Source organism: Poecile atricapillus, chromosome 23 (assembly GCF_030490865.1).
Source record: "Poecile atricapillus isolate bPoeAtr1 chromosome 23, bPoeAtr1.hap1, whole genome shotgun sequence".
Taxonomy (NCBI): Eukaryota; Metazoa; Chordata; class Aves; order Passeriformes; family Paridae; genus Poecile; species Poecile atricapillus.
The window spans coordinates 5,155,175-5,217,454 of record NC_081271.1 but is presented as its reverse complement, the minus strand read 5'-3'; the positions used below and the strand labels follow the sequence as shown (position 1 = coordinate 5,217,454).

Genomic DNA, 62,280 nt, shown 5'->3' with positions numbered 1-62,280 from the left:
ATCCCTGAACACCACACACAGGAGAGGGCTGGGCTGTGGGCAGGGACCATCCTCATCTTTACATGGACAGCACTTGGTGTGACAGATGCCCCAGGACACTCCAGTGACCCCCAGGAAGAGCTATTTCAGTGGAGGTCGACACCAGGACACCAGGATTGGGAACTGTAGTTTTGTCCCAATTCTGTCACCAAGCTGGACCTTTCAGAAGACCCTAAAGCACCATGCAAGCTTGAGCCACTGCACTACAAAAATACACTGATCCACACAGCAGCTCCTCTCCAGATTTCATTTCAGCCTAGTGTGTTAGCTGACATTTGTAACCCACAGCAGGGCTGTTGTGGTTTTTTGCATAGTTGGACAAAATTGCCAAGGAAAAGAGGCTGAAATGAGGCCTCAGGACCCTGCACCAGCACCTTTCAACTTTACCAGTGTTCTTACAGAGCAGCACTGAGAGCCCAGTCCCTCCCCCGACCATGACGGGACTGTGTGTCCTGCGCTCAGCATCCCATGGGATGAACAAGGCTTTGAAGCCAGCCAGCCAAACATAATCCACCTTTACCTGCTTGTGCTAAAGCTGAGCTGGGATGAGCAGGCAGAGTCGGGAAAGCTGAGCTTATCTGCGTGTCACAGCGATCCCTTTGAACTGCTCCAAGCCCTTTGGAGAAGCCGCCCTCCCCCAGAGCAGAGGCTTTTCCTGGGTCCCGCTCTTTGCTGGGATTGCCAGGGAGCAGATATTGAGTGAACCCTGTTCTCAGCCTGCCCAGAGTGGCTGTGGCAGCCAGGGATGAAAACAGTGCCCGAGAGGCATCTGCCTGCAATGGGGCGTGCGCGGCTGATGCGCAAGGATGAACAGATGGGTTGATTACACAGGGAGAAATGGACACTAATCGTATCCAGATTCACCAGCTGCAGGATTTCCTCCTGAGCCCTGAAGTACAGGAAGCCCATACCTGCTTCGTTATCCTGTCTCTGTTCATTAGCCCCTTCCCCCGCCCTGGGAACCGCATCTCTGCTAATCCCCTGGGCAGGGGAGGGCCTGGACTGCGAAGCTGAGATCCAGATGGGAACTCCAACCGTGCCCAGGCACGGCTGGATCCAGCCCCAGGCCAGGGGCAGACCCTGGCTGCCAGCTCCAGCACAGCCCAGCTCCAGATCAACTCTCTCCACATTATGAGTTTGTTGCCAGACTCTTATTTTTGCTGCTGCCCCTCTGAAGAGCCAGGAAGATTTCAGAATTAGCAAGGTGAACAACAAAGACTGTTGGGTTTTGACACAACATTCACTGTGTGTCTCCTCATCTCTGCTGAGATGCAGCTGCTCCTAGGGTGGAGCCTGGTGTGTGCTCACAGCATGTGGCTGCTGGGGACAGGGACAGAATGAGGTTTTGTGGATTGAAAACAGCAGAAGCAATTCCCCACCACGTTGTAAGAGGACTAGCCAGACTGAACTGGGAGGTGATCTTGGAAACCTCATTGGCCTTCTTATATCTGGGAGACTGAAACATGCCAAGTTTCATCACCTGATTGGATTTTGTGCAGTGCCACCTTGGAGGAAGGAGCAAAGCCCTTCCAGATGCTTTTATCCACGTCCCTCTGCACTCATCCCAGCTCTTTTCAAAGGCAGTGAGGTGCTCCCAAGGCACATCCCAAGGAGGGATGTTCCCAGGCATGCTCCCTGTGGGGCTGCTCAGCTCCAAGGGTCTTAGCCCAACTCACAAACAGAAGCTCTGGGAGCAGATGTGCAGACACTGAAGCTGTTGATCACACTGGCATCAGCAGCTGTCCTGACTTTTGGTGGAGTCCTGTGAGGAGTTTCCTGCACAGAAAACTTTATAACCCAAGTTGCTGCTCCCAGTTTGGCTTTTGGGGCCTTCTCTCCTCGCATGCCCAGGGTGCCTCCACTGTCAGCCTGAGCTCACCTTTCTGTTGTCAAGACTGATGCAAGCAAATTAGGCTACTCCCATGTGCCTGCTCCCATCCTGCTGTCTGATCCCCATCCAGATTCACTCTGACTCCAAATGCCAGGGTACCACATGCTGCCCCACAACCTCCATTCCCCTCATCAGAGCCCATGCCCAGTGCCAAGCAAACCACGACTGAAGGACAGGAGAACCTGAACTATTGCTGTTACCTCCCAGATGCTCCCAGGCCTTGCAAAGCTGCTTCAGGTCTTCACACCCAGCAATAAAACATCAGCATGGACCATCCTGAGAGTCCAAACCTGACCTGAAGATCGAGATAAAGGCAGCCGTGACTGCCCTGCAGAGCCCTCAAGCTGGGAGGAAGAGGAAGATGAAAGAAGAAAGGAGGAGGAGGAAGAAGCACAATGTTTGTTGTGGTCCTGCAGATGAGGAGAAACCTCCTGCCCTGACGTGCAGGAGCCAGGGATGCAGGGCCACCTCGCTTGGGCTGGGCGTCCTGAGCCCAGCAGGATGGTGATGCACCGGCAGCAAGCACAGAAAAGCCCTGGGTGGGAATGAGCAGGAGAGGTTCAGGTGAAGCCACCTCCCCAAGCCTCCCAGAACAAGGTGATATTTTTGCCATCACCTCAACAAACACAACCCCCACCCCTCGGACTCCACAGAGCTTGCCTCATGCCGAGTGTTGGTTGTGCCCTTTCCTGGGCTACTTCTCTTACATTTCCTGTGGCCAGGACTATCTGGAGAGCAACCTTAGCATGCCAAACCCTGCGTGCCTCATGGGCTTTCCAGCTGCAGAGCCAGACAGCACAGCTCAGTGCCCATGAGCAACCCTAAAATAACAAACTGCTCACCCCCTAGCTGTGTCCTCCCAGACCTCACCTTTCACAGCAGCCAATTATCACCAAAGTTAAACAGTAGCTATGAGCAACTCCAACATAAAAAAACCACTACCACAGAAAAAAGCTACATAGAAATTAGGGGCTTAGAAAGGTGACAGAGACAGAAAAACACTGCAGGGAGCAAAATAAATGGTATTGATTCTTCTGAGGCCCAGCTGTGGGGTGGTACAGAGGGTGAATCAGATCTGGCTGTGTTTGGACATCACGTTCCCCATGGTGCACCAGCCTGCCAGCATCAGCTCTTCCTTGGATGGGCTTCTACAGGGATCTCATGAAACTTGTACCCCAAAACCCTTGGAACAATTAGTGGAAAGGCTGAGGGTGAAGCCCACAGAGGTCAAATTAGTCTCATTGCCTTTTACCCCTTCTTTCCCTACCAGAAGTGGTTCCTGGAGTGGTAAAGCTGCTTACATGGATTGTCCAGCATGGGAGAAGCTTTCCCCCTCGGGTCTGGCCTGTGGAGACACAGCCCTCAGCATTTTCTGCAGCTGTAAATCATGCAGTTCTCACCAATACAAATTTTGCTCCGAGTTGTAGGGGGATTAAATAAAAAAAAAAAAAAAAAAAAAAAAGAGAAAAAAGAAAAAAGGAAATAACTATTCAAACTCTGCCTTGGCCAAACTTGGTCCTTTTAAGGAAAGGAAATTTCCCAGAGCCACCCTCGACAAACCTGGGGGCCTGATCCTGCTGTGAGGAATGTCTGTGCAAATCCAGAGTGGCTCGGCTGCCTGCTGGGGGTTACAGCAGCTGAACCAGGCTCCAGCCTCAGAGCAAAGCTCCTGGTCTCCTGCCAGGAGATGGAGCAGAGCTCACACCAGAGCAGCCTGAGAGCAAACTGGGGATTCAGAGGCAATAAACAGCAGAAAGATCTGACTCCCCCTTTCAAGAATTCACCCTTTCTGCTGAGCCATGTTCTGGAAGCACAAGCCCTGTTTTGCTGTGAGCTGTGTGGAATAAAACAGCTGTGTCCCTTGGCTGGACGGCTCTTCCAGGGGTGCCAGATGTTTTGCTTAGGACACGTCAGAAAAGCCTTGCTTGAGTTCAGACTTTTTTTCCTCTCAGGCTGTTTGCAAGAGCTTCAGTGGGTTTTTGGGTTTTTTTAGTATTTGCTCTCCACCAGATTTTCAACAGGAAAGCCATAGGGATTGGGAGCAAATTGGGAAAGGTCTGGTTTCACCCCAGCACCTCTTTGTATAAATAATCTGCAAGGGAAAAGCTGGAATGATGAGTAAAAACACTTGTGCTGCCTTTTCACTGGAATTAAGGGTTTGGATGCAACCCGCTGTGTCCACGCTCTCTGCAGAAGAGACCATCCTGGCACATTTTGGAGGTCAGACCCCACAAATGTCTGACTGCCCCAGCTCTCACAACATGGGAATTTCAGCTGCCAAACCAGCCGTGGGGTGTTGTGGAAACAGCACAACAAGCAAGGTCCGGGACTGGACCCCAGCGTCCCAGCCACCAAACCAGGCTGTACGAGGCCAACGTAGCTCCCTGCAGGGTCAGGAAGATGTGAAATGCCCAGGACAAGATCTCTGGGAGGCTGTCACCATCCTGCTGGGTAAGGCAGTGCTGGGAATCAGCCCAGAGCAGGGCTGATACAGCCAGTGCAGGCTGGTGGGTCACAGAGGCAGAGAAGGGGCATTTGGGTGCTTTGTGGCCAGCTCGAAGGTTTTACTGTAGGGCCATGCGTTGCTCACTGAAAAGGGTTTTTTTTTTCAGAGAAAGGAGGAGGAGCAGGGAGGCTGGGCAGCGGAGCAGAGGAGGAAAATTTTGGTGAAGGAGGAGGGGTGGCTTTCATGGCTCCGAGCGCCTGCAGAGCGCGGGGCAGCCGGGAAGAAGGACCCTGCCCTGCAAACAAGCTGCTTTTGTTGTGTCCCAAGCAGGCCTAAATTAAGTTTGACAGAAAGAGGGCAGATTCCCCCGCGCTGGTGCAAGCCCTGGGCTCGGGCAGGGCCGGGCCGCCCCGCGGAGCCTCGGCCGTGCCAAACCTCGCCCCGGTGCGAGGCGCGAACCTGCACGAGGCCATAGGAGCCGCACGGCCCCAACACCCCGAGCCTTCGCGGGGCTTCCTCCAGCAGCAGCCGGGAACACCCCGAGCCTTCGCGGGGCTTCCTCCAGCAGCAGCCGGGAACACCCCGAGCCTTAGCGGGGCTTCCTCCAGCAGCAGCCGGGAACACCCCGAGCCTTCGCGGGGCTTCCTCCAGCAGCAGCCGGGAACACCCCGAGCCTTCGCGGGGCTTCCTCCAGCAGCAGTCGGCCGGGCCCCGAAGCCGCCGTGGCTCCAGGAAAAGCCGCCTCCGGAGTGCCCCGTCCCGCCCCGCTGCCGGGCATCTCCCAGCCCCGCGCCCGCCCGGGCACGCCGTGCCAGCCTGGGGAGCCAGCCTGGGGAGCCAGCCTGGGGAACCAGCCAGCTTCTAAACAGTTAATGCTGACAAAACCGGGCGGCTTGAGTTCCCTCCTTCCCGGACCGCTCCTGGTGGAACTCACCCCCTTCAAATGAAATGAAATAAAACTGTCCTCCTGCTCTGACCTCGCCCCGCTGTCCTCTCGCCCTCCCTGTCGGTGCATCCGCTCTTGCCGTGCCCCCACCCTGCGCTGGCGCGGCCGGGAGTGTCCGTGCCCAGCGTCTCCCACCACGTTTGCTCCGGCTGCCATGTTGAATTGCAAATCCGACATGATTCGACACATTTTCCCCCGTCGAAGGTGCCCGGTGGGGAACTACAGAGGCACCCGGGCGACAACGCCCAGCCCCGCGTGGCTCTCGGGGACGTCCCGGGTGGTGGGGCGAGGGCAGCGAGAGAAATCACGCTCCAGTTCTGCTCCAAATGCTGCACGTAGGGACCTGCCTATCTGCTATACATCCCTCTCTAGAAGACCGATTAAAGTCGGGTGTTTTAGCACCAAGGGCCGGAGGACTCGGCGGGAAGGGATTTCGGGGAGAAGGCAGGTTACAGCAACAACAAAGCAACGGAGCAACTGGAGGAACAAAACGTTATTTCAAATCAAAGGCAAAAAAACCCCAACCGCACGGACAAATAAAAAAAAAAAAAAAAACCAACCAAAATTAAGAGTGAGGTTCGATTTCGTACCAAGGCAGCAAGAGAGACGCACCGTGGAAGAGAGTGGTTTTGTTGTTGAGTAGTGGCTGGATTTAGCTCCGCTTATCCGGACAATCATCGGGGAAGGATCCTTTTCCGAGAAAGGCCAGTTTGAGTGAGACAGCTTTTTTTTTTTCCCTTCTCTCGCTCGCTCTCTCCCCTTTCCTTCTCCTCGCAGCTCAATGCCAAGAAATGGGCGGTGCCTGGATGCCAGGCTCCATCCGAACGAGACACCCAAGGCCAAGGGAGGCTGGCACAAAGGCGAGCTGGCAGGAATTCCTGCACTCGGAGCCTCGCGCCTGCGGGACGAGCCCGCCGCCTCCCAAAAAAATCAGCCTCCGACACCGCCCGCTCCGGAAAGTTGCCCCGTCAGGCTCGAAAACGCCCCAATGAGGCTCAAGCACAGGGCGAAAAAAAAGGACAAGGGGAGGAAAAAAACCCCCAAGACCCCTCTTTGCATCAACGCAGGTTAAACAAAAGGCCTGGGGAGGTGGATTATTTTTTTCCGCCCTCCCCATGCTCCTTTTCCCGCCTTCCCATCCCTCTCCTCCCTCCTCTTGTCCTCCATCGTTGTCTCCCTCGCCCGCCGCCCCGGCGTCCAGGCAGAAATGAGCCCTTGGCTCCCTCCTTCCTGGTTTTAGCACGACAGGAGGTGGCGGGTCCTTGAATAGGAACACACACACCCAACGCGAGAGGGACCCGATGGGGACAGAAAAAAAAGAGGACAAAAAATACATATATATACATACAAACAACAACCCACCCGCCATGGAGGACGGTTGGGAGCAGTTGCTACCGAGGGTGGCAGATTGGGGGTGGTTTGAGTGCCAGGGGGTATTTTTGGCCTTATTTTGTTGCTGCCCGAGCACCTGGGTCTTGCCGATTGTAAAAGGGAGTCGCGGCGGGTTGGGGAAGGGAGCGAAGGGGGGGGCAGCTGGGGTTGGTAGCGCTGCTGGGGAGATGCCAAAAAACCAAAACAAAACACGTTTTCATTTTGTCTGCACCAGCCTGGGCGCAGGCGAGAGCGGGAGAGAGGGAGGGAGAGGGAGGCGCACGCCAACAGAAAGCCGCCGTGCTCAGACGCGGGCCTGCGGCCACGTCCCTCCGCAGCCGCCCCAGCAGCCGTTCCCGCTCCCTCGTCCCCCTCTCCCTGCCCACCCGGCTTCGCCTGCCAAGTCCGAGTTGGCACGGCTCCCCCGGCTGCGCCGAACAAAGCCGTCACCCATCCCCGAGCCGGCGCTGACAGTAAGCAAAGTGACAGGCGCATCTTCCGCATGTTAATCCAAACGGCGAGAAGGCGAGCGAGCGGCAGAGGCCCCCCCCGTGCCATGCACACACCCCCCCCGCCACCGAGCCACCCACCCCACCCTTGGCACCCGACGGCCCCGGTGGCCTCGTGCGGGGATGGCGAGGCCCCTGCCGGCGGGAGCACCGAAGGCTCCTCGTCGGCGAGGTTTAAATCGAGCCGAAGCCCCGCTCGGCGGGCAAACGAGGCCACTCGGCATCTGCTGTACCTGTTCCCGCTGCCTTCATCTCGCCTTGGAACCGTGACAAGAGCGCACTCGCCTCTGGTGGGCTCTCAAAGCCGCGGGTCTGTAACCCTTTGCAGGAAGTTGGCACCGATCCCAGGTAGGACTTTACTCCCCGGCTCTCGCTCTCTCCCCCCACCTCCGCCTCCCGCTCCCTCCCCTCCGCTCCCCCACCCATCCTGTCCCTTGGGCCCCTCTTGCGTCCCCCAAAACATCACCCGGCCCCCGCTCCCCCTGTGCTGCTCACCCGCCTCGTTGGCCGGGGGTAGCGCAGGGGGCGGCCGGCGGCTGCTGGGCGCCCACCGAGCCCTCGTGCCCACCGCCCTTGCACACATACCCTGGAAGGATGAACTGGGCAAGACAGAGAACAACAACTTCCTGCTCCGGCTCCCTAAAACGCCTGTTTCCACGCAGGGGTTAGGCAGCGCGGCGAGACGGGGGGAGCTGGGAGGAGGTTTGGGGGTTTGTCGTCATTGAACCAGGCTTTTTTTCTTTTCCTCTTTTTTTTTTTGGCTTTTTTCCTCTCCCCCCCCCTTTTTTTTTTAAAGCCTTTTTTCCTATTTTTTCCTGCCTCTTTTCCTTTTTTTTATGCCTTTTTTTTTTTTTTTATAAACATATATTTTTGCCCTGCAGTCCAAACCCAACGCGAAGGGAAAGGAGGGGAAGAGAAATCAAATGGGAAGAGAATAGCTCCAAGTCGGCAGGACAATGCACGGGAAACGGGGAGATTAGCGTAGCTCTCGAAATCCATCACGCCCGCCCCGTTTCTGAACCGTTCGCCCCCGCGCCTCGTCTTTTTTAATTCTCCCAGCTCCTGAATTATTCCAGTCCACGAGCGGGAGGGGAGCGCACAGTCCGGAGTCCCTCAGAGCTGCCAAGAGCATTGCAACAGGAAAGAAAGGAAGCAGGAGATGGAGAGCCAGGCAGAGCCCTCACAATCGAGCAGCGAGAAGAGCAAGGAAAAATTAACATCCAATTAGTGCCGTGTTTAACGAGGGAGACAGAGGCGGCTGTTGTTTTATTGCCCTGTTCTTTTCAGGCGCATCTGACAGGCAGCAGGGAAGGCACCCCTGCTCCGAGTGACGTCATCATATTTTATTTTTTAATTATTTCCCCCCCCTCCCCCCCTCCCCCGTCTTTCCTCCTCTAAGTTTCGCACAGACGATCTCGGCAACTCGGCCAGGGAAATTCGGGACTTTTTCGCATTCAAGCCACCGGCTCCCCCCTCCACCTCCAGCCTCCCCCCTTCCACCGATAGTAACCATGAAAAAACAACAGCGCCAACCCACCCCAAAGTCTTTGTTCTTCCAAAAAGAAAAGAAAAAAAAGGAGGAAAGGAAAAAAAAAATAAATCAGCGTTGGGATGAGAGCTGGAGGGAGGCTGGAGGAGGTTTCTCCGCGTGTGCGTCCGTGTGTGTGCGTGCGGCGCTCGGTCCCTCTCCCGTCCCTCTCCCCAGACGCTCGCTCGCCTTGTAAAACTTTGCTGCATGTGACGCTGCTCCGGCCTCCTCTGGCAGCCTGACAAGAGCCGCCCGGCCGCAGAGCGCAGGCGGCTTTGCAGGGAGAAACTCCATTCCGAGCCATGGGAGCATTCACATGTTTGCAGCGAGGGCCAGCGCCTCCAGCCAGGGCCGCAGCCGCGGCGATGCCGACCCTCGCCACGCCGGCCTGGGGTCACAGCAGGGGGAGAGGGAACGAGTGTGAAGCTGGGGAGACTTTCCCCCTCCTGTTCCTCCCCTGGGAGGGGGGCCCAGCGCGGTGTAAGTGCCGAGGGAGGTGCAGGGGTCACAGTGGCTGCAGGGAAAGGAGTCTAGGCTGACCTTGTGCTGCCACCTCTTCCCCGAAAGACCCAGATCCCCTCAGGCTGGGATAAAATACCACCAGCTCCCCCTGGGAGCACTGCCCAGGAGGGAACAGGGCAGCCCAGTGTATGAGGATTTGAGGGAGTTTACCCTAAAAAAAAAACAACCCACAGCAGGCAAGCAGGAGCATGGAAAGCAGCATCCCCACATCCTTCCCATCCTCTTACCAGCCGTGAGAGATGGACGGAGTTGTCACTGTGAGCATGGCAGGTCAGGCCGCTGTGCCGAGCTTTGCCACTGTGCTCTTTGTGGCTTCTTCTCCTGGTTTCCAGATGGGATTTTCCTTATCCAGGGGGGAATCCATGAAAACCCGGCTCCTTTGTAATCCCCAGTTTAGGGTGAAAACCATCCCAGGGGATGGGGCTGTGTGAAGACAGGGACAGGTCCAGGTCCACCGTGCTACTAGTGCCTGGGTCCTGTCCAAGTCCCCACCCTGAGCATTTCCTGGCACCAGCCAGCCGCACCACCCCGGCAGCAGGATCTCCTCTGTGAGGCTCATTATTTTTTACATATATCTATTTTTTTTAAAGGAATTATTTGCCTACGTGGAGCTCGGCACTGCGGGAGAACAGAGCAAACAGCCTTATCGAGGGCAGCTGTGCCACAGGGCACTTCCTCATGCGTGGCTGCGAGATGGGGCCCTCCATGGCTGCGGGGGAGGACTGGCAGCCCCTGGCCTTCCCACTGACCAGACACCTGGGAGACACCAGGCACCATCCAGGCATCGGGAGAGCTCTCTGGGATGCTTCCCTCCCTGCTCCACGGCGGGAGAGCAGCACAGCCAGGAAGGGGTTTGGACTGAGCTGAAGGGTCATCAGCAGGACGGCTCTGCAGGGGAAAGGGGAGGATGGAACAGTCACTCTGAGCTCAGCTGCACTTCCCTGTGCACAAAAGCTCATCTCGCTGCTTCCCAGATCCTGCCAGATTCGAGCATCCAAGCCCAGCGGAGAGACAGACCAGCCTTGACCTGAGATTCCCTCTCCTGGCTGCTGTCGCTGCCTCCCTTCTCCCCCGGGCAGCTGGGAGCAGATGAGGCCAAAGTCCCGGCAATCTCAGTTTTCCACTGGAGGCTGATAAACGGCGCGGGCACGGAACGGCAGCGATCCACACCCAGCCTGGCTTTGTGCAGGAGAGTCAATATTTAAACCAGAGCTTGTTTCCTGGGCAGACAGGGGAGTGCCAGTGGGAGAAACTCCCGGCTCCATCCCGGGCGCCAGACCCAAACCTCCTCCTCCACCCCTTCATTTGTTCTCCCGACCACATGTTCCACCCTGGATCCCCTCTCCTGTGGGAATGGGGCCCCATCCCCTTCAGCTGGGATACCTGAGCACCAGCTGCAGGGCCAGGCACTGACTAATGGGTAGCAATTTAAGGAAGAAGGATGCTCAGCCAGGGTTTTGGTTATCTCCTTGCCTGCTCCTGGTGCAGACATTTGTCCTTGTGGTGGAGCCCCCTCAAATGAAGCACGGGACAAGAAGAATCAGGGATAGAAATAGGAGGTGGGGAAATACTCAATCCCAAGAATGGCAGACCCTTGCTTCAAAGTAAGGCAGTGCACTGAAAGCTCTAAAACCTGGTTTTCATGTAAACTGAGCAAAAACTACAGTCAACTGTTGGGTTTTCAACCAAGTTTGTGGGCCCTGATGAACTGGGCAGAAATTACCGGCAGGATGCATCCACTGGTGCAGCTTTAGGTAAATCCCTTAGGTAAATTCCTCAAAGGACAGGAAATGGCACTTTTCCCTGCAGTGGCTGCAGTCAGGCTATGTAGAGGCTGCAGGAGGTTTGACAGGCATGTGAGCAGCAGAAGGTGGCTTTAATTTGGAGGCTAAAGGTACATGTTTCCTGAGCAGGTGCTATGTGACCTGGCAGATGCAATGCCCTGTGTTGGAGCAAGTCATAAAACAAGGTGATAAAGGGCCAGAGGGGAAGGATGGAGCTGTGAGGGGGAAGATGGAATGGCTGAGCCCACCTGACGGGCCTGACAGCAGCAAAAGGTCTCCATCACCCCTTCCAGAAGACCTCAGGGTCAATTTTAACTTCAAAAACCCAATTCTTCATACACTGTTTCAAGCATCCAAGCCCTCTGCTGCCTCCACCCTCACTCCAGGTGCACCCACTGCAGTTTGCTCAGCCTAAATATGCCCACCTTCTGTGGAGGTGAGGAAAATCAGGAGGGAATCTGAGTTTTAAACAACTGTTACAGCCCCCAATTTGGAGAAAAGACCAAAGGAAGTGCCTGTCTTAAACTGAAACCTTCCCTGATGGAGCACATTATGCAGGAAAAAAAACCACCCACACCCCATACCCCCCCAAAAAAAAAAGAAAAAAAAAAAGTAAACACCCAATAGTTGTTTTATAACTGTATTTTGGAGCATAATTAAATCCTGTTTGAAATCATCTCTGGTGTTAGGGAACAGGTCCATGCATTATTTAACTGTAACACAAACTGGGAGCGAGGGAGGACAGACAGGACTGACTTCACGACACCGAAGGGAGCTGGGTGGGGGCTGCCAGTCCCAGCACGTACCACCACTGTCCTGCAAGCCCTGCCTGGGGGTGTGCATCGACCCTGCCTGATGGAGAAAAACCCCGTGTGATGGCAGGTCCCCAGAGGACCAGGATGAGATGTGACCCCAGCTGCTGCTGCAGCACATGGGAACCTGCTCAAGGAATGCTAAACCTCTTCCCAGGGAGTGCAGCCTCACCTCTGTGCAAAAGACTGCTTCGTGGGGAACTGAAATGGGGGAAATCTGCCTGGCTGCCATCACAGCACAGACTGGTGCAAAGAAACTCTTGTCTGGAGAGCTGAGCATCAATCCTGCCCTGGTGCCACTGGTGAGCTCTGCTACACACAGAGCCAGCAGTGCTCCACTGAGCACCAGGAGCCTTTGACCCTGATGCCTCGCCAGCCTTTGGCCAGCTCAAGGTGTATCCCTTTATTGCAGACAGCCCTGGATGGCTGCCCCTGCTGCAGGAGAGCCCTTTGTGTGCAGCTCTCAGATCCTGACGGCTCCGTTTCATCAGCAACGGGAGCCGGAGCCCAGCAGGGCTCGTGGTGCTGCTGCTGCCTGGGAGATGCCCCTTGGTGCAGCCAGACCAGTCCAACCCAGCACCCGCCTCCCCGAGAGCGTGTGCAGGCTGCCTGCCCAGCCCACAGCTCAGCTGGGCGTATCCTAAACACAGCCCATTCCACAAGTGAAATCCTGCCCCAGGCAGCACCACTGGCAGCGAATGTCCCTTCTCAAGGGCTCTCTCTGTGTCCACATCCCATCGCTGCCCTGAGCTGGGCTGGACCTGTCTCATCGGGACTCTGCTGCTCTTTGCAGTGGGATTCTGCTTCCCTTCCCTGTTTTGATCCTATAATTTCCTCTTCATGCCCATTAGAGGTGGGATGCTCCTGGGTGTTCAGGCACCCTCAAACCTTCAATATGGATGCCAGGTTGATCTTTCCCAGGATGAGCTACCCGCCAGGCAAAGGTGCTCTCTCCAGAAAGGATGAGGCAGGAGGCTGTCACCTGGCATAACTTTCCCAGGGAGGTGACCTTGGATCTCCTGCTGCTTCCCAGCTCAGGCAGAACAAAGCAGTCTTTTGTCCCTGCAACTCAAGGCTGCCTCCTTTAGTACCTGGCCATTTTCTGTATTCCTGGACTTCCCCAGCAACTCCAGGAATACAGCCTGGACCAAAGGGACAAGGCCTTTCTGCTCTCTCTGCTACACATTCCAGTCGAGACAGCCATGAGGATGGAGCTTTGGTCCAGCTGGAGCCTGAAGACAGATGTCCAGAAGTCTGTTGCTGGCCTTGCTGGAGAGGAGGTGTCAGTTCTGGCACCATGGACTTTGGATCAGAAAATAGAAATATACAGATATCGAAACAAGCTTGGGGTTTCTTGAGGAGTCCGAGTTGATGAGCTCTCCCTGCCGAGGCGTCAGTCGATGGGGAAGGAGGCGGCTGGGACGGGCGCCCTGCGGAACAGCAGGCTGGAGCCACGGAACAGCTGCCCCTGAGGAGGAGAGCCTGGGGTCAGGGCAGCCTGACACCTGGCCAGGAACTGCAGCTGTTTTAGCAGGACTCAACCCCATGCCCATGGCAGGGCTGCAAGGCCTGGGCACCCTGGGCTGCACTGCAGGAGAAAGTGGGGTTCCAGCCCTGTGGGTGCTGGAGCTGGGCATTTCCCCCAGGAATGACAGATGCAGAGGGGCACAGACAGTGCACAAGCCAGAAGCTCACAGGCTGCAAGCTCGGGGTGTGCAATGGGCAGGGCAGCACTGCCATGCTGGTACCAGTGCCAGAACTAGAGGGATAGAAGCAGGCTACAGAGCACAGCAAGGATGCAGCACAGGCACTTTTGGGGAATGCTGGAGACTTGGGGAAGGAGCAGAGGGAGCCCAAAGCCCAGCGTGTGCCCTGCTCCCTCACCTGAGCACTGAGGTGCCTCCAGCAGTGGATCCAGGATGCAAAGACAGGAGCATAGGGAGGGAGGCCTGCACGCAACCTGCACGCAACAGGGAATAGCTGAGGTGGATGTGTCACCTTACCCACACAGGTAACAGAAGAACAGCAGGAAGTGTGAATGAGGACACGGGGACAGTGTCCACACCAGGCTGGCAGCCAAGTGACAGCTCGTTATTTACAATGCAGCAGATCTGTAATTTAATTACCCCTGGAGTGCACAAACAAGGAGCGTTACCTGGAGACGTGTAAAGTCCAGGACCGTATCTACACCTTCAAAAGCCAGCAGATACTCAGAAAACACTATACCAGACTTGGATCCCATCCCGTTCCCATGAGCACAAATGCAGAAGACTTGCAGCAGTGCAACAGGGAAGCTTGGTCCTGCTCCTGTCTGCTCCCATTACTGCAGTAAGAGCTCTGCTTCCCTCGTGCTGCTCCCTGGAGCCAGCACAGTCCCTTTGATCCCTGTGCCTCCAGCTTAGCTCAGATCGGACCACACCACCACAGCTCTCCCGATTTCTCACCACCTGAGCTTTTCTGCTGCTCGTGTCTGTGCCCTCTGATCTAAAATTATAAGCAACCTGGGAGAGGAAACGAGCCAGCTCTGCGAGGTGCCACAGAGTTTACGGGGCTGTAGGAAAGCTTTACGGTCGTTAGCAGCCCATTCAGACAACAAGGGGCTGCAAGAAAGGAAGGGAAAGCTTTAGATCTCAGTGTGAAGGACATACCCACAGTTGTTCACTGCCATGAGATCTCCCACGAGAAGGAACGGGTACGTCAGCATGCTCACAGCGATCTGAAAGCACAGAAAAGCAGCCTCTCTAACCCTCCCCGTGTCAAAAACGCTATTTCCAGCTTTTGCATGTTAGCAGAGTTATCCTTGGATAAGGGATGTCAAGTACAGACCAGCCTGTGCCCCCAGAGCACAAGCTCCCAGCCCAGAGGTGGCAGGAGGAGAGCAAAGGACACGGCAGCTGCCTACGTACCCCCATCACGAACTTGGTGTAGCTCCGGATCACCGACGCCTGGCTGAACTGCAGAGAGAAACCAAAGGTGTTGTGGAGCAGGGGGATGACACCAGGCTGACACTGTCATTATGTGACACTCCCGGAGCCTGATGAGAGGGACAAGGGGCATGGGAGGAGGCAGAAAGCAACGGAGAGCAGCTGCATTCCAACTGAGAGTCCAGGAAGGCATCTGCTGTCAACTGCGATCCCCCAAAGCACAGGCGAAGCACAGCCCTGAGCAGACACAGCGCCTCCAGCACTCTCACAGGGACCCCCAAGCCCGGGGTCTGTATTAAATCATCCCCTGCACCCCAGTAACTCCTTTCCACTGCAGGTACTTGGCGCAGACCCCAAGCCCTCCCTCAGGCACTTCCACTCACATTGTCGTCCACTGCGTAGGTGTTGATGAAGTGAGCCAGGAGGTTGCAGCACCAGAGGAAGATGACATCCCCCAGGATGTGAGGGACTAACCCACTGCAAGGGCAAAAGGAGGGCTGTGAGGTGCAGGAGGGTCCCAGTGCCACCTCCTGAGGTGCCCAGCCCTCCTTCCCTCCACCAGCTCCACTCTTCCAAAAATGAAATTTTTACTTTGGGAAGAACTGAAAAGGGAGATTTCAGGGAAGAGCTCTCTCAGCCTTCAAACTTAGTACTACACGTGCTGCTCTGGCTGGAAAGTTTTTGGGATCTGTCTTTTGGGCATGACTCAAGTCCCCATGTTCTATCCCAAATCCCTTCCTGGCCCAATTCCTGCTGAGAAATCCAAGCGAGACACAGATGAAGCAGTTCCCATTTCTGAAGATGTTCTTTTGGATGCCAAATAAGTTCATCTCTTTGTGGAATCTCCCTTCATTTAGAAATCAGAATGAGAGGGGTTGTTCTTGCACAACCTGCTCCGCTGAGAAGTGGGGGTAACTGGGGGAACACTGAGTTCTCTCTGATTTTTCCCAGTCCCTGTTACCCCCAGGAGCACATTTCTTGGGTTAATGCCTCCCACTGACACACTGCAGCACCAGCAGCACCAGCACCGCTAGCTTTTGCAGATAATGGCACTAAAACTTTAACAAAATGTTCCAGGGGGTTTCTCCAGTTTGTTGGTGCTTCTGCAGCATCTGCTGCACCAGTGCAGGGTTTCCTGCTTTTGCAGGGGATCCAGGTGTGCATCAAATCTGTGCTTCACTGGCAGATGTGGTCAGTTCTGAAAAGGAGCCTGCCAAGAGCCACACAATTGTTTGCTGAGCTGGAAAGAGTCACCTCCAAGCACATTAATCTGAGTCCTTTGTTTCTTCCCAAACATGATGCTGCCTCCTCAGAGCAAGGGACCAGTTTGTTTCCTGCTGTGGTTGCTGCAGCAGCAGAGTACCAACTGGGACCGTTTTTGGGAACAACTTGTGCATTGTTAAGGCCCCAGCAGCCCTGGGGATGTAGCTGAGGTCTCAGGGGCCAGGCACAGCAGAAACCTTCAACAGAAGATTCACTGGCTTCAAAGATGTGATACATGCGAGCAGCAGACAGGACAAAGAAATCAAAGCTCTCTGGCCCCAAAGAGATGTTCTGCTTTGTGTTTGGCTTTCAGCCTTTGTAGAAACCATCCTTTCTCTAACTCAAAGTTAAGTCTGAAGCTCCTGAGCTGCTGCAAATACAGCAGGACCTAATAAAGTCCAGAAGCAAAGGGCCAGGGCAGCCCCATAAGGAAAACCTCACCCAACTGTTGATAGGGAGTCAGACTGTTTATTCCATTTCCAGTAAGGATCCCATCCCTCTCTCCCCTCCAAAGTAATGACAGCTGCTGGCCCTGAGCTGGATGACTGGAAACCAGGGGTCTGAGTGCTGCAAAAAGGAACTAAAAAAAGCCAACAAGCCAAAGGCATCAGGCCTGAAAACCCCTCCTGGAATTCCAGTGCTGCTTTTACTACTGACATAGAAAAGTGAGTGCTGCAATTCTCACACCTGCTGAGATGTCAAAGATCTGAACTGGGAATATTTTTGGAAGATGATGAAAAGCTGGAACAGCAGCAGGCAGAGGAGGAAGCCTGAATGATGTACAGTGATGTGACCCAACAACAGAAACCCCAGTGCAAGGGACCTGGGACAAGCCATCCTTGAGCTGACTATGCCCAGCTGCTCTGGAGCTCAGGGAACACCTTCCTGGGCTGGCAGGAGCCTGCTGCAGATATGAGGGAAAGAGAGATAAATCTATCCTTGAAAAGTCTTTACTAAGAGAGTGTGTGCCACTGTTATTGCTGGGGGTGGTTATAGGGCCATGAGAACCAAGTGCACTGCCATGATTTTAGGGCAGTGGATGTGCTGGGATTGCACCAGGAGGGCTGAGGAGAAAACCACCAGTTTGGTCCTTCAGATGCAGATTATGCTCTCCTCACAGCAGTGGGATTTCCTAACAGGGTTACAGGGCATGTAGAACTTCAGAGCCCTCCTGAGACAATTTGGGTTGTGTTAAAGCCCTTCCTGTGAATTATTACGTTTCATCAGGCTACCAGCAGTGTTTATTTTATGTGGATGGAAGGGAATGTGGTGGCTTCTTTCAGATCACTTCCCTGGGAGGTGGAGGGTTGTGAGCAGCCTGCTCCAGCCATGCCCCACTCACAGGGACCATTCCAGAGGATTGGAGTGGAGCAGATTTGGAGCTGCACAGCTCAGCTGAGACACTGTGGGCTGCCAAAGGAGGAAGCAGTGACACTCAGTGGGTGGCGTCTCTGCAGACCCCTGGTCATTTCCCCTTGGGGAAGGACAGGTTGAGACCCCCTGTGATTGCCTCTCTCTTCCTGAAGCATTCAGGTTTCATCTGAGGCCTATATTTTGTGACTGCAGAGACAAAGGCATCCTGAAAACCCCTACTGAAATTCCAGAGCTGCCTCTACTATTATTGCCATAATAGAGTTATCTCCCCACCATGAGCAGAGACAGCAGGTGGTTCTGCTTTTATATAGATGTCAAAAAGGAAGGCAGGAAACATTAATTGAGGGTTCAAGCAAAAAGGTGTCCACTAAACTTCCATTTCTGTGATGCACCAATTTGCTATGCTCTGTAAGCAGCTGGAAACACCTTTCAGCTCCTCCTGGTCCAGGCACCACCACACTCCAAGCACACAGATAAACCTGCTCATTGCAAGTACCCACGGTGCTCTGCAGAGGAATATGCTGCTTATCAAGGCCCTGGCTTTCATTTCAATGAGGGATCTTATTGTTGCACTTGATCTTGGTGCCTGTTGCACAAACAAATGCTTTAAATGGCCCTACACTGAAACACAAAGAAGTACCAAGTGAAAAAGAAAGATATGGAAAAATACAGCTTCCTCTGGGTTCTGAAGGTTTGACTGAAGATAAGATCTGGGGCAAACTTAATGGTCAAACTGGAGTGCTGTCAAAGACACAGATTTAATCCAGGGAGTGATGTGGGAGTTCCTTGGTCAGACAAGGTTTCAGCTCAGTGTGACTCCAGCTGGGGTTGGCAGAGCTGCCAGGAGAGCCATCAGTGCCTTCAGGCTATGGGAGAAAGTATTTAAACAACAACTCACGTACACAAAGAATCCCAGGATCCCTTCTTCCTTAAATATCCTGCCAATGGCACTGAACACACCGCTGCCAAGAAAGGAAAAGAGCTGTGAGTGTGCAGAGTTGTTCCACCTCTGTCCTGTGCAACTTCACACGCATCCTGCAGCCCTCAGCCATGGCAGTGCCTCCCCAGCCATCATTCCAGCAGAAGGCAGCTTGTTCTGCTTATTCTCCTCAGACCAGGCGAGTCTGAGGGAAGGAAGGTCATGTCTGTACTCTGCCAGTCTGCAGTGACACCTGAGAGAACACCCAACCTGCACACAACTGTTCAATGCTGAAGGTACAACAGCTCTGTGAGGCTTTGTGAGTGGGTACAGATGTTGTGTGATATGGTTTGATTTGGCTGATTCTAAGCCCAAGAATCCTGTTCTGCCTTTGGGAACTCGAGCTGCTTGTCATGGGCTGCCTGCAATCCTGTCTACCGTGCCTCCACGTCGCTCCACAGGCAGTTCTGCCCTGTAGAGAGGCAGCTGGTATGGCAAAAGGCTTGGAAAAATTTTACAGACTAAGCAGGTCTGCAGCAAAGCTCTGTGTTATCCACTCTGCCTCCCTACTGCCTTCCATTAATAGCCAAAGGAAAGAGGCAGGATCACTGTGTGATCAGCAAGGGCTGGTACAGCCCCAAACCCCCACGGGCAAAGGTGGAACAGAGGCAGTCCAGCCTTCCCCATATTCCTTCAAGCCCCAGTCACCCACCCTCTAACCACAGATTCACTTTTCAGTCTCTCAAGCCTCTTGGATAACCTTATTCCCCATGGCACAGGAGCACCTAGCACCCCTGACCCCAGACCCTTCCAAGCTGCAGCCACTCACCTGTATTTGACTTCCCGGCCTACGAACTGGACCATGCAGCGCATGGAGATCACTGGGAGGAAAGAAACACAGGGCTGATACAGAAACAAATCCAGTTTAGGTTGTAATGGATGTGAAATAAAATGAAACATGACTCTTCTGCTCTCCCTCAACTCACAGCATCTCCAGCTCCTCTCAGTGTGGTCATCAGCACTGCAAGACTCATTAGAAACTGGGGCCTTTCCTGAGCCTGTAAGTGGTGGGAAGGATTTCAGAGGATCACAGAAGTTTGGGTTGGAAGGGACCTGATAGATCATCTTTTTCCAAACCCCCTGGCATGGGCAGGGACACCTTCCACTCTCCCAGCCTGCTCCAACCTGGCCTTAAACACTTCCAGGGATGGAGCAGCCACAGCTTCTCTGAGCAACCTGTGTTGGGGCATCACCACCCTCACAAGGAAGGATTTCTTCCCAATATCCCATCTAACCCAGCTCTCTGGCAGTGGGAAGCCATTCCCTGTGTCCTGACTCTCCATTTCCTCATCCAAAGTCCCTCTCCAGCTCTCTTGGAGCCCCTTTAGGCACTGGAAGGGTGCTACTGGCCCTAACCCAATTGGGATTTCTAGGACCAGGTCCTGGATGAGTGGGAAGAGAGAAACTTGTTGCTCAGCTGTGTTAGTGCCTGAAGGCAGACCCCAGCATCAGCCTCATATGATGGGGAAGTATCAGAAGTATCATGCCCCTGAGTAAGCAGGGTTTGGGGTGATCCCCAGTCTGGAGGGGCTGCCAGCCAAGGGGACAGGACTCACCGTGCAGCGGGTGTGAGACAACCCGGGACACACACTGCATCATCATCTCATGGGATGTCTGCCAGGGGAGGAGAAAACACCTGTGAGAAAAGCTGTGCTGCTCCTCCTGCACAGCCCAGGCCTTTCCCTCAGTGTGGGGAAACCCATTTTGGGTCCCTCTTTTGAGATGTGAATTGAGATGTGAATTGAGATGTGAATTATTTCATGGATGGACACAGAATGGCCACTGAACACCACCAACTTCTTACCCCAGTTTCTCTCCAAGTAACCTCACCCACATCCCCAGGGACCTCTCCAACCACTTATTAATGGACAATATCCACTTCTCACCTCTCTGACCACTTTCCTAAGCGAAGTTTTCATATCATCCTTGTTAGACACATGCTCCATGTCCTCCAGTGGAAAAGCCTGAGTGGAGAGGGAAGAAACCTGGTCAGAACAGATGGAGATGCTGACCCACAATGCCTGAGGACAGGAGGAAACCACAAAAAGCCACTTGGACAAGACAAACAGGCAACAAGGAACACAGGAGAAGAAAGGATGGAAAGTAAAATAGAGGAATAGAGGAGTCACAAAACTGCTGACAGAGGATACAAGGCAAGGGGATGCCAAGTTAAATTAAAATGGTTTATAAATAAAAAAATTCTTTGGGGATAAGGGCACTGGAGGACTATTCACTTAGGAGATGGAGAGGGATGGGTGCATCAGTCCTCCTGTGCAGCCCTGGCTGGCTGCAGGCACTTGCTGCAGTAGCAGTGACCCTGCAGGTGATTAATGGAGAGAGAAGCCGACCTTTACCTTCTTCACACTCCCCCTGGTGATGGTTGATAAAGTGCTTGAGATGAGGCGAGGAGTCAGGCCACGGAAGAGGCCTCTTTTCCCATCCACTTCCACAATGTGTCTGGCTGGGTGGGACAACACCAGGCTGCTGTCAGTTGGGAAGGGGACAATGCATGGAGAGCACCCCAAACTGCCCCAAGGTTCAGCCAAAAACATGTCAGGCTCAGCTCAGCACAGCAGCCACTCCATGGCCCCACAGGAAGTGTTTTATTGTAACAGTCCTAAATAAACTTCATACTGGAGGACAAGAACTCTTACTCTCTGTCATCTGCCTAATCTGGAAGGACAGCTCCAATATTTTGGACTACTTTTTGTCTTTTGATGTTTTGCTCACCTGAAAGAGCTCCAAGGTAGTTTGGACTGAACCAGGCAGGGGGGATCATGCCATGTGCTCGGTGCTGTCACCTCCTGCCTCCACCCCAGGAAGGTCTGACTCAGGGTTCATATGGATCTCACAAACCCATGTTCAGTTCCTGCCCCACCACCTTCCCCCAGGCAAACTTCCTCAGGTCTCCAGTTGCAAAAAAAAACCCCAGAGATCCCATTTCTCCCACATGTAACGAGGTGGGATAGAACCCACTATGTGTGGTGGCTACTGATTGCTCCTGGCCCCTGTCCTGTGCTGTCCAAACAAATCCAGGGAGGCTCTGCACCTCTCCATCACCCAACATTGCCCATCTGTTTGGAAATTGCATCTTCCAAAAGACAGCACTGGAGCATTTCCAGCCCTGGGTGTCCCAGGATGGGCTTCCAGTGCTCTCATCCTGCTCCTGTGCTGGTTCCACTCCATGGATACCACTAGCTCATTTTGGGATTGGCCCAGTTGGGCTGTCAGGACAATACATTCCCCTTCCCCACAGCAAACCTGCTGTGACAGCAGGTCACAAAGTATTCACCCACCTCTTCCATGCTGCTCCACCCACAAAAATAGGAAAATACTACTTTTTTTCCTTCTAAATATATTACCTGCCCTTTTCTTGGTATTTCTGTCCCTTTAGGGCTCCATCTACAACACATATGAGCAGGGCAGGGGGAAGGTTATTCCAGGGCTGGTTTGGAGGAGAAGGAAGTATTTTGCAATCTCCAAAACACACAAATCCTCCTGCAACAAGCCTACACCACTTGAAAGCCCCCAGACCCCTCCACCACAGGGCAAACCCAGAGCAATGTGCCATGAAACACAATGCAGCACCGACACAGTGGCCACCACCCCCCTGTCCCCAGCAACAGGCACATAAATCTGACAGCCTTGCAAGGAGTTGTGGTTTATGCCTCACTGCAGCCTTGGGATGATCCCAAGGGGATGTGGGAATGCTGCTGGGGGTCAGCTCAGTCTGCCTGGCAGCTCCCAGCCCTGATCCCCCGAGGGCAGGACCTTGTGCTGGCAGGGAGGGTCAGTCACTCACCGTAGGTGAAGAAGCCGGGCAGATACAGGACCTTCCTTCCCAGTACATTTCTTCCAATGGTTGGAGGTAGTGGCTCATGCCCAACCTGAGAGAGAAACCTCGTGAGCAGGTCTCTCTTCTGGTGTTCCCAAAGTCCCTGGGATGAACAGGATTGATCCCAGCATCCCCCCCAACACTCTCAGGCACTTCTTTCTGTTTTATGGGGTCCCTGGGTTGCAGGGGGTCCTCCACCCTCCCACTTTAGGAGGTCTCTGTTACTGAGAGGGTCTTGGAGTTTCATATCTCTCCTTATATGGAAGGCCCTATGGCAGATGGATAATTTTATAGGGGTTCCAAGATTACTGGGCGTCCCCATTCCCTGTCATAGGAGGGGTCCCAATGCCCCACTACAAAGGAGCCCCCACTGTACAGAGGGCCTCACTCCTCCATTATATGGTGTCCCCTATGCCCTATATAGGCCACCCTTGCTGTAGAAGGCATCTTCACCCTCCTATTATATAGGACCCCATTTTTATATAGGGTCTGCCAGTGTACAGGGGACTCCATCCCCTTACACATGAGGGACTCCATTACCCAGATGTCCCTCATTCTACAGGTGCTCAGGGGGTCCTGGTACAATGGGGGGGGGGGGGTGTATATACAGTGACCCCCCAGTGCATGGAGCCTCCACAGGAATCCACTTCCACTGGGGTCCCAATCCCCCATCACACACAGGGACCCCATCCCGTTACATTCTGGAGCTCCCCATTCTATAGGTGACCCCCATTCTGTCGATGCCCCCATTGCACAGGGGGTCCCACTGTCACGGGGGGCTGTGCATACTGTACATCTAACCCGAGCACACGGGGGTTTCCATAGGGGCACCATGCAGAAATCCACCTCCTCCCGTCCTGCTGGGCTCCCGATCCCCCATTATCCACTGGGACCCGTTCCATACACTGACTATCCCTTCCATAGGTGCCCCCCCATCCTGTAGGTGCCCCGTTATACGGGGGAGGGCCGTGTACACAATGACCCCCAGCGCACGGAGGCCTCCATGGGCGCATTATCCTGAAATCCTCCCGTTATCCTGGAGTCACGGTCCCCGTTACACACGGGACTCCCACCCCACCGTCCCCCTGCTCTCCCCGCGCTCCCCCCACGAGCGGACCTGCACGAGCAGCTTGACGTAGAGCAGGGGATGGCTGGCGGCGGCGAGCCCCGCGCCCAGAAGCACGAACAGCCCCTCGGTGCCCTCAGGCCCCGCCGCGTCCTCCGCGCCCCCGCCAGGCGGCGACAGCGGCGCCCGGGGCAGCGCCGCCATGGCCGCCATGGCTCGCGCGTCACCGAGCCGCGCGCCGGCCGCTACCACTGCGCCACGGGGCGGGGGGCGCGGGAGGAACCACGGCGGGAGGAACCGCGGCGGGAGGAACCATTCCGGGGAGGCGGGGGGAGCCCGGTGTGAGGGGCGGCAATGGCGGCGGCGGGAGAGGCGGAGGGGCCGCGGAAAGCGGAGAAGGATTTTAGGGGTTAGCAGAGTTGGCTGTTAGTGCTTGATGGGGTTTGTGAGAACACGGCAGAGGGGTTCGGAAAAAGGGGAGAGAGAAAAGAGGATACGAGTTAAAGAGAGGAAGGAAGGAAGGAAGGAAGGAAGGAAGGAAGGAAGGAAGGAAGGAAGGAAGGAAGGAAGGAAGGAAGGAAGGAAGGAAGGAAGGAAGGAAGGAAGGAAGGAAGGAAGGAAGGAAGGAAGGAAGGAAGGAAGGAAGGAAGGAAGGAAGGAAGGAAGGAAGGAAGGAAGGAAGGAAGGAAGGAAGGAAGGAAGGAAGGAAGGAAGGAAGGAAGGAAGGAAGGAAATAATAATAAAAAAAGCCTCAAAATAGAAGGAAAGGAGATCTCCACTCCTGGTTGCAGCACTGGTCTGTCTGATGGGATTTCCAGGGTCCCAGCACACAAGCTCCAGGATGGGTTTCTCACTTTCCATGCAAATAGTTCTCATACCCAGTGCACTCTTTCAGACCTTTCTGGAAAAGTCTTGCCCTACCTCCATGTGGTCCCTTCTCCAGCTACATCTTGTTCTTTCTCATGGTTATTACCAACAATCCTTGTCTGTTGTTAGCAGCAATCCTTGGTTGGCCCCACGGCCGTTCAGCTGTTGGTGTTTGGGACAGACACATCAGCCCTAGCTGGGCACCAGGGTCCCACCAGCCCATTCCTGGCCCCTCCAGCCATCTGGACTGTCCAGTCTGTCCCCCTGAACCCACCCTGTTGGGACACAACCCACCCCCCCTGGGCTGCACAGCCGGGAGGTGCCCCAGGTCACTCCTGCCCTGCACCATGCCTGCTGCTGCTCTGGCCTTGCCTGTGCCACCACTTCCTTCCCTCCCAAACAAAAGTGATTCCCAGCGTTTTCTCAGCGTTTCTCCTACCCACAAACTGCCATGCTTCCTCTTTCCCTTTCCTTTTGAGGCCAACCCAGAGACAAGCTCTGCTACCACAGAGAGGGCAGCGGGTGGGCTTTGCCTCATGCAAATCCTCGTTCCCAAACTGCAGCCAGAAACACTCCAGAGCAGAGAGAGGGACAGAGGAAGGAGCTGCAGCCCCCAGCACCTGTCCCTGCAGCTCCTGAACACCAGGTCCTGCTCCCAGCCCATGCCATGGAGGGACAGGTGGATAATCAGCAGAGCGTGGTGAAGCTGGTGGCCGCGTTCGAAGAGCACTGGTAAGGCAGGAGGGCTCTGTGTGCTGAGGGTGTGTTAGGGCTCGATGTAGAGTGGGTTTGGGAAGGAAGAAACCCACTGTGGAGGTGGTTTGGAGCCTGTGGAGAAGCTGACAAGGTGATTTGCAATTCTTCACCACTCACTGCCTCAGTGTCTTCCTCCCACTGTGGGTCATGAGCAGAAATCTCAAAACCTCATTGGGGTCTGAATGGTTTTGCCTGGCTCAGGGTTAGGCTGTGGCAGCCCATTCCCCCACACTCAGCATCTTCACACTCAGCCTGGCTGGTGCATCCTGCTGCTGCTGCTGCTGGGGAAAGGAATCATGGTTTGAAAATATGTAGGCAGGGGTTTCCATTGGGCACTAACTGCCTGGGTGTCTGGGAGGGTCCCAGCCTCAGACTTCCCAGTTGTTTGCAGAGATGTGGCTCCTAGGAAAGGAAGCATAAAGCATTATGTTAAGGGAGAGAGATAATTCCTTTCATAAAACAGATCCTTCCCTTGGAGTGTGAGCTGGGACCCTCAGTCCGGGGGTCTGAGCAAGGGGATCTCCTCTGGCTCTGGTGTAAAAGTAATTCTGAGGCTTCAGGTAAGTTATTGTCAGGGCTGTGCCTCAGTTTCTCCATCTGTTGGATCAAGATATGGAATCCTGCCGTTTCTTGTACCTATGAGATGCTCTCAGTGAGCCTTGGAGAGACTGGGTGGTTGAGCAGATGAATTTTGCAGCAATTTATGAAGATGCTCAGGCACAAGGTTTCCTTTCATTCCAGGAACTCCTGCATCTCTGCTGTGTTGCTTTTCCCCAGGCTTTGTGGTTGTCCCCATCATCCCACAGTGATGTGTTGGAACCACTGCAGTGTTTGATCTGCCTCCATGTCACTGCTGCAGTGTGTTTGTTGTTTCCCCTGGAGTGTGAGTTTGATTTAGAGGAAGTAAAAGTAACTTGGGACTTTCAGAGGAAGTTGGGGAACCTGGGAATGAGCAGAGCATTTTGGAACAGACAATAGTTTGGTCTAAGTCAGTGTCAATAGAAAGAGACAAGTTCCTTGTTTGGACTCAGCCATGGCTTTAGGCTGACACAGGTTTGGGAGGCAGCAGGAGAGATGGAAAAAGCCTCTTTGTCTCTGAAGGGTTCTGCCAGCCACCCTGGACAGGAGGGGATTTGTGCATGGCTGTGGATGCACTCCTGAGCTCACAGACATCCTCTTCAGATGAGTCTCTGCCCTTCAAGTCACCTCCTATCCTCAACTTTGCAGTTGGATGTCCAATTTCTTCATGTCTTTCCCATCCTATCCATCCCACTCCTGTCTGCAGGCCAACAGTGGATGTCTTTCCAGTTTCTGCCCAAAGCAGTTTCCTTCAGGGACCAGCCCTTGGATGACAGACAAGTCACTTGCTGTCACCTTCACAGCCTGGCTTCTCCCCCATGCCTGCTCTGGACTTGCTTTCTTTGTCTTTGCCAGAAAAGGGAAGAGAGAACACCACCAAAAAACAACCTGTCTGCAATACCACCCACACATGGCCTGCTCTTGGCTCAAAACTCTTGGCTATCGAGCTTCTCCCTGTTTTTCTCTGTGGTGGCAGCAGGCAGAAAGCCAGAGCTGTGGGTGGGATGAACGGCAGGATCCTGCTTTTCTAGAACAGGAGAGGGACTGGGCACAGCAGCAGGAGGCACTGGGAGAAGCGAGGCTGGATCCTGGCCCCGTGGAGGATGCTGAGGATGTTTGTTCTGCAGGGCTGTAGTTGAGCAGAGCAGTGTCAGTGCTGGGCAGCTGCTGCGCTTTGTCCCTTTTGGTGGCTTTCAGCTGGGCCTGGGGGCTGTGCTGGGGAAATGGCTGAGCTGATCACATCCTTTGTAGCAGGAACAGCACATCTGCCCAGAGGGATAAGCAGGCAGGCAGCCAGCCCCAACAGCTTCCAACATTCCCTGCCAGCCAGAGGTGCTCCCTGACCACAGAAGAGAATGAGGAGGAGAAGGATCAGCAAGGTCGGCGTGGACTCAGCTTCAAATGCCTCAGTTCTTTGCGATACAAAATCCGTGAGGACGACTGGAGGAGGCCACAGGGCCCAGGCCTGGAGCCTGGCAGCCAGGTGAGCTCCAGAGGCTGATGGGTGCCCACACTCAGGCAGGGCTGGCTCAGGGTCTCATCTCTGCCCATGAGACTGAGCCCTGCTCCCCATGCAGGAACCAGAGGAAAAGAAAATCGCACTGGAGCTGGTGGAGACAGAGCAGGCTTATGTCAACCGCCTCCACCTTCTTGACCAGGTGAACTGGGGAGTGGAGGGACTAGTGCAAGGGGATTTTGAAAAGATCAAAGCTGTAAAAATGAGAAACACGTGAGCTACAGGTCTTTACAGCCAGAGATTGGGTCTGGCCTTTGCCTTTCTACACCCCACACCTCTGGGAAGCACTCTTGTCCCAGCAAAGCCTTCCATTCCCCTCTCCTCTTGGAGCCTGGGATTTCCCTCCTGCATAGTCAGGCTTTTCACTGGGTGAAGTACAAGTCTCAGAGAGGGAATGGGATCCTCAAGCATCTCCCTGGCCTTTTTTGTTCACCCTTCTTTCTTCCAGGTGTTCTATACAGAGCTGATGAAAGAAGCCAAAACTGGGAAGATGGTCCCAGAGGAGGTGGTGAAAATGATCTTTTCCAACATCTCCTCTATCTACCAGTTCCATGCTGAGTTTTTCCTGCCAGAGCTGCAGAAGCGCATGGAGGATTGGTGAGCTGCAGGAGGGGAGAGCAGGACACCTGAATGGCTTGGTCAGAATAGGGGAGGGGGCAGCACTGAGTTTGGGCTCCCACCAGAGCTCAGCCTGTTTTGCTCCAAATGTCTTGTGCTGGAAAACATTTCCTTAAAATACTCAGATCACAGTATGGAAAGTTGGGTGATACCTCAGGTGGTTTGAGAGTGTGCCTGGGTATCAACAGCCCAGGCTGGCTGCAGGGTGGGGACATTCCTGTTCTGGAGAGCAGGAAATGGTGTGGGGATGTAGCAGGTTGCAGCAGGGGAAACCTCAGTCCTCCACCGTGGTCCTTCAGTTTATCCCTCACTGTCTGTCCTGACAGACTGAGGAAGCTGCTGGTCTGTGGTTCCCTCCTGCAGGAACTGCAACCCCCGCATTGGGGATGTGATCCAGAAACTTGCACCCTTCCTCAAGATGTATGGGGAGTATGTGAAGAACTTTGACAAGGCCGTGGAGCTCATCACTACCTGGTCAGAGAAATCACCGCCCTTCCAGGAGCTCATTGCTGACATCCAGGTAAGGGCAGGGCGGGGGAATTGCAGCAGAGCTCCCAAAATCTCCTGGGAGCAGGGAAACAGCAGAGGGTGGGAGCTGCTTTGGTCACTGTTCCTCTCTTCGTGCCTGCTGTCCCTGCCCAGAAGAGGAAGGTGTGTGCTAACCTGACGCTGCAGCACCACATGCTGGAACCTGTGCAGAGGATCCCGCGCTACGAGCTCCTCCTGAAGGATTATGTCCGGAAACTCCCGCCCCAGTCCCCCGACAGGGGCGATGCTGAGAGTAAGGGCTCTGGGTCTCCACTGTGGGGAGGGCAGGGTGGGTTTGTAGGGAAATAACAACCCCTGGTGTTGTACATGGGCACCAGAGTATCTGGATTCACTCAGCAGCTGCCCCATACCCTTGGATAAACCTCTCAGTCTGATCCTTTTCTAGCAGGGAGAGGAATTAATCTGCCTTTTCAGGGGCTGGGGAGAGGAAGGATGGTGTGTCAGGTGTCCACAGTATCCCCTAAAGACACCTGTAGCAGCTGGTGGAGCTTTCAGACCCCTGTGAATAACACAGTTCCCAGTCCTGCTGGGATGGAGGGATACAGGAGAGGGTTGTCTGTCCCTCCAAGTCTCCTCCATGTGCAGTCCAGCTGTACCCAGACTCTGCACAGTGTTTCAGGGCCACTTGGGTTGTATTCATGTAAAGGCAGCAGCTGCTACTCATGTGTATCCATGAGGGACAGAGCCAGAATCTTCCTCCCACAGCTCCAGAGCAGGTGTTTCACCTCCAGCCTGTCTGTTCTCATTGCAGAAGCCCTGGAGATGATTTTTATGGTGGCCAAGCACTCCAATGCAGCTATTGCCGAGATGGTGAGGCCCTGTCCCAGGAAATGCTTTGCAACTGACAGCACAGTCCCCCTGAAGGGGGAAAGAGCCCTGTGGGTTCAGCTATGGAGCCCTAGCCAGGGGAAATCACATCTGTAGCATCAGCTGGGGTGGGACCAGCTGGTCGAGGCTGGAAGCTGCTCCTGAAGATCAGTCTGGGCTGAGAGAACTGTGCCACCTCTCGCAGTATTCAGCAACTGGCTGGGAGGTGGGCATGGAGGGGACCCAGCAGTGACTAGGCTGCTCAGTACCCCACAAAAACAGGGCCCTCTGCCTCCCCCAGGAACGGCTGCAGAACCTCTGGGTGGTCTATCAGAGGCTGGGCCTCGAGGATGACATCGTGGATCCCTCCAACGAGCTGATCAAGGAGGGACCTATCCAAAAAATCTCCACCCGCAGTAACAGCACATCGGAGAAGTACCTGTTCCTGGTGGGAGCTGGGATGCCTGGGACAAGGGGAGGGAGCAGATGAGATGGGAGTGGGGAGAGGGGCAGCACAGCCTGGCCAGGGTGTTGCTGGGTCACCTTGACACAGAGGGGATGAATTCAGAGCTGGGGGAGGTTGACCCCGCTCAGTGCAGGGCACCTTTTGCAGGACACGGTTGGGAATCTGCTGATCCCTGGGCATGGCAGCCCTGGGAGATGCTTCACCTTTGCAGGGTGGGAGGGGCTGAGGCAGCAACAGACAAGGTTTAGGTGGGATTCTTCCCAAGGGCCAGCTTAGGCCTGGGGAGTGAAGGACCCCAGGGAAGCCCACAGCTCAGAGCAGGTGGTGCTGGGCTCCAACCCACCCTCTTCTCCCCTCCCAGTTCAACAATATGCTGCTGTACTGTGTGCCCAAGGTCATCCAGGTGGGCGCCGAGTTCCAGGTCCACCTCCGCATGGATGTGGAGGGCATGAAGGTCAGACAGGCACCTTGTCTTTGCGCTTCCCCCAGCTCCTGACTCCTCCAAAAGCCTCTGCTCTGGGGCGTGGCTGCTTCCCGAACTTCCTGGGGAGGCAGGGAGGGGCTGGAGCCAGGGGTGGCTTCGTGCGTGGGGTTGATACTGTGATCGTGGGAAAAGCCAGTGAAATCTTGTGCATGTGGGATATGAGGGCTCAAGGTGTTGTGCCCGAGGGACATCCCTGGTCCCCACACTATGGAGAAAGGTCAAGGTGTGCTGGAAGTGGGTTCAGCTCCGCATCCTTTCTCTGGTCTCCCACAGGTGCGGGAGCTGAAGGACACCGAGTTCCCTCACACCTTCCTGGTCTCGGGAAAGCAGCGGACGCTGGAGCTCCAAGCCAGGTACGGGGAAGGGTGACATCATGCAGACACTTGGGGAGGAGGGACAGCAGCTCATCCACCTCCTTTTTGTCCCCAGGTCTGAGGAGGAGATGAACGCCTGGATCAAGGTACCACCGTGTGCTGGGAGAGGGGGCACAGCCCCCCCATCCCAGCTGGGTGCCATGGGTCAGGGCACCCCCAGTGCCCCTCCAGCTCTGCTTCCCCTCTAGGCCTTCCAAGATGCCATTGACAGGAGGGAGAAGAGGAGTGAGACCTTTAAGACAGCAGTCCATGGACTGGAGACAGACACCCCTGCACTGCAGGTAACCCTCCTGCTCTCCCTGTGCCCCACCTGCCTACCTGTGCCTCAGTTTCCCAAGCTAAACCGACCTGGGGGGAGGATGAGGAGGGGAAGGGGTGAGGACAGAGGGGCTGGCTCCACCCAGACTATGGCCTCTCACCCCCAGACAGAGGAGCTGGGCCGCCGAGCCCCACAGTGGGTGCGGGACAATCTGGTGACCATGTGCATGCGCTGCAAGGAGCCCTTCAATGCCATCACCCGCCGGAGGCACCACTGCCGAGCCTGTGGATATGTGAGTCACCCCCGTGCCCCTTTCCCTCCCCCCTGGCCTGCTCAGGTGGCTGCTGGGCCAGGAGTGCACCTCCTACACCTTGTACCCGTTTCACAGGCTTAGGCTGCTCCTACCCCTCAGCTCCTCATGGAGCTGTCCCTGGGTCCCCTAGCCCTGCCCCAGTGTCACCAGTGTCCCTGCCTGGTGGCTGCAGGTGGTGTGTGCTCGCTGCTCCGACTACAAGGCCGAGCTGCAGTACGATGGGAACCGCCCAAACCGCGTCTGCCAGGAGTGTTTCATCTTCCTGACCGGCCACACGGTGCTCGAGGACCGCGAGGGGAAGCACAAAGGCATCCTGGAGGTGAGCTCCGCCCCTCTGCCCGGCCTTCCCGTGCCCTCTGAGCATCGCCACCCACCCGGGTCTCCAGCCTCGCTGTCCCAGCCTGGCCCTGCACCTGCTCCAGGAGGGGTGGGAGTCATTCCTCCAGCAGTCAGAAGGTGCATGTGTTGATCTCCCTCTCTCGTGATCCAAGCCTTGGGACCGAGCATCCAGGGCTCCCTTCACCACAGGATGTCAGCAGCTGTCATAGCCAGGAGAGCCCTTTACCTGCCCCTGCTTTGGGGAGGTTTTCTGGAGTGTGGGAAGGGAATTCTCCAGGAAATTATCTCAGCTCAGTGCCCTTTCTACCATCTGCACCGGATACTGAGGGATTGCTGGTTGTTTTGGCAGAAAGGAGCTGCAGAGGTTTCAAGCAGGAGTTTGCTCTGCAGTTCCCTGCAGCTGCTGGACAAGAACAGCAAGGGGAGCACACGGGGCTGGTTCGTGATCCCACAGGACGATCCCCTAGTGCTCTACATCTATGCAGCCCCCCAGGTGAGGCTTGGCTCGAATCCACCCCCAGGGGACATCCCGCTGTGCCCAGGGGACATCCTTCTGTTCTCAGGGGACATCCCGCTGTGCCCATCCCCTGCCTCCCATCACTGTCTCTGTTCTTGGCAGGACGTCCGAGCCCACACCTCCATCCCCCTGCTGGGCTACCAGGTGCGGGACATGCCCCAGAGCGAGTCCCGGCACCTCTTCCAGCTGGTGCAGTCCCGGCAGGTGTTCACCTTCGTGGCTGACACTGAGGAGCTGAAACAACGTTGGATGAAGGCCATGGCCCGCTCTGCTGCAGGGATCACACACCCAGAGGAGGAGGAGGAGGATGCAGACCCCTGTGATGAAGCAGAATGAGGCCATTCCCATCCCTGCGCTGCCGGGGGTGGATCACACCTCCCCTGCCTGCTCTCTGCTGGCTTCAGGCAGACTCCCGACATCTCCGCGTTCTGGTTTTCCATCGTGATAGGGGCAAGATGGGGACACGTTTGCCACCACACGGACAAGCTGGACCCCCTTTCCCTCCCTCCCCGCTCTCCGCGCTGGACAGAGGAGCTGGGAGTGGAGGGAAGAGGATTTTGGGGAGCCCGCGCCCCGCAGACCCCGGGCCGGGCGCTGTGCGGTGCCGCCCGCGGCCACGCGAGGGCAGCACCGCCCCGTCCTTCGCAGCTCGGGGATGCCCCGAGTCGGGAGAGTCTGTGGGACCCGAGTGATGAGATAAGCCCCACCTGCGACCCCTCTCTGCACTCCATGCAGCGGTTTTTGGGCGTGTGTTTTCCCGAGAGCCCCGTGGGACTGTCTCCGTGGCTCCACATTGCCGTATATGTCACAAATATGTCAGGGACCAGGCTTGTAGCTCAGCCTCACAGCCCAGGGACCCCAGTGCTGGATTCAGGATGTCCCTTTTCCAGCTTGTCACCATTCCTGGCCTCACACTGCAGCCCCATGGTGTGGGGGTACCCCTCAACCACAGACAGCTCTCACTCTTGCCCATCCCAGGCTTTCCCTACACTCACTCCTACCCAGAAGCACCTTCCACCTTTGTACCTCCCTCAGGTACACGTTTCCTGGGGGAAAACACTCTGGGACAAGATCATGTCCACACAGGTGCTGCTGTGATCCCCCTCTCCATCATCAGCATAACGAGCACCCCTGTTCATTTCAGTCAGTGCTTTAGTCTGCAGCCACACATTTTCCTCTCTGCATCCTCTTCAGCTCCCCAAAAATGTTATCCAGATGGAAGTTGTCACTTCTGAGCCTGGCAGGGCCCTCATGCACAGAGCTGGAGTAGCCCATGATCTCTGTCAGGCAGGGCTGAACAGATCCCAGCAAACTGGGAAGGGAAGTGGAGCAAATGGGAACAACGCCTGGGGAAAGGTTGGGGGGGGTAAAGATGAACCACAGCTATCACCACTCTGGGGGGCTTTGGGGAGACATGAAAAAGCTGTGAGCAATGTCCTTCCTCAGTTTACTCAGCTCATCCCAGGAAAGGACAAGCTGTGGCAGTTTTATCTCATCCAACTGATGAGATCCCGTCAAGGAAGGGGGAGAGGAGCTGCATGTCAGGGCCAGAGCTCTGCCAAAGCAGTTGCCCCTCAGGGTGCCACTGAGCACGGGGCTGAGCCCAGATGCAAACAGCACAAACAGGGCTTTCCAGAGACCCCCCAAAGCAGCCCTCACCTCCCACCATCACCCCATGGGAAGGGGAAACCCCAGCAGCCCTGGAAAAGCCGGGGAGCTCAGGGTGCTGCCGGGAGGAAAGAGTGAGCAAGGGGAAGCCCGAGGGGCTGGAAGGTTCTGCGTGTTGGCCCTTCCACCTCGGCGTCACCCCTGTGTCAGTGAGGAACAAAACAAGCCCGGAGCAGGGAGCTGCCTTCAGCCCTCGGCTCGTGAATGGCCTAAGAATAGATTTCCTGTTTACCCAGTGAGGATTCGCTCCCGGGGCAGAGGGCACCTGGGGCTATTTTTACTAGCTCCTGCTCTCCTCCCTCCTGACCCCCAGCACTCTCGGGACCACTGCCCCACTGCAGCACCCTTGGGTGCCTCGGGATGCTGCCACAGAGGAGAGGTGACCCAGGGATGGAGGGGGTGGCAGGGCACTGGGGCAGGTCACTGCCGTGGCTTTGGCATCGTGCCACCCTCAAAGACAGGGAGACAGAATCACTGCCCTGAACATCCCAAAACAGGAAGGTGGGAGACCAAACTTTAAGGTGTTTGCATGGTTCCCCAACCCTGCTTTCCTAAAAAAAAAACCAACTAAATAATAAATTAAAAAAAAATTAAAAAATTTTACGTGCAGAGAATACACTGATGAATTTTCTCTGCCCATCCTGTCTCAATCCCCAGGCGGTGCCACAGCAGTGGTCAAGCAGAGCAGTTTGGCCTCTCGCCTCCAGAGCAGAAAGTGAAACCCCCATGCAGAAGTCACAGTTTCCTATTCTCGAGAATGGGGAAGGCTCACAGGCCATTTACTGGCATCCCCCCCGCGGGCCCCCCCCCGCGCCTCTTCTCGTAAGCACTGACCAAAATACCGTGTGAAACCCACAGTGCCTGCGCTGGGGCCGGGACACCCATCACAGACAGCACCCAGCCTGGGCCCAGGGGAACGTGTCCCTTGCAGAGGCTCCACCGTCCAGTGCTCACCCCAAACCCCGGCTGGGTACCACACCTCCATCCACACTGTGGGAGGGGGACGTGGAGAGGTTCAAAGGCATCAGGGAGCAGAGGGGGCTGGCAGGGGCACAGCTGTGGTCCCCCCTTGCAGGGCTCTGTGGGGTGCAATCTCGCCCTGGTCCCCAGGAAGGGGCTCAGCAGGGTTCGGGCTGGTGCCCCTCCAGCTGTGGGGTGGGATGGGAACCATATGGGCCTATAGAACTGCACAGCCCCAGCCTGCAGGGCTGCTCTGGGAGCTGCTCTGTGGGATGTTGATCCATAGGGACAGGCTCTGCAGGGGGTCTCTACATGGCTGGCACTTCCCCTCTTTGGGAGCTGTTCCACTGGGCATGTTCTCTTGCTCATTAATTGCAGGTCCCTCCTGCAGTGGGGTCCCACTACATGGGATGGGGTTTTGTGCTCTCTAGGGACTGTTCTTCAGGGGTTTGGGGCAGCAGTTTTTGCTCTATAACCCCTGGGCTTTGGTTGTATGGGTGCTGCACTCCATAGGGGCCAGCCCCACACAGTGGGGTGTTGCTTGTAGGTGTTGAGTTCCATAGGGGTGATCCCTGGAGGGGCTGTGACCCACAGAGTCCCTGCTCAGGGACAGCACGTTCCTCACTGTGAGATTTTGGGTAGCACACTCCTCACTGTGGGGCTGTGGAGCAGCTCCCCCCTCGCTGAGGGATTTTGGGCAGCTCTCGCTGCAGCGCCGCGGTGCCAGAGCTGCAGCAGCTCAGCCTCTCCCACCACGCAGCCCCTGCAGCCCACCAGGGCTTCCACTGCTCCCGCCAAGCGCTTTAAATAAGAAATAAATTGAATTGGGAGGCAGTCACAGCAGAGCCCTGCCCCAGGGCATCGCTCCCCGCCGTGCCGGGGCTGCGGGGACACGTGGGAGCCCCCTGAGTCTGGGGGCACCCCAGCATGGGGGATGGAAGGATGTGAGGTGATGATAAACGGTGTCAAATGTTTGTGATATCCACCCCCCCACCCCAAAAAAAAAAAAAAGAGAAGCAACAACCCACAGCCTTGTGTAACCTTAGGATTGGGGTACCCCACCCTGCTCTTCACACCCCCAAATCCCTCAGGGAGCAACTCAGATCAGGAGGGGGATCCCTTCTGCACCCCATTTTTACAGTGCACGGGCAGGACCTCTCTTTGGGGGTGTCCCCATGCTTTGGGGAGCTTTTGAGGGGGGGAAGCTTCCACCTGCTTTTCGGTGGCCCCCGCAGGTGCCGGCAAAGGGCATTTCGTGCAATTGAGAAGCAGGTCGTGCATCCCGGCGTCTGGCGAGGCGGGAGGTGTTTCCCGGTGGCGCAGGAATTTGCTGTTTTGCGCCTGTGTTGCAGGAGGTTGGGGGAAGGAAGAAGGGGCGGAGGTGGGGGGGGAAGCTGGCAGTTGTTATTATTTAATTTTATTTTCCTTCCTCCATCCAGGAATCTCTGCAATGTGCCGGCTGCTCCCCGGGAGGCTGGGGGGTCCGTGAGTCACTGCTGCCGCTGGAACGTGACTCAGTCCTGCTGCTCTGCCGGCAGGACATGACCAGACTGCCAAAATCCGGGAGAAGCCCCAGCTCCGACTCCCGCCCGCACCGGCGGGCGAGGACACGCGAAATCCCGCCGGGGAGCTGAGCCTCCCACTGCCCAGGGAGACGGCAGCCCCTCGCCGTGGGGCACAGCTCAGCGTGGGGGCCACAATGGGCTTATTTATTTATTTGTTTATTTAATTTTTTTTTTAATTTTAATTTTTTTCCCAGCTAGAAAAGCCCTCTCCACCCACTCCGGCTCACCCGTCCGTGCATCGCCGTGGGGCTGGGGGAAGTCCCTGGGGTTTTGCTTCCCCATCTTCCACTCTCTGTGCATGAGCAGGGAAAGCTTCTGGCACTGTTCCTGCCCCAGTTCCCGTGCCTCAGTTTCCCCATCCGGTGGGGAGTGGAGATTTCCCCATCGGGGTTACTTCAGGTTGTGCTTTGAGGTCAGTGAATAGCAGCTGCAGGGGGTTATTATTAATATTAATTAATAGCCAGGCTCGGTCGGGGCTCAGGTGGCAGGGAGGAATGAAGCAGCCCTGAGTCACAGGGCAGGAGTAGGGGGTGGCCCATCCCTGCTTTGAGCCCCGACACACCCACTGCACCCCAGAGTGGCACAGCCAGGCGCTGGGTGATGCCAGGCATGAGCCCTCCTCATCCTCACACTCCTGCAGCTTGTGGGAACGGCCCCGTGGAGCAGGAGGGCAGCGGAGCAGCCACGGGGCAGCGCTGAGCACCGGGATGCTCGCCACACCTCGGGCACTCCGTGGCCACAGCTGCCTCTGTCAGCCGTGATTGAAAGCCAAGCCGGGCTGGCAGGCCTTCTCTGTGATCTTGTTAATTAAGAAATACATTTAATTAGCAGCACCCCAGCTGTGACTCAGCTAATCATCATGATCGAAACAAGCCGGACTCCAGCGCTGGAGCACGGAGCCACCAAATCCCCTCACCTGCCACGGGTCCCTGGTTCTGCCTTGGAACCCCATCACCCACCAGCCACATCCCAGTGCCCTCCTGGGGTTTTGGGGTGAGGTTTCCCCTCAGCTGGAGGCAGGTTGGGTCTGAGACTGTCCCCATGCAGCAGCTCACACACGCTGCTGTCACCCCTACCCAGGGCAATTACCCATTGCCACACGGCAAATAATCATATTAATAACACATTTACCAGGCTATAAATAGCCTTGTTAATAACACCCTGGGTTTTCTAGGAACGGATTGTCAAAAATGTGGGGAAAGCCATTCCCTGTCGCCTGGATTGCAGATGGTGAAACTGAGGCAGGGTTGGTTTCGGGCATGGCTCTCACCCGCTGCAGCGAGTGGAGCGTCTGCCAGGCAGCTGTGGAATTTGCTCCCGAATAAACCGTCATGTAAATGAGCCCTTATGTATATTTATAGGAACCATCCTGCCAGCTGGAATCTAATAGTGGAGAAAATAAACTGGGAAACTGCCTGGAACAGGAGGGCGGTGCCTCACACATCAGCCCCATGCCCTGCTGGCGCTGCCAGGGGTGTCTGTCTGTCCATGTCCCCAGGGTGCCTGTCTGATCCTGGGAATCCTGCCCTGCACCCTGGGGTACCCAGTCCTGGTCCTGTGTGCCCAGATCCTCACGTGCCCAGATCCTGGGGTGTCTGGGAAGCAGCCACCGAGTGCTCTGCAGCTGCTGTAGGCTGTAATGGGCTTTGGGGTGTGGGAAATGCAGAACACTGTTGGCACTGGGGCTAAGAGGGTCACAGGAGAATAAAACTACAGAACCTTTTGAGGAGGCTGGCACAAAGGGACCCTCCCTGCCTGGGTGGGTGAGCCCAGAGCTCACCTGGGTGGGTGTTCTTCCCCTCCCAGTGACACACACGTGTGTCTGTGTGTCCATGTGCCACACGGGCACTGCAGAGCACCCAGCCACAGGGACAGGGGTGGCAGTGGAGCAGGCAGCAGCACCCATTGCAGGGATGGAGCACCCGGGGGTCCCTGGCCCGGCTTTCCCGCAGCGCTGGGAGGGGGAGCGGGCGGCAGCGGCAGAGCGAGGCCGATTAGGGATGCAGACAGTGCTGCTCTCTAATGTCTTCCTGTCTCGAGCAGACAGCAGCAGCCTGCACAGCTCCTGTGCTGCAGCCGCCCTCGGCTCCTCGGTGCGTGCCCCAGCCCAGCCTGCAGCCCCCGCTTTTCGGGTGTCACAGGGACCTGGTCCCTCGGGTCCCGGCAGCCCAATGAAGGGATGTGACGGTGCCAGGCCCAAGCGTGACCCCGCAGCCATCCTGGAGCGAGGTTCCTCCCTGGAAAGGGTTTTTAGAGCAGGAATGCTGGTAGGGCTTCGTGCTGCGGCACCTCTCCCTCTCTGCCTCCCTCCTGCTGCTCCCAAGCCCTCGCCACCGTGATTCCCTGCAGCGGGCTAAAAATATCCCCGGGAGCTGCCGCCGCACACCGGCACTTGGAGCTGGTGATAAATAACCCGGGGAGAAGCTCACACCGGCCCTTCCCGGGTGCTGCGGGAGGAGGTCGGAGCCCCCATCCTCGCCCCGCTGCTGGAGGGGTGGATGGACACATGGAGGCACACAGGGAAATGGGGACGGAGCAGCCTCCGCCCCTTGGCTGCACAGGGAAACTGAGGCACAGGTGGGGCTCTGCTGGGGGAGCAAGGGGAGGTGATGGACCCGTTTGACTGTGATGCCAGGGTGGGAGAGGGGATCAGCCTGGGGCTGATGGCAGGGCTGGGGGGGCGACACACAAAGCCTTGCACTCGTGTCACTCTGAGTCACATCCCTCTGCATCACCCTCGTCCCTTTGCAGCAGCTCCATCCCTGCAGCAGAACCAGCCGCCCGCATCCGATCCATCCCTCTGTGCTGGATCTGTCCCCTTGCAGCAGCTGCATCATTCTGCTTTGGCTCCTTCACTTTGTGAAGATCCACCCTGCTGCCGTGGATCCACCCTGCTGCCATGGGTCCACCCTGCTGCCGTGGATCCACCCTGCTGCCATGGGTCCATCTCCCTCCATCGGATCCAGCCCCACCCCCGAGCTGCCCCACTCTCCCCACACCACCCTCCTCAGGGTGTGGGATGAGCTCTGGGGACCAGCTTAGGGATCTGCCCCTTCTCTCCCACCTCTCCATCCCATGGGACCTCATTCCTGCCTCTCATCCATGGACCAGCCTGGGCAGCTCTCATTGCCACGTCCCCGGGCAGTTCCACATCATGACTGGCTTTCTCCAAAACAACAGAGAACAGGCTGCAGGAGGGGGGTCCCATTCAGGAGGAGGGTCCCACTTCAGTCCCATCACCCTGCTGGGGCCAAGCGTCCCAGCAGAGCCCCTTCCTGCCATTCCTCCCTCCTCGCTCCCATTCCCTCCACGTCCCAGCCCACCCCGGCGGAGCTGCCAAAGCACAGGGCAAACGGGGACAAGCCGGGAGAGAGAGAGAGTGATTTTTGTGAGCGTTTATTTTCCTCCATCAAAATCCACCAGCCGGAGAGAGCAGCGGGAGGGGGAGGATGGGGAAACCCATCAGGTTTCACGGGCGATGCTGCCGCCCCCTGCTCCGTGTTTGTTCCCCCTCCCTGTAGCACATTTCATGTCGGCCTCGTAGCGAGGCTGAGTAATAAATATCAGCTGCTGGGAAGTGGTGAATCACCTCCCGCTCCCGGCTCTGCTGCTGACACACCGCGGCACTCAGAGCTTCTGTCCCCAGCGCTGCCCCCCCGGGTCCCCAGAGCCCTCGCTGTGCCAGCCCCTCACCACAGCCGGGCCACCGGGCACCTTCGGCCACGGCACAAACACGTTTGGCCACCTTCTCCTGGCTCCTGTCTCGACCAGTGCCAGGAATTGGCTCCAAAAAACCCATGGGTTTTGGGAAGGCACCCGCTAAGCATTTTGCCAGCTGAAAGGAGGCTGCGGGAAATCTGGGGATGCTCCTGCCCTTCTGGATGCTGGGGCTGATCCCTATGGTCATTCACCCCATCCCCAGTGTGTCTAACTGGTTCCAGTGGGCTCATCCAAGCCTGGAGCAGAAGTCTCATTTTCCAGCACCCCACCCAAACACCCCTGACATCCACCAGCTCCAGGTCCTGCCACCGCCCTGCTGCCTGCAGCCGTCCTGCAGCCTTTGGCCCCAGCCAGCCAGTCCCCAGGGGATGGAGGGGGACCCCATGCCGGCTCTAGTTTCCCTCCCTACCAGGTCAGCATGTCCCCAGCTGCAGAGCCAAAGGACACATCTGTAAAGTACAACCTCTAGCAGGATGCTCTGGGCTCATGGAGCACCTTCTGCCAGCCCCCCAGCACTGACCCTCCTCCAAAGCACCTCCCCAGGGACCCCAATCACAGCCTGAAACCCGCTGCTGCTGCAATGGGGCAGCACATCTGGGAGGCACATCTGGCGCCATGCATCCCCCCCAGCTCAATGTCACACTGCCAAGTGACACAGGTACCACCAGGGAAGCTGCATGGTCCAGGGGAACTGGAATTCAAAGTCCCCCGGAGCGCCTGATCCCCTCCACAAGTTACAGAAGGTCCTTGGACCTCGTGAGCAGCTGGTGTGAAGCTGTAATTACCTTAATTAGCTCTGGGATTGCATTCCCTCCCCGTGCTAATTTCGTTTCTACAGTAACCAGCCCAAGAGGTGTGTGTGCGCTCGGAGCGAGACGGAGACAGGAGCCTCAGCAGCCACACCAGGCACCCCGAAACCAGCCCGAAACCAGGGGCCACCCCAAAATCCCCACCCCCCAGGGGTTCAGCCAGCGCTGCGCTCCTCCTGCAGAGGTTCACAAGAGTCCTCGTTGTTTCCCAACATCTCAAGGGAGTCATTTGTTGCTGGGAGCATCCACCCGGCTCTGGGGGAAGGGAGTGGCTGGGGGGGGAGAGGGAGCAGAGGCTGGTGGTCCCCAAGTGCACCGGCGGATTTAGGAGCAGCAAAGCCTGGGCTCTTTCCTTGCTGCTGTAACCCAATATGCCCCTGATGTAAGAGCCATTTGGGAGGAAACCATAAAAGCTTCAGGAAATGGGTATTAATTCACCTCGTGGCAATAAAAGGGAAGGAGGGCTCCCGGGCAGCACGGCCACCTCGGGGGAGTGAAGGCGAGTGGGGTTGGGATCGCAGCCCTGGACAACAGCCAGGCAATCCTGGAGCCATCCCCCCCCTTAATTGGGAATTAACCCTCCCTGAGTGTTCTCAGATGGAAAGGGGGCGGCTGCAAGGTGGGAGCAGTGAGGTCTCACCCGGGTGAATCATCGCCGGCCCCTGGAGCTGAGCATTTGTTTGGAGCTGGAGCGTGACTTGGGGCGATTTTCTCACCCTGGAAATTTGGAGCAGGTCCAGCTCTTCCCTTGCAAACACCAAGCCCTCCTCTGGCTGCATCCCTCCCTGATGCCAACCAGCCTTGGCATGGAGAGGGCAACCCCACAGCACGAGCAGAGCCCGGGGCTGCTGCTGACCCACAGACTGAGCGGGGGGCGGTGAGGATGGGGGAGCCTCACGCTCCCACCTTACACAAGGGCACGGACCCGGCCATTCTGCTGCTCCTGTCCCTGCACCGCGGCCATTGCTGCAGTGAGCACCACCCTGACATAAAAATATCCCTGTACCAGGCAGAATCCGTTCTGCTGCTTGTGGAGGGAGCGGGGAGATGCTCTGGGGAGCCCCGGGGGGTGCATGCAGGGTGCCCTGGGCTCACCATGCACGTGGGGCTATAAATAGTGCTGGCAAGCAGGTTGCGATGCTCCCGTGGCTCTGTGGAAGATTTGACAGCCCAAAAAGCCAGCGGGGAAGAGAGCCTGGAGGGTGTGGAGCAGAGCCCACGCTCCTACCCCGCTGCAGGCATCCCAGAGCAGCGTTTCCCGGGACGGATCTCTCCCCGGCGGCGGGCAGCAGCAGCAGGACGAGCGGCGGAGGCGAATTTCGCTGAGTGGTTGTTTTTTAAAAATAACTTTGCCTTTGTCAGCAGGTCAGGGTTGCTCCAGATTGAATAATCGCAGCCGCCCAGCCCTCCCCTGCTCCCGGGCGCTCGCTGGCAGCCCCAGCCCGGGATGTGCCAGGTGGATGCTGGACCAGTCCCTTGCACAGCATCGCTGTCCCCAGGGCTCGAAGGTCTCACAGGGGACACGATGTGCCGCATCCCCCACCTTGCAGTCCCCAAAAGCTGCTGCTGGGGATGCCCTGAGCTCACATCCGCAGGGCTGGGGGTGTAACAGGGGGAGCTGCAGGAGGAAAGGGAGCGCACGGGGACGGAGCCATCGGGTGTTTGCCAAAACGGCTGAGTCACGCAGTAATTACTCCTTAAATGTGAGCACGTTCGTTGCAGAGATGAAAGATGCTCACATGAGCCGAGGCAGGGAGCTCACCCGCTCTCCCCCCGTGGAAGGGAAGGAACAGATCCAGCCTCCTTTTGTCAGGAGCAGGGAACGTGCCCCAGCTTTGGATGGACAGGAGGGAGCGTGAGGGCGATGGGAGAAACCCGGGGCAGAACAGAGAAGCAACAGGGGCAGGAAAGTGAAACCCTGCAGAGCAAACCCTGATGGCAGAGTGGTGCCAGTGTGAAGCAGTAATGCCAGTAATGCTCGGGTCAGGCACAGCACGGGGATGCCTGCATGGCACAGTTTGAGGGCTGGGCTGGCTTCCAGGGGGGCAAATTTTGGAAAGAGATGAAACAATTCAGCAGCACCAGCCTTGCTGGGAACCTACAGCACTAAGAGGGAGAATAAAGCACGTGGGAAGGATGCTGTGCTAACTTGGGCTGCACCACACCCAGAGGATACTGAGGAAAATGGGAGGAGGGGATTGAAACCCCCCCAGACACATGTCCTGTCCCAGGCAGGATGGGGACAAACTGACGGGCCACCTGCAGAGACCTAACAGCCTCTGGACACCCAGGGGCTCCCCAGAGAGCCCCTGACCCCATCCCAGTCTCTCCTTGGGGCAGCCTGGGGGCCAACCCTGGTGTGGAAATGGAGGGGGTGCAGTGCAGGGTCTGTGGGTGCCCCCTACAAGCACCAGCGGGGCCCCAGCGGCTGGGGAGACACCTGCTCAGCTGAGGCTTCATCAGCAGGACATGAGAGGGTAGGAAACAGGAGAAACACAACAGAGGAGGCTGCCAGGAGCTGCCGTTCTTGCTCTTCTGGGCTGTTTTCCCCCACAGCAAGAGGCGGCACGTTCAGCATCCTCTCGCAGACGTCCTCGCGTGCCCTTTGCCAGGCCAGCAGGGACACAAGGTCTCCCCGTCGCGACGCTGCCACCGGAGCGAATGCCAACAGCGAGGCCAGATCTTGCAGAGAAACCCTCAGCCTTGTTCAGGTCTGATTTACACCCCGGAGACGCTGCCGCGCTCGGAGGAGCCGGCGCTGATTGATGGCAGCGTGACAGGACCCACCCCGCACCATCTGCACCCAGCTCTGGGGAACCCCGCTGTCCCCGCTGCCCACCGTGGCATCGCCCCACGGAGCCAGAGGATGCTCGGCAGCACCCTGAGGCACCCCTATCTGCCTCCGTCCCCGCGGGACTGCAGTGGGATTGTGCATCCCGATCCAATCCCTGCCTGTGGGAAGCATCACCAGGGCCCCTCAGCCCTCCTGCTGCCGTGCCTGGTGGGTACCAGCTCTGCCAGGGGCTGATCCAGCGGCTGAGGTCTTTCCACATCCTCATCGTTCATCTGCAGTCACACCCTCCCTCCTTGCTAAATGCTTTCTTGATCCCTTCCCGTTTAAATCAAACCCTTTGGAGTGTTTGGGTTTGGGGTCAGTGTTGGGGTGACTTTGGCCTCCCATCCCCCTCCTCAACCCCCCAGGCCATTTCAGAGGTGAGAAAGGAAATCGAAGCCTTGGTTTTCTTCCTTTTTTTTTTTTTTTTTTTTTTTCCCCCTAATAAAGGGAGCAATTTGGGATTGTGCTGCTGGCGGCGCGCCGGCGCTCTCCGGGCTGATGGGGGAAAACGGGGAGGGGGGATATAAAAGGTTTCATGCGGTGAGCCGGGCACTCAGGGAAGAGGCTGAAAGGGGGTGGTGAGTGCTTTGTATTTCATGCTTGAAGGCACTGAGGCTTTTACCAGCCTTCCCGCAATGATTTAAGACCAGCTCTGCAGTTCAGGAGGGGATCAGAGCTAGGTTTGGCAGCTGATCTGGACCCCCCAGGTGTGCCCGGGGTTTGCTTGTCCTGACTCAGAAATGCTCCATTATGGGCAGAGACAGACCAGGGCTGTTCATGGGGCAGCTACAGAGTCACAGGGGCATCCCCAGGGCATGAACCTGCTTTAGGCACCTGCCTGGGATGTGCTTTATGGGAGCAATGACAAATCCCAGCCCCTGGCGTCCCTCTGTCCCCCACCTGCTCAGCACCTTGTCTGCAACAACAGGGGTCTCATCCCTTCTCAGGGTGTTAATCCCACACAGGATGGTGGACGTGAGCTGTGGGTTCCCATCACCCCCAGATCCTCCTGAGCTGAGACCTCAAAGGGAGTCCCCCAAAGCAGGTTATTGTCTCCCCAGGCTGTGCAGAGGAGCAGGGAGTGTTCCCTGACACGGGGATCTGGGGAGAATCAGCCATGGCCCCAGTTTGCTCTCAGCCCATCTTTCAGGGAGTGCAGGGGCTCAGTTTCATGGTTCAACCATTTGGGACTGAGGCTTTTGCTGTTCTCACTGGTCCCAGCAGTGTGGGCTCCTCCAGGTGGGTTCCTGCCCTGGGACAGGGTCCCTTGGAACCCCCAAGTGCAGCCCAGGGCAGGAACATCTCCTGTGGGCCCCCCTATTCCCCTCACTCCATCTCAGCCACTCCCTCTTGCAGGTCCCACAGTCTTGTCCCATCCCAGCCGAACTGAATCCAGTTTGATCTCCTTCTTTCCACCCACTCAGGTCTGTACAACCCCTGAGCAGCCTCAGCTTATTTTCTCCTCTATAGACTTTGGGGTTTTTCTCTTTTTTTTTTTTTTTTTTTCCCTCTTAAATTCTGCCTTAAGCCAGGCCTGTGGATGCTCTTCTCCCATGCCAAGGCTCTTGTGCTTCATCCTGGTCAATATGAAGGAAAAGGATGAAGGATGCTGCAGGGTGAGCTCAGATCATGGCAGGTACATGGTGTGAGCAGCAGTGCAAGCTCCTGCCCCAGTGGTGTTGGGGTGAGAGAGAGGAGAGGCTGCAGGTCTGTCTGCAGCTCTGGGGGAACTGGGAAGGAGAAGTGAAGGTGTGAGGGATGGTGCAAGGCTGGAGAATGGAGGGGAAGAGTGAGCTCCAAAGCCAGGTTTGAGGGTAAGAGTGGTCGAGGATGGGGCTGCAGCAGGGACACAGGTGGGAGCATTGCCCTGAGGGTGCAGGGGAGCATCAAGGGAGCACCTTGGTTTGGGATGCACCAGGACTGGGGGTGGGAACAGTTCAGCACCTTGGGGAAAAGCTCCTCAGTATCCCCCTGCTGGCTCCTGGCAAGCTGGAACATGGAACATGGGGGCTTCAGTGCCCCCCAGCTTCGGGGCAGGGCCACAGGCATGTCTGGGGTGACTCTGGAGTGGAAGGAGCCCTGTTTGCCACAGCCATGCCAAGGGTTCTATTGAGCAAATCCCAGGGGTATTAAATGCCAGGCTGCTCCTGGCCAGCAGCTCAGCGAGGGGGAGAGCTCCCCTCCACCTCAGCCCCCTGGGTGGCTCTGCAGGGTGGGGACAGGGACCCTGCTCCGGGGACAGGCAGAGCCGATAACCCCTGGCTGCCCTTCCCAAGCAGAGGGAGCTGCAGATAAAAGCTCTGCAGGCAGAGCAGGGCTCAGCTCCAAGCCTGGCTCGGGCTGATACCAGCCCCAAAGGGCGACCTCTCCCTTGGGCTCAGCTCAGCCCCACTGACCCACTGGCCAGCTCCCCCTCTTCACCCCAAATTGCCCCTGATTAGCAGCTTGTATCCCTCTGATGGAGCTGGGTGATACCCCAGGCGTGCCCTGCCTGCTCTTGTTCGGGTTCTGCCTCACTTCGGGGAGGAAAAAAATCTTGTTTATTATAAAACTGCAGCAATGCCCAGATCTGCTTGCAAACCCCTGCTAAAGCCTCCGGCATCGCAGGTTGGGAGGAGCTGGATGGGGGGAGCAGCTGCTTTGGGGATTATTAATGAGCAGCAAGTGATGGGAAAGGCGAGGATCAATTGAAACAAAGGAGTTCAATGGTAAAAAGAAACGTTTGTGGAGTAATGGGAGTCCATTTCTCCAGCCACTGTCGGAAACACATCCTGTTAAACATCCATCAATTATCCCAGCTTGCAAATGCATTAGAGTAATGAGGAATTATCCATCAAATACACTTAAAGCCAGTGCCCCCCTCTGCCAGCAGCCTTGCAAAGAGCCACTTCAGTGAGGAAAAATAGCCTGAAGGTGGGTGGAAATTCAGGGGGAGCAGTGAGGAGGCTCCGGGGCTGCATCCTCTGGAGTCTGATCCAGTCCAGAAGATGCTTTCCCAGCTCCAGGGACAACTCCTGGGTTTGCTGGCTCCTTCAGTACTTGTGTTTTCTTCAGAGAGCTGTGATGACACCACGGCCAGCCCAGGTACCTGTTCCATGCCTCAGTTTCCCCATCCTGCCTGTAGCGCTGTCTGTGGCCACCCATGGGTGCTGCTCACGTCCCTGTCACCTCTCTTCCCAGGAACAGAAGTAGTGGTGAGCGTGGTGTGTGGTCTGGCAGCTAAATTCCCAGAAACTCATGGGTCCATCACCCACACCCCCTGCCCCACGGGTGGTCCTGGCTCTGCAGGAGAGTGTGAGGAGGCAAAAGGACCTTGCAGCCCCTTGGGATGCCAATCCCTGGGCTGGTCTGGATGCACCAAGCAGAAAATAACAGGGTCTGGAGGCAGGATCCTGCTCTGCCATCAGAGGAAAGGAGTCCTGTAACCCCCATGGCTCCAGCGGGGTCTGAGGGGCTGTGGGTCCAGTCTGTGTGGGATGAGGGTCTGGGAAGCGGCTGGAGCACTGCAGGATCAGAGCAAACAGGAACGGGAGGGATGTGACACAGGAGGGTCTGGGGTTGGTAGTCCTGGGTAACCCAAAGGGTTTGATCTCCTTGGTGATGAATTCAAGACTGATCCAAGAGTTTTCCAACCTCAGTGATACAACCTTGTGGCACCCCCTGATCTGAGGTTTTGGTGCTGTGATCCGAGGGCAGGGACAGGGCTGGATTTATCAGGGTGTTCCCCCAGCAGCAGGATCTGGGGAGCTGGGGCTGCTGTGTGGTGTTTAGGTGTGGATTCTCTGATGTCTGGTGCTGTGGTTGTGGGCAGGTCCTGCCTCTCCCATGGTGTTGGGAGAGGATTGAGGAGCAACAGTGGGAGTTTCTCCTGTCTGTGCACCTGCCTGGCTCTTCTTGGCTCTACATGCACCATTGGGAGTTGGAAGGGGTCAGGAGACAAAAGGACACTCAGCACATCACAGTCAGCGTTTCTGTAAGGAATGGGGTGAAAACCAACTCTGGGGCTTGTCTTTCCCAGGGCTGATATTTCCATCTCCCAAACCCCTCTGGCAGCCCTGTCCAGGCCCAGGAGTACCAGCACTGGGAACAGAGCACCCGTTGATCTGCAGCTCCACGGCGAGTTGGTCCTTCCCGGGAGAGCGCTCTGTCTGATAACTGCAGCTGCCATTAGGTGTCACAAGAGCATCAGGTCTTTGCTCCTCCTGGGAGGATGAGCAGGGGTATGGGGCAGGAGGGATGGGGGTGCTGAAGTGACCCTTGGGGTGGCACCCTGGGGACAGCGATGCCCCCAGGCAGGGGAGATGAGCTCCTGCTGCTGGGAGGGCACCACATGCCCTTCACAATCCCACAGGCTTCCCCGGAGGTCACCATCCTTCTGCCCCCAGCTGATCCCTTCTGCCACCTCCTGGGTGTCCTGCCCTAGTGCTGGGGACAGGCAGGGGGTGGCACCAGGTTCCTTCTGTCTCACACTTGTCCCTTCAATAACCCGTTGGGTTTTATTGCATGGAAGCAAAGGCCGGTGCCTCCTCAGCATCGCAGCTCCCACTGCAGCCTGTGTCCTCCAGTATCCTCCCAGTGCCCGGGAGAGGCTCGGGGCTGAGACTTCTTTAAAAACACACGTTCCTCGCCGTTAAGATGTATCCAGCTGTGGAGGCTGTGAGGGCACAGCTGGGCAGGCTGTTCACCAACAGAGGGATGGATGCTCTGGGATTTGTCTCCTCCTGGGATTCCCACTCCTGGCCCCATGCCACCTCCCACTGCCCCACAGCAGGGGCAGGTGCCATGCTCAGATAATCTTCCAGGAATTTGCAATTCTCCCCCAAAACGCCGTTTGCCTCTTTAATTTTGCAGCACGACCAGAAACAAAGCAGCGTCCGAGGCTCAGCGCCTCGATAAGGAGCAGTGGGAAAAGCCTTTCTCTCCTCCGCAACGCCGGGCACGAATCTGCCGTGAGCTGATAAAGTCTAAAACACCGCGTCCTTGGGGGAAGGAGCGGAGCAGGAGCCGCCTCCGGGAGAATTTCCCTCTGGCCGGAGGGGACCGAGGTGGCCGAACGGGAGAGCCCCGAGCGCTGGGCTGGGCCGGCCGGCCCCGGGTGACCTCCCAGCATCACGTCACCTCTTCCCTCGTGGAGAAGCTGAGTTCATGTCTGGCCCGCCTGCGCTGTCCCTGCCCGTGTGCCGGGGTGACCGCAGAGTCGGGATGGAGTCGAGCTTCTTCAGCGCCTGGCTGGGCACTGCCCGTGCCCCGGGTGCCTCTGCGGGGTCTAACGGGGTGTCCGGGAGCTGCGCCCCGCAAAGCCCGAGGTGCAGGACCCGCAGCGGGCAGGAGGCTCGGCGAGGGGCTGGCGGCGTGGGGATGCTTTCCCGGTGACTCACAGCATTCCTCGCAGGTCAGCGGCGGCTGCGGGACACCCCGACAGCCCCCGCCGCCCCTGGCCTCTGCCTGAACTCCGCTGGCAAAGCCAATTTCCCCCCGCGGCGGATGCCGGGGTTCCTCGGCCCCTCGGGGAGGCAGCGGGGTCCCCCCGGGTGGCCCCACCAGAGGATGGGGACAGAGCTCATGACAGGACCTGCACTGGAAAACTGACCTCTCTGTGGCCTGAGCGTTTCCTCCTCTGCTGGTTCTGCAGAACCCCGAAGAGGAACAGGCTCCACAAACAGCCCCGGTGCGGCCCCGACTCTGAGCACTCCCCGAGCATTGCCCAGCTCTGTGACTCAGTTTCCCCCTTTGTAGGGTTGAGGAGAAGCAGTGTTGACCCCTCTGATGCACAGACATGAGAGGGTTTCCACTGCTTCTCCCCACCAGATCTTTTTGGGGACATCCCAGCCCATCCACTGCTCGGATTTCCCCCCACCCAAAGAATTTCCCTTTATCTTTTCAACTTGAGCCCTTTGAATCGGCTCCTGGCTTCCCTCAGGGTGCTTCCCCAGCACAATTCTGCATCTTTCTGCATCCCACCACCCTCAGCCATCCCGTTCTGTTGCCACCCGTGTTTCATGTCACGAGTGGGTCAGCTCTCTGCAGCTGGCACTGGGGCAGGATGAGTGTGGAGGAGCAGGGCTGGTGGCAGCGAGGTGGCCCTGAGGCTCATGAGCCGTGGCTGGGGCGAGGGCCTGCCCGGTGCTCAGCACGCAGGAATGCCGTGAGTTTGCAAAGTGGTTTCAGCGAGACGTTATCTAATGGAGGAGGAGGAGGAGGGTGGATTAAGCCAAACCCACAGCACCGGCTTTCAATTAAACCGAGTGAATTTACGGCTTCTCCTGACACAGTAAACACACGCTGACGGGGTCCTGACCCGGCATTTCCCCTCCGTGCCCCGGCAGGCGAAGGGAGCAGCCCCCGCGGGTGCTCTCGTCCTGTGGCAGCAAGGAGTGCTCCTGGCTGGGCTCTGCGTTGTTCATCACCACGCAAAGGGCAGGGAAGTGCAGTGGGCACTGAGCCCCAGAGCTGCCCCACCTCGGGCCTGCAGTGATGGGGGAGTGATGGAAACCTGGGAGAAGAATCAGCCTGGCAGCTTCCAGTGGCCGGGGGTGATGCAGCCCCGGGGCTCTGGGTAGCACAGCAGCACCCCAGGGTGGAGAGTGCTGCGGTCCCCTGGGTGGGTGATGCTCTGCGACCTTCCCTCAGCAGCTTCACTCCATGTCCCTGCATCAATCCTGCCATCCCCATGCCTCAGTTTCCCCCGGGAGCAGGGAAGGCTGCTGGGTGTGGCGGCACAAGAGTGAGCTGAGCAAGCTGGATGAGCCAGGACAGGATCTCGAAACCAGGGCTGGGAGCATCCCGGTGGCACCACAGACCAGGGCTGTGTGCAAGGTGCTCCAGCACATGTGCCAGGGCATGCCTGGCATCCTCTGCCAGCCACCTCTGCTGCCTGAGCCAAGGGAGTCAGCAGCAACCCCTCACCCCTGCAAAGGAGTCCCATGAGGCCAGGGCTCCCCAGCCCAGCGCTGCTGGGCGCCTGAAGACCCCCCCAGCCCTTTTGGCCGTGTTGGAGGAGCCCTGGGCATGTGCTGGTACCCGGCTGTGGGAGGTGAGGCTGGGGGTGACACTTTGAGCAGCCCTGCCAGGCCCGCAGCAGCACCCCGGATGCAGAGGCACCTGGCCAGGAGCGTGACGGAGGAGCCCGGCAGAGCTGCTGGGGTGACGTCCTGGCACGGCTGCTGACGTCCAACAGAGGGAAAAGCCCTCCCTAGAGCAAATAAGCACTGGGGCTGTGCAAACCCAGCTTGGCGGGTGCCTCTGGGCAGGTATCTGGGTCCCATCTGGCCGCTGTTTACCTGCCCGCTGGAATCCAGCCTGCAAACTTCCTCCTTAGATGGGCCAAGGAGCCGAGCTCGGCCATGCACCGGCCTCGCAGGGAAGCCCAGACCCTGATGATGATCCTTACACAGGGTAGCACAGAGTGGATCCCAATGGGGTTTGGGAGGATTTGAGCACCAGCCCCTGTCAAGTTTCCAAGCCCACATCCAAACCCTTTTAGGAGCAGCCCTCAGAGCTGCAAACCAGTGTCCAGGGAGCAGGCAGGACTGCTGGGTCCCTTTCCAGAAGGGTTCAGGCAAGTCGTGGCACTCCCCAGCACTGCCTCAGTTTCCCCCTCAGCCTGTCCCTCCCTGACCCGCGGCAGTGGCTCCTGTGACGTGCAGAGACCTGCCACCATGCAGGGAGGGGACCGGGCTGGGTACACCTGACTGAGGCAGGACCCTGCCTACCACTCCCCTTCAAAGACAGCTGTGATTTCTCAGCCCCTCTGTGCACACAGGAGCCACCAGCTGTTCTGCCCTGGGCACAGGGGGACCAAGAACCCCCCAACCCACTCCTGTCCCATCTTGCACCTTGCACTGAGCTCCTCCATCCATCCCAGGGAACGGGGGGACCACAGAGTGCAATGGCCACAAGTGCAGCTCCATGGTTCAGCTCATGAGCCTTTCCTGGGTGCTCCCGAGGTGGTGAAGGACCCCCCACTTCTCTTCATTCCCTCAGTCCAAGTGCTGCAAAGGGAGTTCCCTCAGTACTCAGGTGGATGGATGGATGGATGGATGGATGGATGGATGGATGGATGGATGGATGGATGGATGGATGGACAATGAGGCTGAGGCCCAACACACTTCAATACCCTCTGCACTGAAACATATCCTGGCACTCTTGCAGTGCTCACGGCTGAGTTCCCACCTCAGGGAAGGGGGGAAACTGAGGCAGGGAAGGCAGGTGAAGGAAGCTGGGCGGGAAGGATGATGACAGAGCAGAGAGTGAGCCCGGCCCCACGCTCATGTTGTGAAAGCAGCTGGTTATCAGAGCGCGGGCGTTACGCTCGGAGCGAACGGCTTCCAGGAAAGGAAGGAAGTGTGGGGTCACCCAGCCCTGCTGCCGCCCTTTTCCAGCAAACAGCCCAGGCCTGCTGATAATGGGGCCGTACCACTGGCCACCCAGGAATTGGGAGCCAGTGGCCACACATGCAGCCCTAAATGCGGGATTTCCCCCGTTTTCTCCCCCACAAAAGCAAGAGATGGTGCTGGGGCAGTAGCAGATCATGCTGATGCCGCCTGGCTCCTGTGCAGGGTTCAGAGCAGCAGCATCCCAGCTCCACCCCAGGGACTCTTACTGGTAGGAGTACTGACTGGGAGTCACCTGCTGGGTTTGCTCCTGTGCCATGCCAGGGGGTGTGGAAAGGTGCTCTGGGATGTGTTTCCCGCTGGGCTGCCCCGACACGAGGAGGATCACCCCAGTGCAAGGCTGGACTGGGATGTGGGGTGTGATGGGGAGCTGCTCCCACATGCCTGGGCCTCTCCCAGCACCTCCCACTGGACACTGAACTGGAGGCCAGAAACCAGTAGGACACTGGGCAGCCCCAGCAAAGTAACGGTGCCCTGCAGCAGGGCAGGGTCCAACCCCCTGACACCATCCTGCCATGCAAAGTGGCCCAGGAGGAAGCAGGAGCCTGGAGCCTGCTCCTCCCCGATACTGGGAATAATTACACCATTATGCGATTTGGAAGCAAAGTGCAGATTAATCTCTGATCTTGTTAGTCCGTGTTTTACCATCTGCTTTGTGCAGGGAGGAGAAGCCCTCGTCTCACGCTGGGTAAAGGCAGCAGGAGCACCTGGGGAGAGATGAGTCCGACAGAGCAGTGGGTGCTTTAGGAAACGGGTGGATCGGGACCTGAGCACATCAGGACAAGCGGATGCCACTCACGGCACCAGCTGTCATCCGCAGCCGCCCGCCACAGCCCCGATTCCTGGAAGCCAGACTGGATCCGGCTCGGCACGCACGGGGCTGGGCTGCGCTGGGACTCCTCCCTTGGCCAACAAGGGCAGGTGACAGCGATGACGACCATGGCCCGGGGGGGGCTGCTGGGAGGGAGATGGCAGAGTTCAAACCGCAGGGAGAGGTTCGTCATTGTCCAGGTGGGATACAGAGATAGAGAGGAGGGTCAGAATGCAGCGGGTCTGTGGCAGAGGACGGGATGGCCCCGCATCTCCCGGGCTCCTCAGGGGTTCCCCACTTCTCCTCCACTCAGGAGGTTTTTGCCAAACAGGGAGGGCAAGACCTGCCTCTTACTGTGCTCGTGCCAGGAGATTTTTTTTCCTGCTGCAGCAGCCCAGGTGCAGAGCCAGGCCCAGCCTTTGCATCAGCGTCAGGTCTCGTGGAGATGGGGATGGGTTTCCACTGGGATCTCTCCAGGATGGGAGACAGCACCAGTCCCAGTCCCTCTGGCACTCAGAGCTCTCTGGGTGACACTGGGACAGTGACCTGTACCCAGGAACCTCCGAGTCACAGCTGGGCTGATCCGCCAGCACCGAGAGCCGGTCCCTGTGTGCCAGGGGCACTGTGGGGTGTGGGGGTGCCCCTTTGCCCCCTCGTGATCCCGGTGACCGCTGAGCTGCACGATGGGACGAGCCCCAAATCCATCCCCCATCCCGCGAGTCGCCGCTGTGACCTGGCCAGGCCATGTCCACACCATCCACCCCATGTGGCGATTCAGCCTCCTCCAGCTTGGAACCAGCATCAGTCCCTGCAAGAGCCTCCCGGGAGCCTCCTCTTTTCCAGCTGCAGACAAAACCCTTTCCCGCTCTCCCCACGAGCTCCCCGGCCGCGTGTCGGCAAAGGCCCGGGAGAAGATGAAAGGGATTTCCCGGCTGACCTCCTCACCCCGCACTATTTGCACCTCCTTCCCCGCACACAGACAGGCATTTTTCCCATGCTCAGGGGGTCAGGGCCCTCCCTGCACTCCAGGACGGAGCAATGCCAGGAATGTACCTGGGAATAGGCAGCGTTTTGCAGGGTGGAGGGTGAAGAGGAGAGCTGAGCACCCTCCTGTCAGCAGTTAGCCATCAACGTTTGTTCTATAACCTTTAAAAGGAGATTTTCTTGTGTAAATGCTCTGCAGGAAGAAACCTGTTAAGCGGGGCAGGTGGGGCTGCGCTCAGCCCGAGCCTGGGGCACAGATGAATTTTGTGTCCCCGCAGTGGTGCCAGTCCCTGGTGCTGTCTCTGGGCCAGGTCCAAGTCCCCAGGCAAGGTCAGGGGTCTCACAGGGGCTCGAGTGGCCGAGAGTGCAGGTGCACCATCTCAGCCTCCTCCAAACAGCACTTAGCTGATTCCAGACACATTTTCCCCTTGCCCTTTCATCCCCTTTATGGGGTGGAATAAGCCCATTTCCCCACTCCAGCCTCACAGGGGCTTCCTGGCCCACCTGTGCCTCAGTTTCCCTGGGCTAAATCAGGGATTAAAGCCTGTCCCTAGCACACACACCCTGGAAGTCGAGCCCAGTTGCCCACAGCACATCCCAGTGTCTCTGCCATTATCCCAGGGTGGGCTGCTGAGTTGGATCCTGCAGTTTCACTGGGCCAAGCTTGGAGGCTGCACTTCCACCCTGCAAAAACAACCCTTCCCAGCTGTCCTAAGAGATGGAGGATGATATGGAATAACACAGGAGAAATGTGGTTCCCTTTACTCCTCTCCACCTTGACCTTGCATCACCCAGGATAACAATAAAGGGGAAATGAAAATGAAATGTTTTGGGATAAAAGCTGGGCCCCAGCTCAGCTCAGGAGATGGTGGGATGATGCCAGAAGATGCCCAGGTCCAGAGTTTGCTCCCATCACCCAGCAGGGTACAAGCCCCACGCCCGGGCACTGCTCTCAGGCTATGTCTCTGTGCCCCCTCCCCACTCCCCCTATCCCTTCTCCCTGTTCTTTCTGCAGGGGTGACACAAATCCTCTGGTGGATTCTCCTGCCTGTGCACAGGGAATGATCTGGGTGTCTGCAACTCAGGGCGACAGAAGGGTGGGAAACCTCCCGGGGCCACAGAAGGACACCTTGGAGAAGCCAGGCCGGGCACCTCAGGACATGCCACGTGTGCAGCGGACTGGCTGCTGGGACCTCACTGATGCTGGGGACAAAAATCTCTCAGGGGCTGAGGGTGATGACCCCCCTGTGCTCCCGGGAAAGGGATGTGGGTGGCACATGGCATCCCCACCATCACCCCGATGCATCCCACTTTCCCCTGTTGCTCTCAGCAGGAGGGTTTGCTTGTAAACAGCAGCCCCTGGGTAACACTTCTAATCCCTCTCTTTGGCTATTATTCATCCCCAGCTAACCTTAAAGCCTCCCCCTTTTTCTCTGCGAGGCACCCCCAGAGCAGAGGAAATTCCTCAGCCCTGACGTGATGTGAAACACGAGCGGCTCGGCCCCAGCCGCCCCCTTCCCTGCCCCAACGTACCCGGGCCATTTCCCAACCCAGGTTTCCCTGTAGCATCCCACTCCACCCCCCCCCCCCTTTTTTTTTTTCTTTTTTTCCCTCTCTTTCTTTCCCCAACCACCCTTTTCTGCTTTAGACATTGTAACCCGAGAGGCTGGAAATGCAGCTCCTTTCATCTTCCATTTCCCACATCCTGAGAGTCTGGGGAGAAGGAGCCCACCCAGATGATGGAATCCCAAATATGCGGCTCCTTCCACCTCCCCATCCCCTCCGCCGCCCCCCGTGAGGCTCTATTCCCAAAGCAGATTAGCCATGCTGCCGCCTCCCCGCACACCTCGCCCCAAAAAGCCCGCGAAAAAGCCAACATACAAAAAAAAATTACAATTATTAAGAAGAAATCCCCACTGCTGCTCCTGCCAAGAATCAGGATAAGTCTCAGCATCTCCTGCCCCGCTCTCAGGTCCCATCACTCTCCTAAACCGGTGGGAATTGGCACCCAAAATCCTGGCTGCAGGCTGAAAGGGGTTTTGGGGAGCTGCAGCACCCCAGCCAGGACCTTTCTCCTCCCTGTGCTCAGGTGATTCCAGCCCCAGGATGTGGCGTGTGGCTCCCAAGCTGCGTTGTGGTCCCAGGGTGGGGACCCTGAGGATGAGGAGGGGAGGGAAAGCAGCACCTGTGGCTGCACGGGCTCCCAGCATTCATGATCCAAACTCACGGGATCCCAGCCCTCCTCCCTCTCCGGGGGACACTGTGTACCCCAGGATCAGTCTCATCCTGCAGGGGTGTCCCTCACTCGCACTGCCGAGACACTGAGGCACGCACACACGTTTCATGCATTTCAAATGTGAGTCCCCAGAGCACCTTACTGGGGCTGTAGGGGTGACTTCGAGCTGGGGGTGTCCCACAAGTGGCACTGCCTGGGCCGTGCCACCAGGGATTGAGCACTGCCTGGAGGTGGAACTTCCTCGCTTTCCGACTCTCCTCACCTCTCCTGGCTCCCACTGCCAGGCTGGGACAAGCCCAAGGGTGGGCAAAGGGCTTTGTGCCCTCCTCATGTGAGAGTGGGCATCGCTGAGACGCCTCAGATCCCTCTCGTCAGGTTCTATCAGGGGCGGTGGAGAGAGCCGGGCGCCCGTCAGAGGATCAGGAAGAGATGAGGAAGGTTTCGGGCTCCCCCCGGGGACCCGCAGGTCGGTGCCGTGATTCGCCCCACGCCCTGGGCCAGCCGGTTCCGCGGGCAACCGAGCCCGAGCCGAGGGAGCCACGGGCAGACTCAGCCAAGGTCACGCAATGACTCAAAGCTCCTGGTGGAAAACCACAGCCCTTCTGTGTCACGGCGTTAATGGCCCCGCATCCTCCCTGCCCCAGCCACGGCGGGGGATGCTCGTGGGGCTGCCACGGGCCCGGCGTGGCATTGACCTTGCTGTTTTGTTCCAGGACATCGGCGCAAACCTGAATTATAACTCCTCACCCCAGGCGTTCCTGGGGAGCAAATCGCCTCTCTCCCTGCTGGGTATCGCCCTGGCCCTCCCCGTTTTCACCTATTTGCTAATTGTGCTGGCGGGGAAGGCGAGGGGGAGGAAATACAAAAAGTAAACTGCGAAAGCAACACTGCAGCTCCAAGGGCCCAGCACAGCAATCAAGCGATAAAGCAGTAATTAAGCCTGATTATCATGCAAGGCAGCCCCGGTTAGACTGGAATGCCGCTGAAGAGCCTGAAAGCTGCCGGGATTGTTTGCAGGGCTCAGAACTGATCTTTTGATGTCTGGTGGGAGCTCCTCTCCCCCAGACCTGCCATCAGCTCCATATGCCAAGCCAGGGTCCTGTTTCTCCCCAGGCATGGTCCTCTGAGTTTTCCCTCCTTGCAAGCTCAGCGGAGTCTCCTCTGGGCTGCAAACTGCTCCCCGCGGGCTCACGACAAGAACTGGGGCTGCCCCAGGGATGGACAGGGACAGACCTGGCCGGGACAGGACCCGCAGGACATCCCCGGGTCCATGCAAGGGCAAGGTGTGCTTGGATGTGGGCTGCTGTGCTGCACGCACCATCCCTGGCGGCTTTCATCCCAGGGGAGGAGGGCTGGGGAAAGAAGTGATCCCTAGGGATGAGGGTAAAGTGGGTGAGAGCAACAGGATGGGGTTTATTTCATTTTAGTTTGAATGTCTGACACATCTCGATGGCCTGGCCTGGGCTGGCAGGGAAAGGTGAGTATGTGGAATGGGCTGAGGGGAAAAGGTGACTCCTAGCCCGGGTTTGGGGTCACTTTGGGAACAGGAATGCATCTGGGTGGGTTAACCTGGAAAGAGACGGATCTGGCCGGGAAGTGTGGCCAGTCCCAGCTCCCCGCGGCCAGGGCACGGAGCAGTGAGCTCCCCTCGCCTCCGAGGTGAGGTTTCCCCCAGTGCAGAGGGGACCCAAGCCCTGGGCGCCAGCAGGAAGAGACGGCCGCTGACTCAGTGCCGGGGTAAACGAGCAGCTGGGCAGGTTTACGCACGAGGATGATTTTGGCCCCAGATCATCCCGGTTGCAAGGCACGCTGCTCCCTCCGACGCTAATGAGCAGGTTTGGGCAGAGCTGCTTCTCCCGAGGAGTCAGGGACAGGCAGCCCCCGGGAAAGCCCGGCCGCTCCGGGCCAGCTCTGTTTGTCAACAGGTTTCCAGGGCAGCCCCTTCGGTGCCTTTCATCATCCTGGCAAAGAATTTGATAATGAGTTCGGGGCCAAATGCTAAGTCACCTCATCCCACGGCTGAGCACCGACTGGCAGAACCAGTTGTCCCAAATATGCCCAGGCGTCGGGTGGGAATAAGGCAGGAGAAAGGCGCTGCCTGCCCCTCTGCCCCACTCTCAGCTTGCATCACGTCCAATTGCAACAACAATATATTAAAAAATATTTTTAACAATTATATATTTTAAACAAAGAGAAATGGAGGCGCTGCGTCAGATTCTCCACACTTATCCCTAAATAAAAATGTCACTTTCTGGGTAAAACGGAAGGTAGATTTTCCAGTTTTTGGTTGTCTCAGCCCTTGAAAGAGGATGTGTCACATTCTGGGTAAATCTAAAAGCGGCAGCGGTCGTGGCGAGTCCTTCCCAGCCGGTGCAAGGGCTGGGCTGCAGCTCCAAACCCCAGTTTGGGGGTGCATCTTTGGTTGTATTTAATCCTTTTTCTTAACACTAAAAGGGATAGGATCTCACCAGCATTTCCAGTAAACTCCATCCGATTTCAAGCAAATCATCCCACAAGTATGTGTGGGATGCCAGGAACTCCTCGGTCTTGCCTAGGAGCGGGAGCCCAGATGGGCTTTGTCTGGAATAATTCAGCTCCCAGTGGCTGGAGCTCTTTGCTCCAAATGCTAATAGAGTGAGTAATCAGAGATCTCCATCCAGTAAATTATTTATCTTATCTCTGGAACTCGGGGAATCATCTCAGCCAGCGACTTCTGTGGAAAAAAAAAGAAGAGGGGGGAAAAAACCTAAAAAATATGGATGTTAGTCAAGAGTCCCCAGCTGGAACGGCCACATGGTCACTTTTACTGGAAAGGGGAAAAGTTCAGGGGCTGTTTGGCCCGTGATGAAGCAAGAGCGGGGTGAGCGCCGGGGGAGCGGCGGTTCCCGGGAAGCGCCGGGAGCAGGAGCGCGGGGATCCGGGCGGGGGGCCCGGCCCGGCGGCGGGACCCGCGCGCGCCGCGCACAGCCCGCTCCCCATTGGCCGCCGGGCGCGGGGGGCGTGGCCCCGGCCCACAGCCCCGCCCCCCGGGGCGGCCGGGCCCGCCCCCGGCCCCTGCGGCTCGCGGGGCCGGCAGGGGCCGCGCGCCACACGCGGCCGGGCCTCGCGCGGAGCGGCCGCTCGCGCCCGCACCCCGCCCCGCGCGCGCCGCCCTCACAGCCCTGCCCCGCGCGGACCCGCAGGCCCCGCCACCGGCCCCGCCACCGGCCCCGCCACCGGCCCCGCCACCGGCCCCGCCACCGGCATGCTGCTCTCCAAAATCACCTCGCTGGCGCATCTCCGCTCCGGGACCGCCGCGGAGCTGCACCCCGCCAAGCTACAACCAGGTCAGGGACGCCCGGCCCGGGGATGCCCGTCCCGGCTCGGGGCCGGCCGGGGCAGCGGGCGGAGCGCTGACGGGCGGGTCTCGTCCACAGGGAAGGAGAAGGAGCCGCTGGAGCAGCTGTACCGGGTGGGCCCGTTGCTGGGGAGCGGCGGCTTCGGCAGCGTTTACTCGGGGATCCGCCTCTCGGACGGCGCCCCGGTAAGTGGCGGGGCCGGCGGCGGGCGGAGGAGGAGGGGGCTCGGCGGGGCGGGCACCGAGCTCATCCCGCCGTTCCCCTTGGCTCGCAGGTGGCGATTAAACGCGTGGCCCGGGACCGCATCTCGCAGTGGGGCGAGCTGGTGAGTGAGCGGGGCCGGCGGGAGAACCCGGGGCGTGACGGGCGGGGATGAGCCGAGACGCGGGAGGGTGGAAACCGGGACAGCGCGGGGGGAGCGGTGTGGGGTCACCGGGGGACGCGGGGCATCCCGGGCCGGGGAATGCTTAGCGCCGATGGGAGCGGGCAGGAGGACACCGGGCTGCCCAGGACCGGTGGGAGCGAGCAGGGAGACACCGGAGTGTCCCCTTGGCGGGGGGATGCCCAGGACCGGTGGGTGCGGTAAGGGGACACCAGAGCGTGCCGCGCGCCAGGGTAGCTCAGCCCCGCTGATGGCAGCGTGGTTCCCCCGCAGCCCAGCGGCAGCCGTGTGCCTCTGGAGATCGTGCTTCTGAACAAGGTGGGCTCCGGCTTCCACGGCGTCATCCAGCTCCTGGACTGGTTCGAGCTCCCGGACAGCTTCGTGGTGGTGATGGAGCGTCCGGAGCCGTCGCAGGACCTCTTTGACTTCATCACGGAGAGGGGGTTCCTGCCGGAGGAGATGGCGCGGGGGCTGTTCCGCCAGGTGCTGGAGGCCGTGCGGCACTGCAACAACTGCGGCGTCCTGCACCGCGACATCAAGGACGAGAACATCCTGCTGGACCTGGCCACGGGCGAGCTCAAGCTCATCGACTTCGGCTCCGGCACCTTCCTCAAGGACACGCTCTACACGCAGTTTGACGGTGAGCCCAGAGCCGGGTGACGCTCCCGGTGCCGGGCATTGCGCGCCCGGGCCGGGCTCCGGAGGTTTCCCCGTGGCGGGGGGGACGGCATGAATTCTGCAGCCGCTGCCAAGTTGCTGTTTGGCACGGGGAGGATGTTGTGAAACGGGAGCCGGCTCCCGGCCCTGCTGACAGCCTCCGTCACCCAGCCTGGCTCGGGCTGGGGCGGGGGAAGTCAGTGTGATAAAAACACCCCGGGGAGGGGGAGAGCAGAGGGGGGTTTGCAAAACCCGAGCACTGGCCGGTTTGGTTTGAAGGTGCGGAAGGGCTGGGGCTGCTCCGCTCCCCTTGTTTGCCTTGGTTTATAATTTTATTATTTTTTTTTTTGCAATTGCGGGGAGGGGAAGGCGTGGTTTTTCCCCACCCGTGGGTGGGTTTTTTTCCTCGCTTGTAACGGCCGGGCCTTCCCCGGGCCCTGCTGCCCTCTTCTGGCACCGGCGCCTTCCTTTTACAACCCAAAGTTTGTAAACAACAGTCACGTGCTGGCGGGAAGGCGGGCGGGTCACGCCGGGTGCCAGCGTCGCCAGGGATGCTGGGGCGAGGGACTGATGAGCTCCTGTGTCCCGCAGGAACGCGGGTGTACAGCCCCCCGGAGTGGATCCGCTTCCACCGCTACCACGGCCACTCAGCCACCATCTGGTCCCTGGGCGTCCTGCTCTACAACATGGTGTGTGGGGACGTCCCCTTCGAGCAGGACGAGGACATCATCCGGGGACAGCTCTTCTTCCGACGGCGCATCTCTCTCGGTGGGTACCCGGCTGCGGGACGTGGGTGGGATAAGGGGCTGTGGGAGGCAGCAGCTCCCAGGGAGCTCCGGAGGGGCTTCATCTCCCACGGGTGGCTGGAGGAGGTGGCTACCACCCTGCTCCCCTCCCAGCCAGAGGGTTCACAGGGAGGGCTGGGCACAGCTCAGACCCTGCAGATGGTGGCACAGGGTGCACAGGAACCTGCTCGGACTGACCGGTGCTTGCTGGTTTCTCTCCCCAGAGTGCCAACACCTCATCAAGTGGTGTTTGTCCATGCGCCCCTCGGACAGACCGTCGTTGGAAGACATTTTCAACCATTCTTGGCTGCAGGACATTCACCTGGAACCAGCTGAGATCCACCTGCACAGTTTGATCCAGGAGCCTGACAAGTAACAGCCCCATGCAGCTCCTGGTCATAAGAAGCAAAGAAAACCAGACTTTTTCATCTTGACCATAGCACTGAGCAGGGATCCTGAGATGTTCTCAGATGGGAACGTGCATATCTTGTCCTGGAGCTGGGCTGGGGACCTGCTCTTCCAAGTTCTGGTAGCCACTATCCAAGCCAGCTGTCCTCAACTCCATCTGAATGACCTTGTCTCTTCTGAGATTTTATCAGTAATTTTTTTTGGACTCGTTTTGGAGGCTCTCAAGTGTCATCTTGACCTGCTGAATTGGATGGCAGGAGGATTGGAGACCTGATTGCAAGAAAAGCTTCAGTGGGGGAAAACTGTGGGGAGGGCAGAGCCTGTGGCCAAGTGGCTGTCCCTTCTCTCTGTCCCTATGCTCATGTGCCTTCTGTTTGATCTGAGCTGTGCTGGAGGAAAGAGTTGACTTTTCCTACAGTGCTGCTTTTCTGATACTCACCTGGGCCTATAGTTCCTTTTCCCTTTTCAAAAAGGAAATGGGTCAGAAGATGCTTGGGAACCAAGTGGGTTATGCCTCGCCTCCTGTGCCTCCATCCCACATGGGTTTTCTGGGATTCTTTGCTTCTCTGTGCCCTCACGAATGCACAAACAATGCAAATCAACAGCTGTAAATGTGTACATAGTTCTACAGGAGCAAAGCTTGATGTACAGTTGTGAATAGTGATAACCTTTTGCCTTTTTTTCTCATTTCCAGTTTTTGTTTTTAATTTATTTTCATGAATTTGTTGTTTGTTTGTTTGTTTTTTTAAAGGAAGAGTTCTAGCCGCTAGAATAACTTATTTATTTATTTATAATTCATGTGGGTTTCCAGCCCATGCCTTGCTTCTACAGCTGCTGATCCCCCGGTTTTCCATTCGGGTCTTCCCTCTGTTTCTGTCCTTTGTCCATCCCCGGGCCTGTTGTGTTTCTGTCAGATGTCTGGTGGAGGTGTGGGGTGGCTGCTTCTCCCCAGCTGTCTGTGTACATAGTTCTGGGTGCTGTTCTTTCCTTGCCAC

The 62,280-nt window shown here is 57.4% G+C and overlaps 3 protein-coding genes across 8 annotated transcripts in view; 2 read left to right on the top strand and 1 right to left on the bottom strand.

Moving 5' to 3' along the window:
• Window positions 1–11,662: 11,662 nt before the first annotated feature.
• Window positions 11,663–23,650, bottom strand: MTCH1 (mitochondrial carrier 1). Of its 4 annotated transcripts, none has more exons than XM_058855723.1 (13): window positions 23,341–23,650; window positions 22,191–22,275; window positions 20,743–20,849; window positions 20,275–20,352; window positions 19,945–20,002; window positions 19,315–19,386; window positions 19,158–19,209; window positions 18,308–18,371; window positions 15,156–15,249; window positions 14,755–14,802; window positions 14,497–14,564; window positions 13,733–13,808; window positions 11,663–13,316 (listed from the first exon to the last, which is right to left on the bottom strand). In XM_058855723.1, the coding sequence occupies exons 1-13, from the start codon at window positions 23,500–23,502 to the stop codon at window positions 13,132–13,134; spliced, it is 1,149 nt and encodes a 382-aa protein (XP_058711706.1). In that variant the 5' UTR covers window positions 23,503–23,650; the 3' UTR covers window positions 11,663–13,131. The 4 variants fall into 4 exon arrangements, with proteins under 4 accessions (XP_058711706.1, XP_058711708.1, XP_058711707.1 ...); XM_058855725.1 differs by having other exon boundaries at window positions 18,312–18,371; XM_058855724.1 differs by lacking the exon at window positions 19,315–19,386.
• Window positions 23,644–32,472, top strand: FGD2 (FYVE, RhoGEF and PH domain containing 2). Of its 2 annotated transcripts, none has more exons than XM_058855722.1 (17): window positions 23,644–23,698; window positions 24,720–24,888; window positions 26,746–26,974; window positions 27,069–27,149; window positions 27,456–27,604; window positions 27,989–28,145; window positions 28,268–28,406; window positions 28,926–28,984; window positions 29,283–29,429; window positions 29,809–29,901; window positions 30,205–30,284; window positions 30,361–30,391; window positions 30,494–30,586; window positions 30,731–30,856; window positions 31,050–31,196; window positions 31,566–31,709; window positions 31,836–32,472. In XM_058855722.1, the coding sequence occupies exons 1-17, from the start codon at window positions 23,644–23,646 to the stop codon at window positions 32,067–32,069; spliced, it is 2,133 nt and encodes a 710-aa protein (XP_058711705.1). In that variant the 3' UTR covers window positions 32,070–32,472. The 2 variants fall into 2 exon arrangements, with proteins under 2 accessions (XP_058711705.1, XP_058711704.1); XM_058855721.1 differs by having other exon boundaries at window positions 26,743–26,974.
• Window positions 32,473–58,877: 26,405 nt separating this feature from the next.
• PIM1 (Pim-1 proto-oncogene, serine/threonine kinase) overlaps window positions 58,878–62,280 on the top strand; it is a 3,619-nt gene continuing 216 nt past the window's right edge. Inside the window, exons 1-6 of one of the 2 annotated variants that reach the window (XM_058855712.1) lie at window positions 58,890–59,041; window positions 59,132–59,238; window positions 59,328–59,378; window positions 59,709–60,075; window positions 60,684–60,860; window positions 61,102–62,280. The exon at window positions 61,102–62,280 is cut by the window's right edge and continues 216 nt beyond it. In XM_058855712.1, the coding sequence (XP_058711695.1) occupies window positions 58,960–59,041; window positions 59,132–59,238; window positions 59,328–59,378; window positions 59,709–60,075; window positions 60,684–60,860; window positions 61,102–61,253 (936 nt within the window). In that variant the 5' untranslated portion in view covers window positions 58,890–58,959 and the 3' untranslated portion in view covers window positions 61,254–62,280. Of the gene's footprint in view, window positions 59,239–59,327; window positions 59,379–59,708; window positions 60,076–60,683; window positions 60,861–61,101 lie in introns of both variants that reach the window. The other variant, XM_058855711.1, reaches the window with a different exon arrangement.

Excerpts from the sequence above, each read along its gene's own strand:
- MTCH1 (XM_058855723.1), bottom strand. The coding sequence starts at position 23,502 with ATGGCGGCCATGGCGGCGCTGCCCCGGGCGCCGCTGTCGCCGCCTGGC. Across the intron at positions 15,250-18,307 it reads TCCTGGGATTCTTTGTGTAC|TGGGTTAGTCCCTCACATCC; the intron begins GTGAGTTGTTGT and ends TTGCCCTTGCAG. Across the intron at positions 13,317-13,732 it reads GGAGGCACCTCAGTGCTCAG|GGGCAGCTGTTCCGTGGCTC; the intron begins GTGAGGGAGCAG and ends TCTCCTCCTCAG.
- FGD2 (XM_058855721.1), top strand. The coding sequence starts at position 23,644 with ATGGCGGCGGCGGGAGAGGCGGAGGGGCCGCGGAAAGCGGAGAAGGAT. Across the intron at positions 30,285-30,360 it reads ACGCTGGAGCTCCAAGCCAG|GTCTGAGGAGGAGATGAACG; the intron begins GTACGGGGAAGG and ends TTTTGTCCCCAG. Across the intron at positions 30,392-30,493 it reads AGATGAACGCCTGGATCAAG|GCCTTCCAAGATGCCATTGA; the intron begins GTACCACCGTGT and ends CTTCCCCTCTAG.